Source organism: Vigna unguiculata, chromosome 2 (assembly GCF_037176805.1).
Source record: "Vigna unguiculata cultivar grain cowpea cultivar isolate G323 ecotype 2 chromosome 2, ASM3717680v1, whole genome shotgun sequence".
Lineage (NCBI taxonomy): Eukaryota > Viridiplantae > Streptophyta > Magnoliopsida > Fabales > Fabaceae > Vigna > Vigna unguiculata.
The window spans coordinates 2,899,336-2,971,424 of NC_140793.1; the positions used below are offsets into that span (position 1 = coordinate 2,899,336).

Genomic DNA, 72,089 nt, shown 5'->3' on the forward strand with positions numbered 1-72,089 from the left:
CGAGCACTGGGTGATGGAATCAACAAGAAAAAACAAATCCACTTTACGATGAAAACTAGTTTCACTTTCCAGCTTTCGGATAAGAAGTTCAACAACCTGAACATAAACTTCAAGATAAGTCCACTACAAGTAAAATAGCAATCAGATTGATGCCAAAATTGGCACTTCAATTTTCTTCACATGTCTATTTTGATATGTATTTGACATTGATTCTTTTGGATACTTCACCAATACATACAACGAAGTATCCAAGCCTAAAAACTAATTTATGAAAATCAAAAACTAAATGAGACATATGAACATGTATAATATAGAAAGATGAAAGCATTGTCTATTGTATTGATAAATCAATAATGAAAATTGTTCTCATTATGGATGGTGTCCAGAAAGAATGAGATTGATAGTGTTATTATATTTTTAATAATAGGAAATAACTTAGATGAGAATGATTGACATATTTTTGTGATATTATTGTTCTTAAGATTTGTAGAATTTCAATCATATATCTATTATTATGTTTTATGAATTTTCATACATACCAAGATATGTATCTTATATGTTATGTATCTTGTATATTTTTAGCATATTATATCATATAATCATTTAAGATACATAATGTATCCAATATGCATATTGTATATGCGCATAATAGGAAAAAAGTAGTTGTACAAGCCTTACATTGTTAAAAGAAATATATATTCACATCACAATTCTTAAAATGTACAAAAATCTGCATTGCCATATTCTACAAGTACAAATTGAACACAGAAACACACAAGAAACATAACAGTTTAATTTTAAACACACACACAATCACATCATCATCATCATAATAATAATAATGCAATGCTCAAAAAACACTTCATTTTTCAAAAACTGGGTTAGCTTTCTATATTAGCTGAGATTACCCATTCACCTATGTGACAATACTGACTTATGGTATACCAACGGGTAAAAAAGCACTCCAACAGAGCTAGCAATAACTAATGTTGAGACAGTATCTTTGAACACTAAAAGCAATCTTATACTCATACTTGATGTCGATGATAAGGAATAAAGTTTTTATCTGATTAATTGCTTTAGAAATAGAAAGGATATGAAAAAGCATACCTCATTGGCAATGCCATACTTAGCACAATCAATAGCTAAACGTGTTGCACGCCCAATACTTTCCTTAGTTCTAGACAAAGTCTCTATCATTCCTTCAAAGGCATCACGAGCAATAGCGGCATCAGTACCACCACTTAGAGATCCCCTTACATCCTTTTGCACTGGACTAACTCTTTTCTCCTCATTTTCTACAGCACCAAGTTCATTTAGAGAAATGGATTGATAGCCATTAGTTGATGGAGAAGCCAAAGTTGGGTTTTCAAGAACTCCCTGCCAATCAGCCTGTTCAATATTACTTGAGGCAGACAAAAATGGTTGAATTGTAGAGGGGCTTGGTGTTCCCCCTTGAGTATAGTAAATGGAAAGAGGATGACATTGAGCTTGAGCTACTTGTCTCCGTTTCGCCTGTGCAGCTGCAATAAGATTCTTCATACTCTTAGCAGTTTCTGGAGTCCTAGAAACAAAATATAGATTACTTTTTTCTTCCATGCCCACCTCAACGCTATAATAATATAAATAAAGTGGAAATAAAAAAAAAAAAGAATAAATATAGAAAAAATAGAAAATTAAAAAAAAAAGTGTACCTGTCAACAGGAAAAGCATCAAATTCCTTTAAATTTTCAGTTGTAACAGGAACTTCAACTGCCTGTGATAATGCCTTTGGAGTAGTTTTAGAAGTTTCAGCTGAAGATGCAGGCTTCTTTTTATGAGTAGTGATCTGACTCGGTGAAGAGCTGATGCTATTTAAATTCTTTGAAAACCCGTTATCAACTTTCTTATGTGTAGAATTACTGGAAACTTGAAGCATACGTTTGGAAGATTTATTTTGCTCAGCATTTGACTTTGTTGTATGAAGAGAACGAGGTGAATTTACAGGAGAGATGGACCTCAATTTATCCACCACCTTGGGAGGATGTTGCTTTGAACCTAATCTCCAAGGACTATGAGGTAATTGAACAGTAGCTTCATCAGTCTCTTTTTGAGGATGCCCAATAGACAAATTGTCATTATGTAATTCAGAAGTGGATTCTTTAAAATGGATATCATCAAGTGCACTAAGGTTTTTGGTAGCCAGCTGAGTAACATCAGTGTTTTCTAGCAGTGTATCACTGCTCTTCATAACCTCTGAAACAAAAGAAGTTGATTTAATATCTTTAGCAGCTCCTCCATGAACAGGAGTCTTGGGTTCATCATCATCATCATCATCAGAAACGCAAACAGCTCTTCGTCTCCTCTTTACTTGCTTAATTGCAACATTATTTGTGTCACCTTTCGAACCAAGAGAACTTATCTCTGTATGTCCACCAGATGAAACACTAGCAGAATCAGGCATAGCTTGCGGGACTTGGGTACGATGTTTTGTCTCAGGCAGTAATTCACCAACAGAATCATCAGAACCTACAATGCTGATCTGACCCCTTGATGGCAAACCTTTTTCTGATTTCAAACGTGATGTAGACCTTTTCAGCTCTATTTGTTTGAATTCTTTGTCAGGAGAGCTAGGCAAAACACTATTTCCATCTTCCGAGAGAGACTTTGAAGTCTTGTTGTCTTTGTTATCCATAAACTTCAACTTCTTGGTAGCATGTGAGGTTTCATTTGTTCCCAAATTACGTTTTCCATGAACTTGGGTTTTGTTATGCTTAAGAGGTTTTTTTCTCTCGGCCTCAGAACATTCAAAGCTCTCTTGTAACTCTTTTTTAACCTTAAGACTTGTTTTAACTTTCAGCAAGTTCTTATTTTTACTTCCACCGTTAATATCAGTGTCTGATTTTGGAGCATCTAGAGAATCTGACCTAACAGAAAATGAATCTTTCCCCTTTTTTTTATCTTTCGATTTCTCTCCAGACCTGGAAAAACCAGCATAACCTGCACAACTTTCATCTTTCAAAACTGCTCTACTAATTTCACCACTTCTTTTCCTATCATCTGCAATCTTGCTTCTTCTTGAGCCACTAACAATCTTTCTTGAGTTGTTCCCATTTGTAGAAACACTCTGTACATAATCAGCTTGCTTTAAGTCATTAACATTGCACACATTCTCAATATCAGAGTCTTCAACTTTACGACATGATTGTTTGTCCAGGCCAGATTTGCTACTGTGGTTATTCAGTTCTTCACCAATTAATGGTTTACTTTCAATCACAGGAGACAACACTGGAGACGAACCGTCAATTGGATGACCAGATAGAGAAGGTTTTGCATCTTGGCTACCACTTTCTTCACATTTCTGTGTACATTGCTCCAAATTTGAGCCAACATCTCCCACATATGTGTCAGTTTTTTCTACATTGAGTACCACAGCATCTGTGGCATCCTTTGGGTGAGCCAATACCCCAACAACAGGAGTTCCCGAACCTATATGTGAATCATCAGTGTCCTCTTTCAAACCACTAGCTTTCTGTTTCTCTAACTCCTCAAATGCTGCACAGATTTCCTTCACGGCTTTGGTGAAATACTTTGTCTTTCCTTGACACCGAGCAGACAACTTAGTTTTAGTCTCATTGGTGAATACCTGAATATCCGCAGGGGCAACAAAAGCTCTACAAAAGAAAAGGCACAATGTAAGAAGATAAAAGCAAGACTATCAGTCTAATTAAACAACAAACAGTAATGTAAAATAAGTAGCATAATAGATATCATAAAAACAAATTACTCAGGTATTTGGAAAAAAACAAATTACTTGACCTTGTATATACACAACTACTGTCCTATTTGTGTGCTTAAGACTTAAGCAAGGGAGGGTTGCCATGTTTTTCAAATGAGTCACATTTGCTGTTGACAGAAAATAACTCAAAAAGGAAATAGAAGATGGAAAAATAAGTGCTCTTAAATTAAAACAGTAATTTAATTTAAAATATAAAATAAAAGCTAGTGCTGCCCACACTTGCACATAGTAGCATATCAAAACAAGTCTAAAGCATCAAAATTAAAAGTTAAAGTTGAGTTGTGTTGAAGATCTCACACTGAGTAGAGATTTTCCCAAACTAGTGCATGTAAGTGAGGAGCAACCCTCATCTCATGAGCTAAATTTTGGGGTTCAATTAGGCTCAAACCCAAACTCTGAAAGTTATTGAGATTGAAGCTCTTCATTCTATTATATATATATGCTATATGCCTTGTTTCTTCTACCGTCTCACCCTGCCCAACTAACCTAATTAGCACACACCTAACTACTAATAGTATCCATCAATTTCTTTCCTCCTCTCTTACAAGATGCTACTGCTTGGAACAACTCTTTGGGGACATGTCTATTGAACAAATAATATATTTTGATACGGGTAGGAGTATGGGCTAAATTTTTTTTAATGATCACAAGCATCCTTTTGTAGATTGTGATTATCATCTACTGATATGGTCATGCATTAATGAGAAATGATAAATGTCTTTTCACAAGCATTGTGCATATATGGAAAATATATAGTTTTCTAATGAACTTGTGTTAACATATCTAGGCCATAGAAAATCTAGGGTGTTCTAGTTTTCTAGTGTGGCAGAATTGTGTATTTGGGCTTCATCCAGCAATAATCATAACCAAAAGGGATTAGAATAGACAGCCACTTGACAAACTGTGAGCCAAAAAGTGTCAGGATGTTAGTTCCAAACTCCAGTAGTCATTTGTATTACTTTTCCAGCTCTGAACAACATTACTGTCCACTAACATTTATTATTACTCCTGTGCTAATACATATGATAACCATTTTTCTCTTTTTCATCATTACGGAGAGCCTGAGTGCAACATTTGGAATTAGCTCTATGTGACCCAGAGACCACAAGTTCGGATCATGGAATCAGGTAAGGTTGCCTCTACTATAGACCAACATAGTGGACCTGCCCTATGTGAGTGGGAGGCTTCATGACATCAGTCTGGCCTTTCTATTAATATGCCAACGTTCATTCAATTACTTGACAACCTAGCCATTATCAGCGACTGAAGAGTTTATGAACATCCACTAAATAACTTCACAACCTATCTGTTCACACGTTGTTAATGTAATGTTTAAAATTGCTAAAATTGTGGACTACATTGCATGATGTGGCTGCAATGCCTCAGCTACGGTGGTAGCCACAACAGCTTTAGGGGCTATTGCGAACCACATTGGCCACAATGGGCCGCAACTACACTTTAAAACCATGTGGTAAACTATAATGCTTGAATTAAAATAAGAGACTCACATTTCTTTGGTCCCAAAAAATTGAACAAAATACTTCTTTGGATCAGGGGGTTTATCCCAATCTTCAGGCCTGCTTATCTGAAGATACAGAATAAACAAAATCAGTAACCTCGGCATTAACTAATAAGCGAAAATTCAACATCAACGGCAAGTTAGTTAACAATTTAACAATACAGAAAAATCACCAAAAACAGAGAGATGAAGCATAATCATAACACTCCTACAAATTATATAACGAGAAAACAAAAATCAGAGATCAATCGAAGTACCAAGAAAATGAAAAGCACGTGCACCCACTCAAAGAAAAGAAAATCCCTACCAAGAATGCAAAAACCCCTCAAACGAAAATTTTCTCGAAACTACACCCATCCGTGCGGAATCGAATAACAGAGATTTGAAAAATATACAAAAAATTCGAAAAAGAAAATCCGCAAAATAAAGTTCGATAATCGACAGCGCACCATGGCAGGCCAATACGGGAATCCCTTAACCTTAGCGAGCACAAGATCGCCCAACCTCAAGTGACCATTGGCCTTCGCCTTGTTCGCTCCGCGTCGGCGCGGCGGAGGCATTAGGGCGTTGATGCCACGGAGCGCAAACCGAACGATCAGAAAACCCTAGAAAAATCCGACGGAACCGCCGCGAGAATCTCCGCCGCAGAATCTCCGGCTATAGCAGCGGCGCACACGGAGAGGCCGCCGGCATTGACAATGGCGGCGAGATAAATAGGGAAAGAATCTGAGACTTGTTGAAGAGATGCAGAGAGAGAGAGAGAACGGCGAATTGGTTCCAAAGAGTGTCGTTGCTTTGGAAGGAAGGAGTATAGTATTTGGAAGCAAATGGGAAGGTTTTTATGATCCTTCTTCTCTTTTGTTTTTGTGCCACTTTCTCTTTCTCTCTCTATTTTTCAATCCGAACGTTGCTTTTCAATTTTGACCCTTTGTGTTGCACTTGCATAGCATTGCATGATATGTATGAATCTCAACCCAACCCATGAATGCAACTATTTATTATTTAATTTGCTATTCTTCGTCACAACAATTACAAAAATATAGAATTTCCATACAATATAAGAGTTTAGTTTTAATGTAGAATTGTTAATTTTTTTGGCCTAACCTACTACTATTGTCCACCCCTGTATTAGGGTTTCAACAAATATTTTAAAAATAACTATTTTTTTTAAGCAATGATTAATACCATAAAAGATGTATTCTCTTTTCAATATAAAAAAAAATTATTGTTTATTGATTTAGCTCAAAGTAGTTACACCATTAATTAATAGATGATAAAATTTCTCTTACCAATGCCAAATGTAATTACTAAAGATAATAAATAATTTAAGGAGAATTTACACAATAAATGATTAGTTATTTATTCATTTTTGCTAACAAAATGGAGGTGGTGATGAAGTACTTGTATCACCATTTGATTGAGACCAATTTCTTTTAGATAAAACAATATCATTTTTCAGGAGAGGCAATTTTCTTGAGCTAAATAGAATTATTGTGATAGCAAGAGTCTCTCTACAAGAGTTTAACCTAATTTTCTTGACAAAATTCAACTTCAACAACTTAAATCGAAACATTCTATTACATGAGTGCCAATAATTTGAAATCACTTTAATATTATATATATATATATATATATATATATATATATATATATATATATATATATATAAAAGTTGGTTTTTATTTCAAAGTTTATATTTCGATAAATATTCATAAATACGAACAAATGTCGGTAAATATATTTATAAAAATTGTAGATATTACATACTTATGCATGTATGAACTAAATTTTCATCAAAGACGGTGGATGATAGGATATATACTACTACGTGCTGTTTCATAGTCATTTCAAAAAATGTTTTGTTGAGAATTTACATTTGGTGGCATGTTTGAATATTTTACATACATATATTTTACTAAAAACTATTTTGCATGAGTTAAATAGTTTATTATGGATGATACAATTCGTTCTCTAAGTATTTAATATTTAATATAATTATACATTTAGAACATAAAAAAGAATATAAATGGCATAAGATAATTAACGCGTTGAATGTTACACATTTGGTAGTATATTATTTAAGTTTAATTTTGACTTATGGATAATATTATATAATAATTAGGCTAAATTGTTTATAACAATGAAATCCAAGTTTCAATACTACAATATCATATAGGAATTTAAAGGACAGACTAGTACAAGGGCCATAGCCCTAAAGAAAAACCCAAATAAAGTCCAGCCCAGGTAGACTATGCAGCGGAATCATCTCTTCCTTGTTGACCTCGAGTACCTCTTGCATTTGCTCCCATCAATAAATTAATGATCATCGCAAAAGTAGAAGAACAACATACAAAGCAATCAAACAAACAAAGGGTAAGCTAGAGTAGAAAACAATTTATCATGCAATCACATGCTATTTCACAATCCAAGTAGTATATGTCATCTAAACATGTTATGACTCCTCAAGCAATACACTAGACTCGACACGACTCCTCCAGATACATATAATCTGGTCGGATTCAACAGATGCTTGCACTTGTGGTAGATATCTCTGCTCACCCCCGAGCTGCTCACCCCCAAGCTAAGTATTACAAGTGTTACAATGTCTCAATCCCCACACACAAGGTTAGCCCTTAGTGAGTTTCAGGCCTCCTGCTACTCTAACCACAAGAGTTAGTCCACACTAAGTGAGACTAATTGACTCCTTAAAGTGTCAGGATGCAACATTACCTTGAATCCTTACAAAATTATATAGATGGGGCACCACCATGAACTCCCACTAACAGGGGTCATGGAATTACGTCCCGACCACTGAAGCACTGCCATGAGGTCTCACCTAGAGGCTCATGGAATTACGCACTGACACAGACCAAACATACTCAATCAATAAAGTAATATTTACCACACATATAAGTCTCATACCAACCTTTATAACCATTCCTCATTCATATTCCATGTTGAATCAATAACAACTCATCCTTCCCAAATCCACCAATATAGAATTGTACCTCATGCCAATACCATGTCAAAATTCATCACTTCTTACCCATGAATCATTCCATATCTCATATCAAATCCATACCCAACTCATCATATTCAATCCATGAATATAGAATTTTATTTCATATCAATACAATGTCATTTTCATAACCAACCATTTCATGTTTCGTTTCATACCAAGAATTATCCAAGTTCATCATTCACATCTCATACACCCTCTCACACATGCATATTCATTCATCTCATGCCATTATATAATAACTCAATCAAATACATGTCAAACATCCAAGAACAGAGATAACATCAAACTAGGACACACTTTCACCTAGCTATTCGCTCAGGCTGAAGGGTCTCGCTTAGGCGAGAGGGACTCTTGCTCAGGCGAGCTCCCTTCGCCTAGGCGAGAGCTCGAAAAGAGGAACAGGGAGCATTCGCACTAGCTCGCTTAGGCAAGCTCTCCTCGCCTAAGCGATGCATCAACTCGCTCAAAACAAGGATGACCCGTCTGAGCGACAGTTCGCGTAGAAGGCCTAGGCGAGCCTCTGCCTGTCTCGCTTAGGTGAGCCTGGCTCGCCTGGGCGAGATTATCAGTTCTCGTCCCTATTCTCACCTGCAACAATCACATTTCCACACTCAAACAACCACGTAAGGCATCCCACATATTCACAACAACGTATAATCTATACAAACACCAAGAAGACTTAAAATAGGCCAAAAATGATTTAAAACTCGAAACCCTAGCTTCCCTTACCTTGAAATAAGCTAGCGGAAAGTTCCGACACTTAAGCAAATGAGCACTACAGCTCCAGAAGCAGGTTTAAGAGCTGAAAATCTCAATAAAGAGGGAGAACGAGATTATTACGAGGAACCCTAACGACAAGCACAAAGATTAAACTAAAGACCAATAGAAACTATTTTTGTTACTAATTTATAAATCAATGTTAGGGACCAATTTGAAGACCAATAGAAACTATTTTCGTTACTAATTTATATGGAATCTCAATGTTAGGGACCAATTTGAAGACCAATAGAAACTATTTTCGTTACTAATTTATAAATCAATTATAATTTTTTGAAACCAGTTTAGTTACCAATAATTTTTAGTTTATAAATTAGTATATAAATTGGTCACTATAATGACTAATTATTTTTTATCACTAAATTTGATCATTATTTAAGATTTTTTTTTAGTTCAATATTTCCTTATTTATAAATTTATATACGAGCCTCTTTTATTAATGTTATATCAAAGGGCATATTAAATTTGTTTATGATTTTAATTAGTGCAAATAATAATTAATATTTGTTTTAATCAAGGTAGAGAATCTGTTTAAGAAAACCCAAAATATTTTAAGTCCAAACTTCAATAAGTAAAATTCAATTCCAACGCAATACAACGAAAGGTGTGTCATATATATTTTAGTTACTTATTCTTTTGGCAAGTGATATGTATAGACTGGCCGATGAAATAACTAAGGGCACCGATGAAATAACTAAGGGCTAGACGGGCTTATAGCTTGATTGGTTATGTCTATTGTGGACATTCAATATGATTGATCGGTAGACATCTCGTGTAACTAATCAGTCTAAAAGCAGTTGCATGCAAATCAATTAAATAATTATATTAAGACACAATTCCAACAACATGTAAACAAAAGATTTACAATCAAAGTATATCCTTTGAGCCTCCAATATTGTATTCCTATTCTACTATTACATGTTTAATTCTCCACTCAATGCTTAAAATAAGGAGATGAAGTATGTATTTATAAAATGTTCAGAGCAATACTCAACTTCAGCTTTGGCACTCAGTCACAGAGTTTTTCCTCTATGTAAGGTTTTCTCTTAACCGCCTTAAGTGCTTAATGTCATCTTGTGGCTCAACTGCAAAACTTAGATTCCATATCTTTCGAAACCACCTTTCTTAGCACTCAACAACACATTTTGGGGCTCGAGCAGTAACTACCTTTCCTCAAGCAGGTGCTTAAGGTTTCTTCCTCATGAGTATTTCCTTAATCGCCTTTGTAGCCCTCAACACCGTTTTTGGGGCTTAAGTTGCACATCCTTAAATTCTTTGGAAATATCTACAAAAAAAATCACAAAGACATCGATTTTCTTATTTTCTTACTTCTCTACTCTTCATTCTGTAATCTAAAGCAAAAAAGGTTGTTTTCTTATAAAATATGATCAATTAAAGCATGATAAGTGTCAAATTATATGTAAAATTAATGCGTTCTATACACTTATAAGACATATTATGCAACTATTACATAACAAAATGAGAGAGTGGAAAGAAAACAACAACATATTATGAATGTGGCACGAACATTCAGAATTTAGTGTAAGTATTGAAATGGTTGAAATGTTAAGAAGGGGGATTGAATGGGCTAGTTAAAAAATATGGTGACTTTTAAAAGCCTAAAGCAGTTTTCAATTGAATCAAATCAACCACCAAGTATGGATGCAAACACTCCTAGACTTGACACTTTCAATCGATTAAAAACAAAGATAGTTGAGTGATTTCATTAAACGGATACAATACTGATAGAAGCAACATATTAAATCACAAAAATAATCGTCTGAAAAATTGGGAAAAATACATAAATGCAAATTTGTGATTTAAGTCAGGACATTATGAAAGATCAATCAAGATAAGTTCAAATGAGTTAGACAAACATGAGAAAAGCTACAGATAATGCCATATCACACAAGAATGTCAAAATGATTATTCAAATCAAAATTCTTTAAACTTTAAAATGTAATACAAGAGATAAAGGTTAGAGAAAAGAGCAATGCACAAGATTTTTATACTCGTTCACTCAAACCTAAGCTACATCCAGTTAGTCAAGGCAACCCGAGCTTGACTTTGCACTATTTCAAAAGATTTCCAGAGTTCACCATATTACACTTTCAAAGTATGCAAAAATACCACACAATGACTCTTGAATCATACAATAATCAAATCAGCACAATGTAACATCACGGTCGGATATTACTAATTTTAAATAAATAAAATAGAATATAGAAATAAAACCTCATTTATTATACTATCTTTTCCCAAAACGCGAGAAAATTTAAAACATTTATTATCGTAATAATTCAAAACCACAATTTATAATTGCCTATTACATCCCATAATCTGTTAAAAGTAAATGTTTACAAAATCCAAAATCCATAAATAATAAAACCCCGTAAAAGTTTTTCCTCGCTAGCCCCTTTTTGATGTTATGCCTCAGAAGAACCACCGACAACATCATCTGCTCCCATGTAACACATTACACGATCATCACCAAACACAAGCAGATAGTGTGAGCTAACATATAAACATATACACACACACACACACACACATATATATATATATATATATATATATATAATATTCATACATGTAAGACCTAGAGAATTTAAATAATTAAATAAATAAATAAATAATTAATAAATACAGGTAGTAGAGCCTTTATGACATTTAAGGCTAACTTTTATGACGTGGAATAGTACTAGCTCAAATGGTTGAGAGTACTTGATTGTGTTGAGAGTACTTGGATTCGAGTCTTATGTATGTCAATTGTGTGATTATTTTGAGAGGACGTGGAACCAATTTGAATCAAAAAGGGACTTTAGAAGAGAATTGGTGCGGGAAAAACATCCAGGTTAAGGGAGCTCTATTACGTGCTTCATTATGAACTGTACCATTCTGGATTGATTTATATGCATGGGTGCCTTGAATCTTGTTAAAAATGCGTAAAAGGCTCGTGTTTCTGGAAATTTCCAAAAATTGCCTAGCGGCGTTGATGACCCGTAGGGCGACTTAAGCTTTAGAACCCAGTTTCTGGGTTTTCTCCATGAACCGCCTAACGGCTATGCGCTGCCCACCAGGCGACACGAACTGGCTTGGTCAATTGTTCTATTTCGTGGAGTTCTGCGATTTTGGTAATGCCTGGTTGGAGTTTTATATCAAATTATAAATGTAAGGCCCACTTAAATTCTAACCCCTTATGTTAAGGGCTGCCTTTAATCGGTTGGGCCTAAGGCTGACCCAAAGGGAAAACAGACCCTAAGTCTGCCCTAACACTTTCATCCCATTCACTTTGCAGAAATAGTTCTTCCATCCCCTTTAGAGCAATCGCAACCCTTTGCTAGGGTTTGATCTCCAACCTCCGTCAAGTCCGCTCAAGTTTATTCTTTCCCCGTGTAAGTTACTCTCTGACTCATACCACTTCCCCCTTAGTATATTTTCGTATTTTCACAGCTAAGGTTCTGTAGCGAGCTTATCTTGTGATCTGTTTCGTTGTTTTTCCAGCTTCTAAGCATATTCCTAAAGTTGTTGTGTCCGTGGTTGGTGTCAAGGTCCTATACTAGCTTATTCCAAGTAAAGGAAGTTAGGGCTTTTTGTTTTAAATGATTGGCTTAATTACTCGGATCATACCCATTTTGGTTCGAAAATTTTAAAATGGTACCCACTTTGAACTTTGTCTCAATTTAGTACCCAATTTTGATTATTGCATCAATGTAGTACCCTCCGTTAAGTCTACACAAACGACGTTAACTACCTTGCCACGTGTTAGCCTCTGGATTTTTTAATTTTTTAATTTTTTTTAATTTTTTTTGAATTTTTTTGAATTTTTTTTGAATTTTTATTTTTTTTTGAATTCTTTTTTTAAAAAAAAAATTTGCCACGTGTCAAATCCTTGATGTGACACATGGCAAGGTATCGCCACGTGTCAAGGTACCTGACAAATGTCATTGTCTTCATTTCAACTTAGTCCCTACATGTGTCTATTTGTTTCAATTTAGTACCCATATATATTTATTGGTTTCAATTTAGTACCCAATTTATTTGTTTTAATTTTGTTTGAATAATTTTTTACAAAATAGAGAAATATTGTGTCTCCCTTAAAACCAAATTTATTATTTATATAAATGTTATATTTATATTTTTTATTAAAAATGACTTACATATATGTTATTCATGACTTTTACTATTAACTTTAATATAAATTTCAATACTTAATTTTATAACTCATTTTTAGTAACAAATATCACTATAACATTTATATAAATAATAAATTTTGTCTTAAAAGAGATACAATATTTCTCCATTTAAAAAAAAATATTTGAATAAAATTTAAACAAATAAATTGGGTACTAAATTGAAACAAATAAACATATATGGGTACTAAATTGAAATAAATAGACACATGTGGGGACTAAGTTGAAATGAAGACAATGACACTTGCCAGGTACCTTGACACGTGACGATACCTTGCCACGTGTCACTGACAATGCCACGTGTCACATCAAGGGTTTGACACATGGCAAAAAAAAATTTTTTCTAAAAAAATTCAAAAAAATAAATTATAAAATAAAAAAAAATTATAAAAAAAAATTATAAAAATTAAAAAATCCAGAGGCTGACACGTGGCAAAGTAGTTAACGGCGTTTGTGAAGATTTAACGGAGGGTACTACATTGATGCAATAATCAAAATTGGGTACTAAATTGAGACAAAGTTCAAAGTGGGTACCATTTTGAAATTTGCGAACCAAAATGGGTATGATTCGAGTAATTAAACCTAAATGATTTGTTTGGCCTATTCTAGATTCTGCCTAGTGTTGTATGAGTTATATGTTACTATGAACATGCGAAGTGCTTGTGTTCGTGGTTTTGTGCGAAAATGGGACTGTTGCAGGTGAGGACAGGGGCGAGAACTAATAGTCTCGCCCAAGAGAGCTAGTCTCGCCTAAGCGAGGCTGGCAGAGGCTCGCCTAGGCCTTCTGCGCGAGCTGTCGCTCAGGTGGGCCTTCTTGGTTTTGAGCGAGGGAATGCCTTGCTCAGGCGAGGAGATCTCGCCTAAGCGAGATGGTGCGAATGGCCACTGTTCCAGCTTGTCGAGCTCTCGCCTAAGCGAAGGGAGCTCGCTTGAGCGAGAGTCACTCTCGCATGGGCGAGACCCTTCAGCTTGAGCGAAGAGCTAGGCGAGAGTGCATTCTGGTTTGGTGTTTTCCCTGTTCTTGGATGTTTGTTATTTAATTGGATTGTTATATAATGGTATGAGGGGAAGGAATATGCATGAGTGGGAGGGTGTATGTGTTGTGAATGAAGAACTTGGATAATTCTTGGCATGTAATGAACATGAAGTGGTTGGTTATGAAAGTGGCATGGTAATGAGATGAGTTAAAGTCATATATTCATGGATGGAGTATGAGGAGTTGGTATTGGTTTGACCTGGAATATAAAAGAGGTTGATTAAAAAGGTTGACATGAGATGTATATGCATGATAAATATATATATATATATATATATATATATATATATATATATATATATATATATATATATATTACTTGGTTGTTTGAATATGATTAGTATGTGGTCAATACGTAATTCCTTGAAATCTCTAGGTGAGATTTCAGGGTCGTGCTTCAGTGGTCAGGACGTAATTCCATGACCCCTATTAGTGGGAGTTCATGGTGGTGCCCCATTTATATAATTTGGTAAGGATTCAAGGTAAGGTTGCATCCTAACACTCTAAGGAGTCAGTTAGTCTCACTTAGAGCGGAGGTGAGAGTAGCAGGAGGCCTGAAACTCATTAAGGGCTAACTTTGTGTGGGGGGATTGAGACATTGTAACACTTGTAACACTTAGCTCGGGGGTGAGTAGGGTAATCCACCACAAGTGCAAGCATCCGCTGAATTCGACTAGATTATATGTAATCCGAATGAGTCGTGTCGAGTCTTAGTGTATTGTTAGGAAGGTCATAACATGCTTGGGTGATGTATGTGTAATTGACTATGAAAGTGTATATCTGATTGCATGATAAAGCTATTTTTTTTGGCTCTAGCTTACCCTTATGTTATTTGTTGTGTGTTCTGTTGTGTGGTTCTCTCTTTTGCGATGATCATCAACTTGTTGATGTGAGCAAATGCGAGGAACACCTGTGGTCAACAAGGAGGTGATGGTTCCGCTGCTTAGCCTTTGGATTGACTTCTATTTTGGACTTTTCTTTTAGCCTTTATGTTTTCTTTTTGGCATCGTGGTGTGCTTTGGTTACTATACGGAGTGGTATTTATACTCCAGGAATGTGCTTCTGTATTATCCTGTGTAATGCTTCCTTTAATTAACTTTATTAATTAAATGGGGTGTTATAATAAACATGTTTATGTTTTACATGTCAGAGATTGTATGAATTGGTGATAATTGTATGATTTGTTGTATGATTGGGAAATTAGGGTTCATGTGGGGATTGGGGAATTAGAGAATATGCCTGGCTATGAATGGTGTGTTGTTTTTCATGAAAAGTTATAATATATTTGAACAAGCCAGAAATATGTAAGTTTGATAGAACGTGAAAAATATGACGAAATGCATACATGAACTACTAATTAGGGTCTTAGAATTCATACTGGTGCAGGAAAAATCTAGGCAGCACCTAGAATTTCTATGCACCGCCTGACGACACTTGAACTACTGCTAGGCGACACATAAAGTGTAGGCAGACGCACCGATTTTGCTTTGTGTTGGGTTTTGGTTGTGGCTATTTGGAATTTGGCACATAATACTGAGTAATTGAGCATAAGGTGTGAGAAGGAAAGCTTGCATGTGAGATAATTAACTATATGTGTGAAAAGATAGTGATTGGGTTCCCACTACCCGCATTTATTAATTAATTATTTATTTAATTATTTAATTTTTCACGGGTCTTATAGCGTACATCAAACTTCCAACAACTGAAGCATATACGTTAGCCATGATTTCTCTTTCTTCATTTGTCTAAGGTTATTGGTTCTTAGATAAATGAAAATGACTAGCCAAAGGTGTGCTAACTAACTTGGCATCTTCCTTGTTAAATCTGTGAAAAACACGGTTGATGTACTCTTCTTGAGATAATCGCAAAATTCCTTTTTTCTTATCTTGCGTGATTTCCATTCCAAGGATCTTCTTCGCTGGACCCAAGTCTATCATATCAAATTATTTTGAATATTTGATAATTGGCATCATCGTGCTTTTTTTATATCTTTTATTGTTATTTTATTATTATCTTTTCATATTTCAAGTTTTATTTAATAAATTTGGAAACGATAAATATTTGGTTTATATTTTGTAGATAAGTGGAAATCTCAAAGATTTAGGAAGATTATTAACAAGACCAGTGTAGTACTGAATATTAAAAGAATATAAAACAAAAATCATCCACCAAGTTTGTCATTCATAACATCCAAATTTTGATCATTAATGCGAACTTATAATAAAAATTGCTAAGACATTGAAACCTTCCTTGTGCATGAAGCTTTCAAACTTCTTATACCATGGTCTTGGAGCTTGCTTCAAACCATATAAACTTTTATTTAATCTAACACAAATATTCATTTTCCTTTCTTCTGAGAAATCTTCTGGGCGATGTATATAAATCTTTTCATCTAAGCCTCCATGAAGACATGCAGTCTTTACGTCTAATTGCTCAAGGTAGAGCTATTCACAAGCCACAATACTTAAGACAATCTTGATAGTAATATGTTTCACAACTAGAACAAAGATTTATGTGTGGTTAATTCCTTCCTTTTGTTGAAATCCTTTGACAACTAATTGGGCTTTGTATCTCTTGGAGTCATCATGATGACTTGGACCCAACTATAGGCCTAATCAAAGGCCCAATCATCAGAAGCATGATATGGAAGATACAAGAGGGCATGGATCAAGGGTCCAATGGGCTTCATAGGCTTCAAATGTTATTTTCTTGGATCAAGAAGGATATTAAGATATGATGGGCTTGTCTTAGATCATTAGAATAGATTTATTTTTGGGCCAATTGTTTAGGCCATGCTTTTAAAAATAAATTGTAAAATTACTAGAAGTAGTTTTGGATCATAATTCTTCTAGCTTTTGCAATTGGGTCCATTCAAGCCCAATTACATAAGTATAGACCAAGTTTACATCTAGCCTTAGCCATGAGTTGCACATTTAGTATATGTGTTAAATGAGGAACGTGTGGCACATCACATGGCATGTAATCCACCTTGCATTTGCATTCCATTTAGTCTTACATTTCGTTTTCATTTTAGGAGATGATCTCTACTATAAATGAAAGTCTCCATGCATTTTAAAGGGCACTCTTGAATTTAGCAAAGTTATTATGTTGAGATTCTATGAGTTTTGCCTTTGAGAGTCATTAGTTAAAGTGCTCACCTAGAACTCTCCTCTAGCCTTCCTCCTTTAGGGCCTGTTCGCTTTTGCGAATTTTCTATTTCAGCTGAATTGAGAGGATGGATCATCAGGGAAAATAGATGTTCGTTTGGGATGATATAAGGGCGAGTAGTTGCAGTGATTTAGAGGATGAGTGATTTTTTTCATCTCATGTGTATTGGGCAAATTTGAAGGATTGCTCTACCAAATTACCCTTTTATCCATTGTCACCTTTTTCTTTTCACGTGTTGCACTAGCAAAAATTACCTTTTTTTTCATGTGTTGGATCGATCCCAAAATTGTAGATCCAATCCCTCATGTTTTTGGAACGGATCTTTTCTTTCCTGGATCCGATATGGGCAAGTGGGGAATGGATTGGATCCCTTCTTTGTGGATCTGATCCTTTGTGGTGGCTTCATTCATACAACTTCCTTTCTACAACTAAATTAATTTATTCTATTAATTTTTGTTATGTATTTCTTTAAAGTGTAGTATTAAATAAAAATTTAAAAAATTATTATAACTCATACAAATACTAATTTATACTACTTATTACTTAAAGGGCAAAATGGTAATCTCTTTTTTCTATATATTAGAATTTTTTGTTTTATCTATTACATCAATCAAATCACTCAAACTCTCACAAACTTTACTTCCAAATTTACTCACAATCACCTTTAAATCCCTTAAAAAAACAACGCATATTTCACTCTCAAATTCACTCAAACCCATCTTCTCTCCCTCCCACAAATCCATCTGGTCAAGTGAACAAATCCTTAGGTTGGCCAAACCTCCTGAAGATCTCCCTGCACACCATCCATTCTACAACCAACACATATCCTAAACACTATGCTTCCGCGTCCATGGTTGCCATGAAGACTCATTCTACCATTCATTGCGTCCAAGGAGCTTCATCAAGGTCATCACATCATGATCTTCATTTACTCGATACACCTCTTTGTTGTGAAGTGCATTTTTTTCAATAGTTAAGTCTACTAGTTTCCATGTTTGATTGGATATTAAAGACATCATCTCATCTTTCATAACAAACACCCACTTACTAGCATCTAAAATCTAACATGCTTCTTATAGTTTTCAGGCTCCCCTTCATCAGTAATATATAATTTAGGTATTTCCTATTAGGCTTATGAGGTCGAAAAGAACTTCTCAAAGCAAGAATTAACGTAGAAGGCTTTAGTGTGTTAAGGTGTTGCTCATTGTTATTTTCAATTGATTCCTCTGGCTGAGGAGTATCAATTATATGAATTTCGGGGACATCATCCACCTCTACATTCATTGGACTACTCTTTTCTAAGTTTACAATGTATGTATTATCTTTATCCTTTTACATTACTTTTTCATTGAAGATCACATTTATACTACAAACAACCTCTATGTTTTCATTATCCCATGATGGTAGACAAAGTCATCTTCACCTTAACAGATGAAAGTCCGCTTCTTTGATTTAGGATCATGTTCATTCCTTTTTTGATCATTAATGTGCACATATGATACATAACAAAAAATGCTAAGATGTGATTGTTTGACCTCTTTCCACTTCATACCTCTTATGGTATTTTTGGCTCTAATGGTATCGATGGACCTCAGTTGATCAAGAAAGTTGTTGTGTTGAATGCTTCCACCCAAAACTACTTTGGTAAGCTTGATTGCAAACACAAGCTTTTGATTCTTTTAGTCAATGTTTGATTCATATGCTCAACTACACCATTATGTTAAGGTGTACTCGGCACAATCCTCTCCATTTTGATCCCATGCTCATAACAAAATTTCTTAAATCTATTGTCTTCCTATTCACCACCATTGTCCATTCTAAGCTTTTTGATCTTCAATTTTGTCTCATTTTCTACAATGACTTTCCAAATCTTGAAAGCATCAAATACTTATGACTTGTGTTTTAGAAAGTAAACTCATACCTTTCTAGAGTGATCATCTATAAAAATCACAAAGTATTGTTTCCCACTAATGAATGAGATAGTCGTTGGCCCCCAAAACATCAGAGTGAACAAGCTCAAGTCTCTCTATCTTTGAGGTTCTTCTACTTGTCCGAAACCTAACTCTTTTCTGCTTTTCAAGGATACAGTATTCACACATGTTAATTTCTACTAATTAGAGACCTGATAGTTTATCTTTTAAGTGCATGATCTTTATCCCTTTCTTGCTCATATGGCCTAACCTTTGGTGCCATATATTAGAATTTTCATTTGTTGTAGTTGCAATCAAATGACATGCTTTAGTAGTCTTGTAAAGAGTACCACTTTTTTTTTTTACCACGAGCAAAAGTCATTACACCCGTTGAAATCTTCCATTGATCTCCATGGAATACTATCGTATAACCTTCATCAACCAACTAGCCTACTGAGATTAAGTTCTTTGTCAAGTCAAGAATATGTCTAACATTCTTCAATTCCCATATTGATCCATTTAACTTAATCTTTACTACACCTTGTCAACAATCTCACAATATTGTTCATTGCCAAGGTAAACTTTACAAAGGATTCCAAGGACATAATTCTCGAAGAATTCTTTCTGTGATGTGGCATGAAAGGATGCTCTAGAGGTAGAACCAAGATCTACCTTTGCCTTCACATCTTGATTTTTGTAATGCCTAGTCTTTCCAGAATTCTAACACTCAACTGTCTTTGAGTTATGGAAGTTATGAGGGTTTTTGAACCTATACCTCCTTTCCTTGGATTTACCACGTCTATATCCTTTAGTCAAATTTCTCCCTCTTGACTTTGTGTGCAAAACTAAAAAGGTTGACGATTCACTTTACTCTCTTCATCAGATGTCTTCACTGAGAATCAAGTCACGAACATTATCAAATTTCAACTTATTACATCTCGATGAACTTCTCACAACAGTGACAGTAGCATTCCAACTTTCTAGTAGGGAATACAAAAAATCAATGCTCGTACTTCTTCATTAAATTCTATTCCAATAGAATTCAATTGGAACTATATTGAGTTCATTGAGATGTTGTGTTGCTGATGCACCTTCTCTCATTTGGAAATTGAACAACCGTGTTATCAAATCAACTTTGTTTGAGGCTAAAGGCTTTTCATACATTCTAGAAAGAGTTGCCATTAGATTTGTTGTGGTTGTTTCTTTTACAATGTTGAATGCAACATTGCAAGATAACATCAAACAGATAACTCCGAGGGCTTATCTATCAAAAAGAGCACAATCTTCATCTTTCACGTCCTCTAGTTTGTTTCTTGAGAAAGGTTGATACAATTTTTTTCTGATACAAATAATCTTCAATTTGCATCTTCCAAAAGCCAAAGTTCGCACCATCGAACTTTTCAATTTTTACCTTTCCTTCATCTGTAGCCATTACTCCAACTCAAATTTGATTCCATATAGATCATTTATAATAAAAACAATAGTTACAATCTGAATTTGATACTAGTTGTTAGCAAATAACGCACATTACCTATAATTAGAATTATGGAAACAATATAAGTACAAAAAATAGATAACGAAGTTCAACCAATTATGCTTACGTCTTCAGGTTGCTACAAACCTTTTATTTGAAAGAGAAAATTACAAAAAAAAAGTGTTTACAAAACACTCAATTCACAACCCAAATAAAACCAAAAAAATAAAGTATTATTTTTCTTTTTCTCTCTCTTATCTCCCTTTTTCTCGTTATTGGTATTGAATAATAAACTTTTACGCAAAGGTATTTATACATAGCGTAATGTAGATAATCCTAATATTTTGTTTCTGATAATTATGCATTATAAAATATTACTGTATTTTGTCTATTTTGAAGAAACAATACTCTCTCTACAATATTTCCTTTGTCTAACTAAGTCTAACAAGAAGATGATTAAAGAGACCTAACAAGAGAAATATAAGAGGAGGAAATTAGAAATAAATTGAAAGCAAAATTTAAGATTATTGAAAATATTAAGAACTTGTAAATTTTAAGAGATTATAAAATATTTTAGAAGACTTAAGTATGCTTTTGAATTTCCTAGAAGTCTAAGAGATGTGCGGCCGAAGGTTAGAAAATCTAATATGAAATTTATAAAACTTCCTGATGGGATAAACTCTTCCAAGCTATATGACTAGGAAAGGCTCCCAAATGGGTGATCTATAATGTACCGATACTTCAATTTGGGTCACGTATCCGTGTCCAACACGTATCCGTATATGATACTTTAGGATACTTTATCGATACTAATCAGTGAAGTATCTCATTTACAAAGTCGTAGTACAATACAATAAAATCTTTGAATAATGATCAATTTTAGTAACAAAAATAATTAGTCACTATATAATGACCAATTTAAGTATCAATTTAAAAACTAAAAATTATTGGCAACTAAAATAGTTCCACAAAATTATAATTAGTCTCTAATTGATAATTAAAATAATTTTTATTATAAATTGATTTCTAAATTTGTCACTAACATTAGTTACCAAGATTTTGACTACCAAAATAATTGATTTTTAAATTAGTCACAAACATTAGCTACCAAGGTTTTGGCTACCAAAATAATTAGTCTATAAATTGGTCTCTAATTAGGAAATTGATCTCTAATATATTTTTGGTTACTAAAATTGGTCATTATTTAAGAGTTTTCTTATAGTGGTACTTTTATGATGACAATAATTTATATTTTTTATGTTGATAACTTTAGTACATATAGTTTTAATTTGGATTAACACAAGAACAATCATATATTTATTATGTTTTTAAGAATTATTGTACACATTTTTCAATATTCATATATCATGTATCTATCACGTATCGTGTCGTATTATTTTCCAAAATGAATGTATTGACGTATCGGATACGTGTCGTATCCGATACATGTATCGTATCTATGCATCATAGTGGGTGATCGTTTGTAGAAGCTTGATAGTGATGGAAATATGGTGTGCATATGATGGTTTTGATGTGATGAGATGATGGCTTCTCCTCCAAACTATATGACTCAACCAAGGGAGAGAGGCTATGGTGGTGTTTGAGTAATCTCAAGAGAAGTTAGGCTAAATCTTAAGGAATGGTGGCTAAAGGAAACCTAGAAGGGGTGTTTTAACCTTGGTGACCTAAGTTGAGTAGTATGGCAAAAAATTGGCAATATAACTTTAATCAAATCAAAGGTGAATTACATGAAGGGAGACACCTCTATTAATAAGCTTAGGTAACCCTAAAGGTGTCTCCAAATTGTAGAAGCAAAACCCTAATTTTCTAACTTGAAGACCAAGGAAAAATTCTCTTCATGAGAAGCATGACACATGGCCACTACTAAGGAGAAATCCTCTCCATTAGGAGCATGGCACATGGCTGTTACTAAGGAGAAATTCTCTCCATTAGGAGCATGTCCCATGTCAATAGCATATGTCTCACAAAAGAGAGCAACTTGGAGAATGTCCATCTAATGTTAATTACTTGTCATTTGTCTAATGGATTTCTTTTGTCAAATAGAAGTGGTAGACATGTCCTACAACATATAATAACCTTTTATGTGTTTTTATTTTAGTACGAGGCTTGTTCACTTCTATGTGCTTTATCGTTTGTGAGCATTTATGGTTTGTCAGATGCAAAATAGGACTACATAGTGTTGTATCATTTTTCCAACAAAACACTTGCATATGCTCTATTGTGCCTTAAGCCATCTTCGTTCAGAAGAAGCATAGTCATGCTTTTATGCTTATTTTTAACACTTAATCAAAATCACAGGGTGTTGGACACTTCTCTAACAATGATTAAGAAAGTTAACTTTGTGTAATCATAGGATTAGTGTTCACATTAGATTTAATCATTAGTTAAGTATAATGATCACCGTTATATTCATACTAATGTAATTATTAGTTTTCTGTTCGCACTAATTATTATTAGGGGTGGACAAAAAATCTAATTTTATTGATCCAATCCACTTTTGCTCCAATCCAATCCATTTATAATCCATTTTATTAAAAATCCAATCCATTTAAAATCCATTTAATGGATCTGGATTTCAATCTAATCTACATTTTATATATTTTATGGATTGGATATCCATTTTATAAATCAAGAATTTTAAATATGGATAATCCAAAAAATTCAATCCAAATTTTCAATTTAAAATTTTAGTTGGGTCAGACTAAAGGTTGAGATGGAGTATGCTAAATTCAGACATGGACAGGCCTTGCTCGACGATCTATACAGATCGGGCAGGCTCGACGACCATAAGAGGTTGGGTAGGCCTAAAGATATGAACGGGCTAGGCGGGCCCAACAAATCGAACGAGTCAATCGAGCCCAACGATCCAAAAAATTCAAGTGAGCCTGATGATCCGAACGGGGCAGGCGGGCCCAATGACCTGATGAGCCAGGTGGGCCCGAAGACCCGAACGGGCCAAGCGGGCCCGATGACCCAAATGGGTCAAGCGGGCTCGAAGAACCGAATGGATCAAGCAGACCCAAAGACCCGAACAGGTCAGGCGGGCCCGATGACCCGAACGAGTCAGGCGAACTCGAAGTATCGAACGGGTAAGGCGGGCCCGAAGACCCGAACGGTCAGGCAGACCCGAAGACCCGACAGGGTCATGCGGACCTGAAGACTCGAACGGACCAGGCAGGACCAATGACGAAAATAGGTCAAGCAGCCCAAAGACCCGAACGAGTCAGGCAAGCCCAAAGACCTGGACGGGCGCAACGATCCGAACGGGCCCGAAGACCCAGATGGGGCAGATGACCTGGACGGGCCCGGCGACCCGGACGAGTTTGACGACCTACACGGACCTTACGACCTGGATTGGCACGACGACACGAACGAGCAGGACGACCCGGATGGGCCCGATAATCCAGGCAGACCTGACGACTCGGACGACTCAAAGGGGCTCGACGACCTAGACGAGCCTGACGACCTACAAGGGCCTTATAACCCAAATGGCATGATTACACGAACGGGCGCGTCGACCCGGACGTGCTCTACGACCCAGACGGGCTCGACGTCCTGGACGAGCCCTACGACCCGGACGGGTCCGACGACCTGAACTGGCCTGACGACCCGTACTTGCCCGACGACCCAGATGGGCTTGACGACCCGGACGAGCCTGACGACTCAAACGTGCCCGACTACCCGATTAGGCCCGACTGTTTGGACGGGTTCGTCCGGGTCGTCTGGTCCGTCCGGGTCATCGGGTCCATTCGGGTCATCCAGCCTGTTCGTGTTGTCGAGCCTATTCGTGTTGTCCGGCCCGTCCGAGTTGTCCGGCCCGTCCGGGTTGTCTGGCCCGTCCAGGTCGTCGAGCCCGTTCGGGTTGTCGGGCCCGTTTGGGTCGTCCTGGTCATCGGGCTCGTTCGGGTCGTTGGGTCCGTCCAGGTCATCAGGCCCATCCGGGGCATCCAGGCCTTAATGATACAAGTTTTAAAAAATTCAATTTAAATTTCTTTTATAAAAAATGGATTCTGGATTTTGAACTCTATCCAAATATTTGGATTGGATTTAAATCTTGATCTAAATATTTGGATATGGATTTAAAAAAAATCCAAACTACTTTTGCTAAAAAAATGGATTTTGGTCAAAAATTTAATCCAATTATTTAGATCTAAAATGGATGTGGATTGGATCATTAAAAATCCAATCCATGCCCACCCCTAATTATTATTTAATCTTGTGTTTACATTACTTTTACCTATTTTTCATGACTATTGGACGAATTCTAAAGCCTGGAAATAAAGGTTTTTATCTCTAGTAAAAACTATATTTGAATATTGAAATCAAAGATATTTGTAAGAATAAACATCCTTCACTAGAATTTAGTATAAAAATAAGTCATAAACATCGGAACTTATTAATTGAACATAATTAGAATAACAATAATTAAAATATAAGAATTCAAAATCATATTTCTTTTTGTATTGAGTCCATAAGTAGTTAGTTGTGAGAACCCCTGGAGCCATGACAGTAAATATATGAAGTAAAAATTGATACAGTAGATCTAAAATTAACAAAAAAAGAGAGACAAAGTTTAACAAACGTACAAAGAATGATGCTCTTTCAAAAATGGTAATATAATGATTTCTACAACGTGAAATTTGAGGGCAGAAGAACAAAATCTAAGTGATCAACTCCTAGCATTATTTTACAAATGGTAACTTTTCTCTCTTCACACTAATACAAAGATTTGCGCCCCTTGTGAACATCCACATAATCTAATAACAAAAGAGGTGAAAAGAAAATGTGAACAGATGTTATAAAACCTACCCTGCTTTTTTGCTAACACAACCAATACAGGGTGAATGCTCACAAAATACAAGAAAAAAAAGGAGGGGCCAGGGTGAGAATGGGTGGATTTACAACATGATGTTGAATTGGAGAACACATTTTGAGCCTTAAAAGCTAAGCTGCATCCCACAGGTGAACTAATAATAGTCATGCAGAAATTGGAAGTTTGCATTCTCAAGAAGTTCTGCAGGAGGTTTTACTTTTGGAGGGCTCTTATCTTGAGAAGAAGGGATCTCTTCAACTATGATAGGATGGCTGCAGTTTGGAAACAGTGAAAGGTGAAGAGTGCAGTTTTAATTAAAAAAAAATTTCTTGTAACTGATCCTAGTGTATATGTGTGAGTTTACCTTGTGTTGTCCTCCAACAAGTAGGTTTTACTATCTTCATCTGCATCATCTGACATAAGAAGCTTCAATCTAGTGGTGACCTACACAGATACATAGCAGTGATTACAATAGCTACATAGCAATGGCTGAGAAGAAAAAATGTGGATAGATAGATAGATAGGTGCAGCTTACATCTGTTGATACACTTTGTTTTTTGTCATCATCATCATCAGAGTAAAGTGTACATATTCTATGAAGTTGTTGAGCACTCAGGACCTAAATTCATCACATATATTTAGATGTTAGAGTGACAGAAACATTTCACCTAGTTGTTATGTATATTACAGGTTTGCAGCATGTAAGTGTCTAAAGTTGTTTCAAATACAGTAAATTTGCCATATTTGCAGGAATCAAGAAATATTAAATCTATATTATATTTGGTGAGTACAATGTGTCTTATTCATATATGTTGCTGATCCCACTTACTGAGATAAGGCAAGAGGGTTGGTAGTGTTATAACTAATAAGGTGTACTATAATATTTGGTGGTGCACCTCTTAATCAGTAACACAAAGTGTTGAGAGAAAGACAAGCTTACTTTGGAAACACATAAAGAAAAAATCTTTTCCATTTTTTGCTCATATAGAAAAGCTTTAGTCAAAGTTAAAGTTGCAGATATGTATTCATATTGAGTGTTATCAATCACTCATATAAGACGAAAATACTTACAGGGCATAGGTCGTTTGTAAGATCATCATAAGATAGCTCTTCCTTCTTTTCTGCAACCTGGAAAAATGATTTCATCAAAAAGTTAAAACGGGGGAGAGGAATGAGTGTTTGAAGATTCAGGAAAATTCTCATGTATATGTTTGCAGTAATAATATAAAAACAAGTAAGGCAATGTCATATCACTATTTTCTCAATGGGAAAGAAAGTCTAGAGTAACATGTTAATCATTTGGGTTAAATTTATCCAACGTATGAAGTCTGTTTGAAAAGCAAAAGTGTTCACATCACAGAAGAGGTCACTAGGCATACCAAGAATTTAACTGCTTGTGTTGCATGTTTGAGTTCATCCAAAGATGAGCCAATGTACTGCAACAGAGATAGTTATTAGCTACATAAGAATTAGAGTTCTAGAACACACTCTCTGACACTTTTGGACACACTCTTAAATCACTGTTTGCAGAATGCAAGTGACTTAAGTGTGCATAGGAAAGTTACAAAAGGGTGGATACAGTGTACCTCTTCCGTTGCTTCATTACACCATCCTTCTAGTTCAGCCAAACCTGATTTTATATATTCTCCATGCTTGAATGTGCAGCACTCTCCTTGCAAAAGAAGGCTGGAGAACATAGCATTCCCAATTCACAAGTCAACCCATATGCCATGCCTATAATTAATCCATTACTGTAAAAGGATTGAATGAAACAAGACATGTTTACCTATTAAAGAGTTCCACATTGATGTATTGAAAAATTTGATTAAATAGCTTGTGAACTAGAACATTAGGCACCTGGGGCAAAACTTAAAATCAGTTTGCTCTATAACATTAAAAAGGACTTGTAAGACAAGGGCTGTACAGATACCAATTCACTGTACTGTCAAACCTTCACATACATAGTTTTCTTTCATAATCTTGAGATATTTATTAAGGCACTCCATAATGCTGACCCAAGAACCAGCTTGTTGGCTGGTGTCATTTGATTCTCTATCTGCCTGAATTCATATTATCATAGGTAAGTGGAATAAGCATTGTGAAAGTGTAGATAAACTTCTCTTTAAGTACTTCTGAGAGAGAAAAAAGAAAGTAGGCTTTTTCAAAAGTTAATTTGCAGAAGTTCCCTTAGCTTTTTCAACACATTATTTCCTTCTTTTCTTCCCCTATAAGTACTTAAGGTGAAATTTATCTAAATAGATCTATAGTCAACTAAATTAAGTGGAATAAGCATAGTGAAGTTGACACTTGTAGATGCTTGCTACCTCCACTTAATTCCACATATGATACTGATCCTACTGGTCTATAATTTGCTGCACACAGGCACCACATGAATATGAATACCAAGAAATATTCCATAACAAAGTACACAGCTTCCATACCTTAATGCAAGAAGAAAGCAGAGGTGTCAAATCTGTCTTGAAATTTTCTCGAACGATTCCATAAATCTTTTCCACGTAAGCTGCAAGCTGTTGCTTGAAAAGCAAAGCTGGATACTTGGCATCAACCTGATGCACTACATCAAAAGCACTGCTGGAAAGACTATTAGATGAGCGAAAACCCTGAGAAACAACATCAAATTACATGTCGTGAGTTTAATGGCATTATCTCTATAATCAATAGTTACAATATTTAAATCTATTTAAAATGAAACAACAATGTATAAGGATGCTACTATAGCACAAGCATAATCGTTTTTGCCTCTTATTTGAGACAAAAGTCAGACCAAGAACAAGGTGTATTATAGAAATATAATTGAAATTTTGTTGATTTTGGGTAGAAATTCTTGCATAGTTTCCTTTTCATTTTCTTTGGCCTTTATTAGTATTGACCTTTAGACACTTACATGCTACAGAGCAAAGTGTTCTCATATAGCATGTTACAGGCAATAAGGAGACAACCATATCCTATTGACAACCTTCATTATTGGTTATACATTTGAAAGCACTAGAAAGTCTAATTAATTTCATACCAGCTTATAATATATAGCACCTAAACATTCATATCTGCAGATAGAATATTAATCTTGCAGAATGACCCAATATGGGGCTTATGCTCAAGGCATGTTAACTTGGATAGCAAAAAAGAAACTTGATACCTGGGCCATTCTCCCAAAAAATGATGTCGGAGTGGGTGGTTTCCGCGCTGTAGGTACTCTTAAACATCGATGAAGATGGAAAAACAAAGAAGCTGTGTTGGATAGCCAATAAGCCATAGAATCATTTTTGTCTGGATCCTGCAAAATTGTTAAGTTGAATATCATGTGAGATCACATTGAAATAAACTACACATCACTTTTTTTCAATAAAGTTGCAGTGCTAAATGATGAAGTTTCACATCTTCTGCCTCAATTCTTGGATAATGTGCCTTATATAACTAATAAGCAACTTCACTTGGTGCTAATCAATTTTAAAATGAAATCTGACATGGTATCAAGCTTATTTTGAATTACTGGTAATTGCCTATTCTACCATTAAAAGTTCTCATTGTCATGGCTGAATTAATTTTCAAAGACTAAATCTGCTAAACTTTACCTCTGAAAAACAAATGCAAAAATAGTTTGAGTAAATAAAAAGTTACCTCTATTTCAGAACCAATAATCTGAATAAGACGATCAAATATGCTTGTTTTTTCTGCTTCAAAAGATTTCCAATGTAGCAGACAATTGTAAAGGGTAAATGCTGCAACAGGTTTCCCTTCACAGAACCCGAGATCTTTTGTCACGCATTTGAAAAGAACATCTATGCTCTCCTGTACACAAAGAAATAAAACAAAAAGATAATCTGAATAAATGCTACAAAAGTACATAGAAGTATAATTAAATACATTATTACGAAACAATTATTCTACAATAGCATACTTGATGTCTCTCCATAAGAGACCTCCTTACTTTACTATCCTCTGTACCGAATGTTTTTGCAGGAGCAGCAGTCTGTTGTGCCTATAGAAAATAAACTTTTCTTCAAAAGCTTCATAAAAGGAAAGGTGAAAAACTTCTCTTTTTTTGAAACAAAGAAAACACATAAATTACAAGAAAAGTAAAAGGGATTTCAAATATAAGGCCCTCATTACCTGTCCATTTTCCACAGGCTGCAGTAGCAAGAGCAGAAAAAGACATTAATATAATCTCCAGTAAGGGTAAACAAGAATGATAGTCAGTGACTGTTGCGACAAAGAATTATTAATTCACATTACTCATTAACTTGGTTTAATTGAAATTTTCCAAATTGTCCTCAAGGGGAACAGACAACTAAGATTGTAGTTAGGATCAGCATAGAACAAAAATGATTTAATTGAGGATAATTTGAAAATTTTCAATTAAAAGTAAATTGATGGGGAATGTATATAGACAACTAAGAGTACCAACAACATCACTTAATAAGAAATGATCTTGTATTTACCGGAACTGTAGCAGGGGAAAACTTTCCTGACATTCTTCTGGATGATGATGAACTCAACAAGGTTTGCTGCCGCAAAACTTGATTCTCAGTTTCCATATCGGATACTTTTTCTTCAAGCCTAGCACAAAAGTATGCACATAAGTAATGCATTGTAAATTATTCCTTACAGTGCATATCTGCAAAAACAAACACCAACATACGAACCTCTGCATATTTGTCTTTATCTCAATCATCTTTGATTCTGTCTCTATAATTTGACTCATGCGCTCCTCACTAATCCTGTTACATTCTTCATATTTCCTCTCTGTTTCATCAATTTTTATTTCCAATGAATTAACCTGACCCTGCAATGCCTCAGGAGTTATTTTTTCATGTTATGACAACCTTAAACGTAAATTCCAAAACATTTATTATGTAATTTATACCTTAAGCTGTTCGTTTTCTGTCTTAAGTTTACTAATCAACTCATTGTCGGTAGCAGCGTTAACAGAAGACTCCTGTAAAGTTTTCTTTTCCAATGAATTAGTCAGTTCCTATAAAGCTTAAAAAGGATGAGAATTTGGAATCTCTGGTGTGTTTAATTGTACTAGTCCTCTATTGTATCTTCAAAATACATTGATGAACACTTATATCGATGTTTTAAAATATATTAAAAAGATTTTTAAAGTACCAACATCAGTGTATTTTGAAGACACAATAAATGACAACACCAAAAAACCAGTAGAGAATCTGGAGTCAACCAAAGAACCATAACACAAATTTCAAACATTTATTATTTAATTTATACCTTAACAGTTTCCTTTTCTGAGTCAAGTTTGTTGATCAACTCAGTTTCAGTAACATTAACAGCAGACTCCTGTACAGTTTTCTTTTCCAATGAATTTAGTCAGTTCCTCTAAAGCATAAGAAGAACCATAACACAAATTTCAAACATTTATTATTTAATTTATACCTTAACATTTTCCTTTTCTGAGTCAAGTTTATTGATCAACTCATTTTCAGTAACATTAACAGGAAACTCCTGTACCATTTTCTTTTCCAATGAATTAATCCGTTCCTGTGAAAAGTAACAAACAACAATAACAATGATGATACAACGTAAATTTCAAACACCTTTTTGAACATAAATGAGAGTGTAAGGCATCACTATGTTGTTTGCCATCCTGACTATATTGGCACCACAATTTATACCTTAAGATGTCCATTTTCTGAAGTAAGTTTATTGATCAACTCATTGTCAGTAAGGTTAACCGGAAACCCCTGTTCAGTGTTCTTTTCCAATGAATTAATCCGTTCCTGTAAAGCAGAAAAAGTAATGATAATGATAAAAATAATAATGGAAATACATAAATTTCAAACACTTAGTATACAATTTATACCTTAAGTTGTTCATTTTCTGAAGTAAGTTTATTGATCACCTCATTGTCAGTAAGGTTAACCGGAAACCCCTGTTCAGTGTTCTTTTCCAATGAATTAATCCGTTCCTGTAAAACAGAAAAAAATGATGATAATGATAATAAAAATAATGGAAATACATAAATTTCAAACACTTAATATTTAATTTATACCTTAAGATGTTCATTTTCTGAAGTAAGTTTATTGATCAACTCATTGTCAGTAACATCAGCAGGTATCCCCTGTAAAGTTTTCTTTTCCAAAGAATTAACCAGTTCCTGTTAAGAATGCAGAATAATGATAACTTTGGATACTATGACACACTTAGTAGCATAAATTTATCAAACACCTTTTATACAATGCTCACCTTGAGTTGTCCATTTTCTGCTGTAAGCTTACTGATCAATTCATGGTCAACATCATTAACAGATTTCTCCTGCATACTTGGGGTCTGCTCAGCTAATTTCTTGGCAGCTTCTTGTTCCTGAATGAGCGCTGCCTCCATCTCTTTCAAAGCATCTTGTAGTTTTTCAGTTTCTTGTGTCTTGGCTTCCTGAATTTCTTGGAACTGAAGCTCCATCTCTTTCAAAGCATTTTGTAGTTTTTCAGCTTCCTGTGTCTTGGATTCCTGAATTTCTTGAAACTGAAGCTCCATCTCTTTCAAATCATTTTGTAGTTTTTCAGTTTCCTGTGTCTTGGATTCCTTAATTTCTTGGAACTGAACCTCCATCTCTTTCAAAGCATTTTGTAGTTTTTCAGTTTCCTGTGCCTTGCCTTCCTTAATTTCTTGGAACTGAAGTTCCATCTCTTTCAAAGCCTCTTGTAGTTTTTCAGTTTCCTTTGTATTGGCTTCCTTAATTTCTTGGAATCGAAGCTCCTTCTCTTGCAAAGCTTGCTGTAGTTTTTCATTTTCCCGTGTCTTGGCTTCCTCAATATCACAATGAACCGAAACATTTAGAATGTTGGTGAAATAATACCACTAAAGCTATGCTTTATTGGTAAAAAATAACCAAATTAGCAATTGTAGGCATGAAGAAATTTTATCATGCTTCTACATTTTCATTAACTGTAAATAAATTACCCTCATCGCCTTTTCTTCTTCTAGAGATGAAATTAGTTCTTTGACTTGCTTTTCCAGATTACTTTTTGCCTCTTCAAGTGCTTTTTGTTCCCTGGCAGCCTGCAGTAAGTTAAAATTTAGATCTTTTTCATATACAAAACCGTTGTAGCAATCTTATACACATGTAAAATAGATAGCACTACATTTTCACATTTAAAGGGATAAAATAACACTGATGAAGAATCAAGTAAAGTAATCAAGAGGGAAGAGGGAGCACCATTTTAAGCTTTCGAAGTTCTCTCCGTGCTATTGTTCTCCTCCACGAACACTGTGCAAAAATTGCTGCTTTCTTTAGCTTCAGGTGATAAGTACGAGCTGAATGACATCTTTGCCGAGCCTATGATAAGAAAAAAAATAAAAAATTAATCATATTTTATGTATAACGCACCAAATATCGTATAGTAGGAATATATAATCACTGTTGAGACAAACAATTGCTCTAACACTTTCCAGTGCTTAAAGTAAAAGACATATTTGTGTTGAACATCTACTTAACAGAGAAACTGGACATCTTAATAATCATGATTGAAAGAAAACAAAGGTAAGAAGAAAACGCTTACCTGAATAATAATTGCAGCTTTTGTCCGTCTCCTGAATCTAAGATCATTTCTAGCAGCCATCCCTCGCATACCAGTTTGAATACAAATAGACGAGGCATATTTAGTTGTGTAAGCCTTTCTGGAAACATACATGCGGAAATCTTTCTGAAGTTTTATAGAAGCGGCTTCCCTCCTCATGCATTCATACCGACGTCGTGCAAGTTGTCCTGCATTAAATTCAGAGCAAAGAAATGTGCAATTAACACTTAATTGTCTTTCATTGATTACATAGTAAAACACTGCAAAAATGCCTAAAGGATTCACATAAATGACACCTTTCGCAACCCTTTGAAGTTCTACGGCCGACAACTGTAATAAGACGTATTGTTTCCGACAGATATACGTGCGGGCTCTTCTCTGAATAACACTTGCAGACAATCCAAGGACCTCAGCACGACATGCATCTAGTTCTGCCATTTGACCTGCTCTCAGAAACACTTTTGTCTTTCCAACCTGCAATGGGAATTGTTCAGTCAGCAAGAGTAACTTTGTCTCCAAAAACATTTAATTCCTATCCATGTTAGTGTAACATGTGTTGAGGTTGCATTAACTACTATCCATGTAACCAGCAAGCAATGTAAATGTTACAACTGAGATCAACAGAAAAATTAGCACCTGATAGTCTTTAAGGTTCGCTCTATCTAGAAGCCTCTTGCAAGCCGTCATCTCATCAGGGCTGTGAATACATGCACCACAATCAGATTCATATAAGATGATTGGACAAGGAAAAACAGAAAATGGAAAGGGATGAAAATACCATGCTTTCAGAACCGAAGGTTCCAGGATGGTAAACCGCTGAACAAATTCATCAAAGGTTTTTCTGGTGGGATATCCAGCACAACTGATCCGAATTGCCTCCATTACTCCCTGTGAATGGCATCCAAATGTCTCAAGTCACTTGGCAAGAATAATCATGTCACACAAGAGAACACAGCCAAAATGGCATTCAACTTACTCCACATCGAAGCTGCTGCAACACATTATTGTTCTCGAATATTCCAGGCTTCAGAAGATTATTTGGCTTTACACAACGAATATAGTGAGGCTCGGTAGCGTTTAGTGTTTCGAGCAAAGATTGAAGTTGTAGCTTCGTAAGACATGCATCAAGAATAATACAGATAAATACAAGGCAGATAATTTGCATTATAGGCTTGGCAAAACAAAACAGACCTTAAACTGAGTGGCTATAGAAGAAAACTTTGTCGATTTTGTAGTTTCCTCGGGTAAAGGAGGGAACAACCCTGAAACAAAGGAGCACTTCGAAGCACTGAGTAGAGCAGCATGCTCTGGAACAACGTAGTCTTTATTTTTATCAAGGAAAAAATCAGTTTGATAGGTGACCTGAAATTGAAAATCATCATATATTAAGCTTTTTTCCTCTGTTGTTAATGGTAATAACTATGCAGACCAAAATCTATTTCACTTACATCACCGGCATAGTGGTTAATGGTAAAGTCTGTGCGAGACAACTTTGGCTTGCTGAAGCGTTTGTTGTCTTTAAAGGTTTGGTATAGCTTTTCAGCAAATGTTTCATGCGTTGATCTTGGAAACATACTACAAAGAATAAGCAGGACAACCTCACAATCTCAAAGGATATGCATATGCAGATATCATTACTTAATGAAAAATGAATAAGATTAGCCATTCCATATCTAAAAGAATAACCATAAGACAGATTTTTGAACCATTCAGCCATTAAATACATACCAGGCCTCATCCAGGAGAGCAATAACACCACCAGGTTTCTGAAGTTATAGGAGTACATCAATTAGAAATGTAAAATCCAAATAATTGTGCAATTAGATGTACAAGCAATCAATGCACTCTGATTGTAAAAAGCTTGTAAGATAAAAGAAATTTACTTCAGCATTTTATAAGAAAAAAAAAAAGTCTATGTAATTGTAACATTAATACAATAACGACTGTTAATTATTCTCAACAAATGTACGTTACTGATAAGTTTTTATTTGGATGGGAAGTTTCAGAAAACAAACCTCATGAAAATGTTGTACAATACATGTATTATCATCACTAATATTGCCTTATGTAAATGGTGAAGCCATTGAAATGTTAACGAAAATGCATGTTATAAAATCTTGAGATGCCAAATTGATAGAACTCTCCTACAACTGAAAAATGGATGAAAGTGTGAATTACACCTTCTCTATGAGATCAAGAACATCTTGGTTATCAACGAACTCAATATAACTCCAATTAATCTCTTCCTTTGTATATTCCTCTTGCTCCATTTTGAAAACGTGCTGCATAATAAAATGTTAATCGAGCCTACAGAAATTGTTCACCAGAAAATGAGTTCCAACAAGATGGAGAAAATAAAAGAAACTAACCTGGTTGAAATGCTGCTGTAATTTCTCATTTGTCAAATTGATACAAAATTGCTCAAAGCTGGGCGTGACCATTAGATAGGAGAGTTCCAAAAGTTAGTAAAAAGGCATATAAAAAGGTCGATCCAAAAAATTAAATGATAATCACTAATTACAGAGTATAATATCAGAAACCCAATAATTCCGCAGTGGTGAGAGGCACACTGACAATAATCCTTAACATAACTCTCAACATATAACTAAAGCTTTAGGTGAATAGCCCATTTTTATACACTGTTTTTGTCATCTTTACATCAACTTTAGTTAAAGACATGCTACATTAAATCTTGTCCCATTATCTCTTCAGTGTACTTTTGAACCATTTATCCTGTGTCCATCTAGCAAAACAAAATCTATGGCAGCCAAAGAAGAACAGATCCATAGTCGTGAATATTGTCCCCTAATGTATAAAAAAGAAATTAATGGGCTTTATCAACTTGTGTGTCATAATTCACTGACACAGAGCACATAAGTTCCTATAGTTAATAATCCCACTTCATGTGAAACAGATGGGAAAAGAAGGCAAATGGCTAAGCACCTGTTGGTTTTGAAACTCTCAAATCCATATATATCTAGAACTCCAATCAATTTATTTGAATCTGGATCTTGCCCAATAGTGTTGTTGATCTTGCACACAATCCTGCATCAACAGATGTTTGCACAAATCGAATTACAGAAACTCAGACATATTGAATGAGCTTTTATAAGGACATGTAAACTTATTGAACACCATAGATATACCAGTCAAAAAGCCTTGAATAAACTATTTTAGCCAATGCATCTCTGCTGAGGGCTGCAGAATTTGGATCAAGTGATTTTGTTATGGTGTCACCACGAGTCACCATAACACGTTTGCAGAAAGAGTCTTCAAGGGACTTCACATCACACCTTCCACAATCAAACAAATAACCGTAGATGCAATAGCCTTGAAGATTAATATTCGTAAGAAAAGACAAATAATTGGCTACTTCACTTACATCAAAAGCTCTGCTGCTGTTTTTAGGTGATAAATGGATTTTTCATCCTTGGGCTGTGAGGAATCCAACTCATCTTCCGCTCCCTTAATAAACTCAATGTTTCCTAAATGAAGTACTGCAGCTACTATTCGAAATATAGCATCCTGAGAAGAGGGATGGGGAAGTTTTCTAATGAAAACAATAAAAAGAAAAAAGAAGAAACATACACACACTCTCCAATGGGAATGTTACTGAGGAGTACCTGCTCATCTGCGCTGATCCCAACAACCTCCATAGCTCTCTTAGTTGCAAGGTACTCCTTAGAATCATCCAACCCATCCAGCTCAATGCAATTTGATTGATTAAGGTAATGGAATTTTCTTGGATCTCCCACTTTGTATTTACCAGATTCCTAGACATGGGAAAACTCAAATAAAAACAATGAATCTTGTAAGCAAACTTAAAAAACTTCAAAACCCAACTTTTGAAGCTCATGCATGTAGAGAATGCTCATAAACTTTTGTTATGAAACCATGAATCCTGTAAGCTACTTGGATCAAGGTAGTGACGAGGGAATTGGATAGTTTGAGTTTGTAAAACTTAAACCTCTTTGTCATTGTTGTACCACAAACAAGGAAGAATCATGTACCTCTTTTGGTGCAGCACACAACATATAAAAGCAATGATAGTTTCTCTCAGGATCAGAAACTTGACAAACACGGGATCGTTCCAGCAAATATGTTCTGATAGCAGCTCCTGAAATTCTCCCCTTTTGATCAAACTGAATCTCCACAAACTTACCAAAACGACTGAAATTATACTATGTAAGCTTAGGACATCAATTTAGGCAAAAAAGGGTGCAGAGGAAATTGCAAAGACGAGGAAAAAAGATCTTACTGGACAACAAACTCAGTACCTAGAATTATTATTCCTAACTGTCTTTGCATTGCCAAATGCTTCTAAAACTGGATTGGACTGCACAAGTGTAAATAACAAGCAAATAAGTAATAACATCCAAAGTTAAATTTCTCAAGAATGTTTGGTTGATACAAGAAAACTATAAAGCAGAAACATAATCAAAACGCAGGTCAAGATTTAGTTTCTTACCTCGAGAACTTGTTGCTCCACAGACCTTCCTTCAGTTGCTGCTCTCCCTCCCAAAAAAGCAAGATAATGCATAAGCATCTTTGTACTCTCTGTCTTGCCAGCTCCACTTTCTCCACTAACCAAAATAGATTGGCTTTTTTCTTCGTTTATCATCTTTCTGTAGACAGTCATCTTAGTTAGTGAAAGCAGATATGACTTATTCTTTATTTTATATCATTGGCAATTGCCATGAACCTTTAATACTAGCGAAAGTTATACGATGGATGCAAAAGCTAAAAACAAAAACTCTCAAATGGTTTGCGCTCGATGATACAACAAACTTATTTGTTTCTTAATTATGTAGACCAGTTATCATGTTCAAAGCATAGAAACAGGTTAAAGCCACCAACCAAGGCACAGAAAACTGAGAGCAGCAACAAGGTACCTATATGCAGAACTTGCAATTGCAAAAGGATGCGGGCTCTGCTCACCAAAAGCCGCAGCTTTATACTTTGCCATGGTACTAGTTTCAGTCAAATGAGGTAACCTTTGAAAAGGGTTCACAGCTATCAATATATTTCCCGTGTATGTCTACAAACAGCACCACAAAAAGTTAAAGCTTCATTGCAGTGAGTGTCGCAGCAAAAGAAAGCACATCCGCAATATACATTTGACATCTTACATAAATCTCATTTATGGAATATCGAATATGCAAATTCTGAAGAACTCCTGGTTCATGCAGATATGCCAGTCTTGTCATATCGTCCACACCAGCAGGTGGGAATTCTGGATCTTTGGGATACATGTTAGTGGATTTGCTCACAACCTGCCATGGAGATGCTCATGGTGTTGAGTACTTTCAATAGTTTAATAATCTCATTGTGTAACTCTGAACTATAATGGAGAATATTGCAAACAAACTTCCTGAAAAGATTTGAGCTAAACTACACAGTTCATTGCTAAAGAAGTATCCATGATGTGAATATCAGATGCACAGAGAAGGTACAAACTCTATCACATACCGTGATATTCCTTTTCACCCATATAAGTAATGCATCACACACCCTCAATTGCCTCAAAAATGTAGAAAGCATTGGAGAAATGAACTAGATATACCGGAAAGAGAAAATGTTGTTTTCACCATTTGTGTGTGTGCATGTGTGCTACAGACACATATATACGGATTTACCAAAGATTCAGAAGACTCACCTTCGTGCCCGATTCAAAGAGAATCGTGATCTCGCCTTTTTTAGTTTCCTGGATTTCTCCATCTATCCAAGCTAACTCAGGGTCCTCTACCCAAACATGGGACCCCACTACAAGATTGAGTTGACCAGCCTGTGCATTCAAAAGGATAATCAGTGCCTTATCATTTGTGGACATGCAAACCAAATGGTGAGACTTTGCTCCCACATTACAAGTAAAGGTCAATCATATAAATGAAGCCAACGATGCCATTTTTACATCACAACATAGTAAAGGCTACCTAGTTAAGCACCCTTTAAACTTCAAAAACATAGTAACACAATGTGAAATGGAAAGTGTAAAAGAAATTATTACCATTGCCAACAAAATGTTATGCACCCAAATGAATCCGGGGATCAGCTACTCAAACCTTGGATTGCATCACCAGAGTCTACCAAGCAATGTGGAGAAATGACTTGAGAATATTGTATCTCTATGGGTGCAAGGAGTAAATTATCTTGCTGAGCTATCTGCCTATCTATCCAACTCTAACTGAAAGAAACTTGCTACTGTTATATATATAAGTTATCCTTTTCTTGATGTGAAGATTGAAAGATTAAAAATGGGAGTCACCCCGGGAAAGTGGCGTTGCAGAAGAGGCTTCACAATCACGTGGCTTTTCACAAGAAGATGATCCAACCTATGCTAACCCCTCCTCTGCAACTATCTCCCTCTATTCTCTTCTCCTGCTTCTGTCTCACTCTTTTCCTTCTACGTCTCAAGCTAATTGTCTGGTGCGTGTCTTCCCCAACAACGCAAACAAGTTATAGCATGACACATGAAACGTGATCAAAAACAACAACTATGTGTGTAGGTATATCTCCAATAACTATGTATATATCCTAATCTTATGTAACTGGCACACCATGAAATCCAACTTCACATGCTGTCCTTATTCCTCTCACAAAATGCCATATACACTTCCAACTAAAATAGAAAATCTCTGAATCCCTCGTTGTTTCTTCACACCTTGGATTCATTGTTCGCACATGAATCTCGCACATGCACGTATGCACTATGCCATCATGCGATCCCCTTTCTTGAATCCAGATACACCATGTCTTGAAAATTCTTGATGCATGTGATAAGAGTTTTGACGTGATCAATCTCAGAAAGTGTCCTCAATCTTTCTCCTCCCTTGACCCTTCTTCCACACCATGCATCATCATCCACGAATGATGATCCTATGATAAATCCAAAGAAATTAAGAGATAACACAAAATCTACACGCCTTTTCTTGAATCAAAGCCTCTAGCATCCACCCTCATCGTCGTTGAAGAACTCATCGGTGTAACATCACCAGTGTGGTAGTTTTTCAACCATTGAATTGAATCTGAATATCTGATAGAAAATTTGTTTTTGGCAGAATTCAATGGCTTAGAAAATGTCACTTACTTGTTGCATTGGTGCAACGGTGGCATGCTAACTTTTTTCCTTAACAGATATGAATCATACCAATGTTTGTTTACCCTTATTCGAGGAAAACCGGAGATCTAACTAGCTTCTCTACGTGGTTAAATCTACTCCATTTTCTATTTTTAATCTAATTTTTTCTATTATAGTATTAATATTAATATTACATTCGAATCTTGTTCAAAACTATGCTAGTTATGGTTACCATTATAATTGTTTTTGTGTTCTCAACTATGTGTACATTTATTTCTACTGTACTGTCTCATTTGAACTGCAATGTTTTTTTTGATAAATTAAGTGTATAATAATTTTAGCTTAATATGTTTACACATGTTTATTTATAAACATTATCTTAGTTTTTTTATGTTTTTATTATTTACAAAACATGATAAATTATTGTGTTTTAGCCTTTTTATTAAAGAAAGTTTTATATTGCGCCTGATATTTGGTCGTGTTTCATTAAAACTTCGTAGATATGCCAATTTACAATTTCCAATTTAAGCAGAAAAATATATAATCTGTCTGTTTCAGAATAACAAAAAGAACATATATATATATATATATATATATATATATATATATATTTTTTTTTTTTTTTCTTTTATTGATTAGGTAAGTACCGGAGTGACAATTGTATATGCGTGTATATGGTTGGAGATATATGGGGAAACATTTTCGATAATAAATAAGAAGATGATTTATTCCAAGATTTTGAAATTATTTCTTTGACTGACGAGATTAAGTGCTTTCATCTTTCCAAAGCCAAATTGTATTTAGTATCTACCCATCTTGAAGAAAAAGTCTCAAGCCTATGTTATAATTAGGAGTGAGAGTAAGAAACATGTAAGAGTAGTATATCTTTAACGATATATATATATATATATATATATATATATATATATATATATATATATATATTTTGTAACAATAATAAGTATTATTATTATAATAGTTATTATTATTACTATTATTATTTTTATTATTATGGTTAGTTGTACATTTTACTTTTTACTTATTATGTAAGGATTATTTTTCAATTATTTGCTCTTTTTATTTGTTTTGTTGTTCATTTATTTTTATATTTGAACAATTATTTCAATTCAAAAAAAATACTTACTAAAATTAGTAAAATAATAAAACTAAAAAGTAATTTTTTTATTATAAATAATTTTTAAAATTTAAAATATAACAATTAAGAGGATAAAATTTAAAAAAACAAACAAAGACACCTAATATGTTTACACCTAATATGTTTATCTCTTATATATGTAGTTGTATTATTATTATTATTATTATTATTATTATTATTATTATTATTATTATTATTATTATTATTTTGTATCACTAAGCGATATTGTTATAGTGTTGTTGTTATTATTATTATTTATTATTGTTATTATTATAGTTAGACATACATTTTACTTTTATTTATTACGGGATCATATCTCAATTATTTGCACTTTTTATTTGTTTTGTTGTTCATTTTATATCTATATCTGTGTAATTATTTGAATTAAAAAAATTGTTATTAAAATTAGTAAAATGATAAAATTGAAAAATAATTTTTTATTATGAATAATTATTTAAATTTAATAAATAATAATTAAGAGGATAAAATTGTAAAAACAAAAAGAGGACACAAAAAATGTGTATCTCTTTATATATGTAGTTATTGTATTATTTTTTTTTGGTTAAATTACTCTTTTGATCCTTGTAATTGTCAAATAGTTTCAATATGGTCTTTAAGTTTTTTTCTGTCTAAGGGTCCTTATTTTTTTAAAATATTCAATTTGGTCTTTGCAGTCAATTTTGACCAAGCAGGGTTAAAGTTAACCTCACGTGTCAATTTCTGAATTTTTTGAATTTTTTACACATGTCACTTCACACTTGACATATGTCAAAATGATTCAATTTAGTCACTGTATTTGCTTTTAGTTTCAATTTACTATGATGCAATATTGTCCCTCCTTAAATTGAGACTCAATTTACTTTTTATATAAATCTTATGATGATATTCTTACTAAAATTGACATTTTTATTAAAAATTTGTAGAAATATTTTTAAACAAACTTTTTGTTTTTAGTTTTATTATTAAAGAAAGTTAAACCTCAAACCTAATTTCAATAATTAACCATTTTGTAATCATATATAAAGACATCAAGTGTACCATATTATACAAACTTAGTGAAGATTAAAAATCAAATAACTCGTCACATGTAAGACCTGAGAAATTTGAATAAAGAATAATAAATAAATTACGAACAATTATGGGTTGGAAGTACCCTAAGAGAATTTATTGACAAGTTTTAGGCAAGGAATAAAGCCAGTTCAAGTGATTGAGAGTACTTGGTTATCTTGACAAGACTTAGGTTCGAGTTTGGTGTGTGCCATTAGTGTGATTTTAATTATTTTATTTTACCAAAATATTGTGAATGCGAAAGCATGGTTTAAGCATGTGTGAATTTATAGGAATAATGTTATGGTTTGTTTGTGTGCCATTTGGTGTGATTTTAATTGTGTTTTATTTTACCAAAATATTCTGAATGTGAAAGCATGATTTAAGCTTGTATGAATGTGTGAATTGATAGGAATAATGTTATGGTTTGTTTGTGTGCCATTTGGTGTGATTTTAATTGTGTTTTATTTTACCAAAATATTTTGAATGTGAAAGCATGATTTAAGCTTGTATGAATGTGTGAATTTATAGGAATAATGTGATGGTTTGTTGGTGTGCATGTATTTGATGGGTTGGAAGGTTGTGGGTTTGGATCTTGGTTAGAGTAAGTAGGTCCTTTATGTTTTCATATTTTTGCTAAGTTATGGAAAAAATCTAGAAACTATAGAAATCCCTTAAGAAACCGGAGAGGTAGCAATTGGGGTGTAGTAATCAAAAGTAATGGTCATTAAACCTTGAATTTAAGTTAATTTAAAAGAGTTATAGTGTGTGGCAAGTGAGTCCTGAGAATTGCAATCCAGAGAGGGAATTAGAGTGGAGGCAAGGAGGGGAGCTTTGGAAATAAGGAAGAATTCATTTGGAATTGTTTGGAGCTAGGACACCAGGCAAGGAGAGTTAACTACTTTTTTGTGGTTTTCTTGTTTGTTTAGCCATGATATATATATATATATATATATATATATATATATATATATATATATATATATATATAAAGATTTCAAATCAATTTTCTTTTCTCTCGTGAGTGCAACTTTAATTTAATGTTTCAGTGTGGATTAGTTTCAAGTTATATGAAATACCATTATCGTGATTTGGGGGCTTGGTGCTTTATCTACTAACGTTAATTTGTTGTTGTGGTTGACTAAAGATAATACAAATATTTTTGTCTCTGAGATTTTATAAGCATTCTGGATTTTATAGGTATTATTTTAGAAAATTGCGTGTATGGATGCATCTTCATACTGGAAATTCTTACTTTATTAGCATAACTTAAAAATGTGAGTATTTTAGTGTGATTAAAGCTGGGTGGGCTGACACTTTATGGTTGTTAGGTTTTTTTGTATACATAAATGTTGGTTTGTAGAATATATATATAATATATATACATTGTCAAATTTTGGACGGTTGGAGAATCCTTACCAGTTTTATCATTTTAAATATAATTTTGGATTGTATCATTATATTATAATACATATAAATCAAAAGATTTTGGCTTGAAGTTAAGATATTGTGGTATGATGAATCTTTACTGATACATGTGGTTTGTAAATAAAAACGTTTTATACAGATTTAATTTAGAAAATTTGCATAAAGTTTTATATATATATATATATATATATATATATATATATATATATATATATATATATATATATATATTAAAGGTTAGCGTACAATTTAAGTTTAAAATATTTTGCTTTGGTGATTATGTAGTGGTTTTGTGTCAGAGAGGATTGTAGCATACGTACGAATTAAGTTTCATGTATAAAAGCTAATGATATAATTTTACTTTTGTGATTATGTAGTTGTGTTTGTGTCAGAGGGAATTGTAGAATACAATTTTATAGGTGAATTTGTTTTAGCTTTGATGTTAGAAATTAATAAGGGGGTTAGGTGTTGAGTTATTACGTTTGGAGCTGGGATTGAAGTTACGGTGATTGGTACATGCTGCATGAATTTATTTAGGTGTAGCGAAAAAGTTTTATTCAATAGTGTGTGGATGTAAATGCCGAGGAGACGCAAATGAGTAAAGTAGATTTATTTTTCGCATTACGATTTTGATGGGTTCTTTAGAATTATCAAAAATTTGATATTGTTGTTGTTTAAATCTAGATTGTTGTTATTGTTTCCAATTCATATGGTTGTTGCTGGTTAAAAAAAACTAAATTATTGGTACCATTTTGGAGGTATGTTGAATTGTGAAAATAAGCACTTGTTATTCTAGGTGTGTAGATATGATTGCTTAATGTGTTAAGATCAATTATGCAGTGCCTAAACCAGTAGAATTCATTTTACTGGTGTAGCGCCTGGCGGTAGATATGCTTTCGCCAGGCAATAAGTCACAAACAGAGGGGCCATTAACATGTGGTGCCTAGCGGCATGGGTTTATCGCCATGCGGTCTGGAGTACATTTTCGCTGGTGGCGCTTAGGCAGCACTAGGTCATAGTGTAGGGGCAAGAGTCCATTGCAGACAGATTTGCATGGATGGGTTTGATGGCTTGGTCGGGGATATGCTGGATTAGTTACGAGTGGGAAGGTTTGTAACGAAGATTTGAGATGCATGATTGATGCGGGCAAGGAGGTCCGTATTTGTTGTACTCTTGTGTGGGGATACGAGCGAGGAGGTTCGTATATTTCGTGCTCACACTTGAGGCTGCTATGAGCGGGGAGGTTCATAGTAGGTGTTAACACATGTTGGACTATGAGCGGGCAGGTTCGTAGAGTTGGACTACGGGCGGGGAGGTCCGTAGAGTTGGACTACGGGCGGAGAGGTCCGTAGAGTTGGACCACGAGGGAGAAGGTTCGTGGAAGCATGATAATCCCTAGGGACCAAGGTTGTGAATGGATCTTTCTCACATAGGTTAAGATTGGGGTAAAACGTTATAAAGAAGTCAATAAACTAAAATTGGCTAAGATAGATTGGGTGAGGGTTAATTTTTATTATTTAATTGATTGTACTATTTTTCTTTCATAACTCACCCTTTTTGTTTGTGTTTGGCGATGATCGTGTGACTTGTCACGCGGGAGCAAATGTAAATCCAGGTGAGGATGTTGACGCCTAGAGACGGAGTGGGGTAGAATATGCGAGATTACTTTATGTTTTATTTCTAAACATTTTGTAATAAGTTTTTATAATATTTTTCTTTATTATGGATTTGTAATAAGGAGGATTCAGTGTATTGGAACTTCATCGGTATAAATTTTAAATTTTTCCGCGCTTGGGAACTTTATATTTTATTTTAATTCCAAAGAAATTATATGATATTTGCTTTATCTAGTAATATCCACCTAGGGTGTTACATCACACATAAGTTTAGGAACAAAATTTCAAGTTCAAAACAAAACCAAAGTTTTAAGTTTTGTACATAATTTAAAGTTAGTTTAAAAACATTTCTAGAAATATTTAATAAAAAGGTTAATTTTAGTAAGAATATCATCACAAGATTTATACAAAAAGTAAATTGAGTCTCAATTTAAGGAGGGACAATATTGCTTCATTTTTATAAAAATTGGTACTAAATTGAAACTAAAAACAAATATAGGGATCAATTTGAATCATTTTGACATGTGGTACAACTGTGAAGTGACACGTGTAAAAAATTCAAAAAATTCAAAAAATTCAAAAAAATTCAAAAAAATTTAAACAATTCAAAACAAAACAAAAAAATTACATGTGGCATTGATTTTAATACCATTTGGGCAAACTAACGGTAAAGACCAAATTGAACAATTTTTAAAAAACAATGACCAAATTGAGACAGAAAAAAACTTGAGGACCAAATTAACACTACTTGACAAATACAAGGACCAAAAGAGTAATTTAACCTTATTTGTTTCATTAGTAGTACGGGATATTATTATAATGGTATTATTATTATTATTATTATTATTATTATTATTATTATTATTATTATTATTATTATTATAGTTAGACATATATCTTAATTTTATTTACTATGGGATCATATTTTAATTACTTGTCCTTTTTATTTGTTTTGGTGTTGATATATATCTTCATATATAATTATAGAGTATTCTTTTAAAACTATTATAATTTATAATTTATATGAATATTATTACTAGTATTTTTAATGGTTAAATCAATATAATAACAATTATATTATTATTCTAAAAATATTTGAAATAAAAAAAAACGTGCATACATACACATGTAATAAGCTATTATAATTATCTCGTAAAATCAATTAACTACAATATATTGTGATATCAATTTTAAAACTAAAATTATTATCGCATCACTTAGATTTACTACTTCATTACTTTAATAATAACATTTATAAAAATATAACCTAATTTTCATGACATGTCATTATATAATATTTTCACTACTTAATTATTTTAATATACACAATAAAAAATATAACCCATGCGTACGCATAGGTCAATCTACTAGTATTAGGCTAAATTATTACACACTTTAATTATAAAAAGGTTAAATTATGTGTTTGTTTCTTGTTGGAAAATATAAAATTGGTCTTTTTCTTTATGCGTCTCAATTTGGTTCTTTGATGAACGTTTGACAAGTAAACCAATCGTTAATGTAGTAATAAAATATGGTCCTCTTGATTGACTTGTTGAATACTAGATTCCTAATTTACGTAATTTTGAGCAAATGCGAATCAATAGAGTTTCAAGCATAAAGTTTATAACAAAAACTTTAATTAATAGAAGAACTGTTAGAGGATTGAATTCGTACTTTTTCCTATAGAATTTTACTCCTTTTCAATCGATGCAAGCAATGTAATCATCCACTTGAGTTTACTGAGAGTTGCTTTACCCCTAATCCCTTAGTAGGTAAAATCTATTTATTGAATTCGAATCCCCAATTCCTTAGGTCAGTTTACAAAAATTTAATAAAATCATGAAAAATCAATAATAATCTCTATTGTAAACTAATTAGATATGCCCAATTTCCCAATTGTGACATAACCTAACATGTCTTGTTTATAATCGCAAACAATCCCCAATTTTCCAATTGTGAAATTGCTCATAAATTAAACGATAAAACAATAAACAGAGCACTGAGATGAAGAACATTAACAAAACATTAGATGTAAATAGTAGAACCTATAATCCAAAGTCTTACATCAATCCTCCAACAAAAAAGGAAATTAGTTATGCATAATGAAAAGAAAAACTAAACACGATAGACAAAGCGACTGACGAAATAGAGAGGAAGAAGAAGTAGTTTTTTCTGTGAACGCCCTCCTTTTATCTTTTCCACGTTCTCTCCTTTGCTGGGGTGATTTTCTCTCTCCTCTAACCGTTTTCCCCTATCTCTTCTCTTTATATTTTCTTTTCCTTTTAAATCTTTGTTAGTCCACATAATCTTTAGATTTCTCGTTGGAAAATCCACAGGTTGTGGAAAAATCCACAGGCCATCTGTGGAACACGCTATTTTACGCATGATCTTTTGAAGCAAACTCCATAGGTCGTGGAAAGACCCACCAGGCACCTGTGGAACACACTGTTTTGTATCCTCCAATTTGAAGCAAAATCCATAAGTCGTGGAAAAAGCCACCAGGCACATGTGGAACACGCTATTTTGAAACTTGCATTCTTGAAGCTAAATTCACAAGTCGTGGAAGACTCCACTAGGCACTTGTGGAACATGCTGTTTTGTGTCTTACTTACTCCTTCTAGACCTGTTTACACACACAATGCACAAATCCAAATGTATGATCCAAAACCAGATAATGCATGATGAAATTGGCCAAATAATGTACAAATGAATAAAAATAGCCTAACTAATGCATGAATACATCTATATATTATCTGCTCATCATTCTTATTTTGAAAAAAATGGATGCAATTAGGTTTTTTCTATTAGTACTATATTAACAAAGTTAACTAGCTGTCATGTATCAGTTAGTGATTTTTTAATTTATTTATTTTTAAATTTTTCTTTAGATTTTTTAAATTCTTTTAATTTTTTAAATTAAAAATTTGTCACATGTCACGTTGACGTCGTGCCACATGGGAGTAACAATTTGATGTGACAATAATAATGTCATGTGTCATTGTCACGCTAGGATCATTGCCTCAATCTCAATTTGGTCCTTGTATTTTTATTTTGTCTTAATTTAGTCTCAATTTATTTTAAAAATTTAGCAATTTCATCCCTCTCCAAATTAAAACAAAATTTAATTTTTATATAAATAGTATACAAATATTATTATTAAAATTCATATTTTTATTAAATAATTTAACATGAAATTCATATTTTACATTGAATTTTATTTAAATTTGTTAATAAAAAGTAATGTTAATAGAAAAAAATTAAAATTAACGTTATTAGTACATTTCTAACGAAATGGGCCTGATTGCATTAAATTTTCCAAAATAGGGAATAAATTGAAACACATAAAAAATGGACCAAAGTAATATTTTCCAACAAAAATTTGAACCAAAGACATAATTTAACCTTTTCAAAACTAGAAATATCAGAATGGGTTAGAACCTGTGAGCCAACCCATCTTACAATGGCTGAGTCTGAGAAATTAAAAATTTTCTGATTATGGAGAAAACGGGTTGGGCTCATTTAACTCACGAGTTATGCGAATTTGAGTTAGGTTGGGCTCACTTAACTGCAATCCACTTATTGTTTTAAAAAACCTATTTTTGTTTATCTTTAAATTAGAAAAAGAAACCCTAATTTCATTGTATTTGTTTGCATTTCTTGATTTCTTTGAGATCTTACAAATTTCAATATCTGAAAAAGTACGAAATTGTTTCCATCATACAAATTTGAATATTTGAAAATGATTAAAAAATATTTTTTTATTTTTATATGGGTTACTAAGTCAACTTACTTAACCCACTAACCTACAGTGGATTAAATCGGATTGCAAAATTTCTAACTCACCAAAAAGTGAGTTGGGTTTGGTTCACTTATTTTTAAATCAACCCGTAGTGAGTCAACCCATGTAAGTCAGATTAGTTCACTTTGACACCTTTAATCAAAACTAGTGAAAATGCATGTATATTTTTTTATAATAAAATATAATTAAATTTTATAACTTTATCTGTACTATAATTAAAATTTACAGTTTATAATAAAATATAATTAAATTTTACAATTATAATGAAATATAATATCTATACTTATACATAAATAGGATACCTTTTTTTGGGTGCACAACTTTTATTTCCATTTTACTCTTTATAATAGGGTTAAATATGTTTTTATTCTCTCAACTTTTAGTAAAAATTAGAATTAGTACATCTTGGAAACTTTGACCCAATTTAGTCTCTCATATGTAAAAATGCATGGATTTAATCTCTTTAATCAAATTTTGTTAAGATTATTTAACGTTTAAAACGCGTTTCATTGAATTTTTTCAACTAATATTGAAGCGGAAATGTGTCAACTATGTATAAAACTCAAATGCTAATATGAAATACGTTTGAAACGTGAAATGAACATAACAAAAATGGGTTAAAAGTACTAAATTCACGTATCTTTAAAAATGAGAAACTAAATTCGACCAAATTTTGAACAAGGAATAATTTCAATTTTCACTAAAAATTAAAGGGTCAAAAACATATTTAACTCTTTATAATATAATTATTAACTAATTTTTTTAAAAAAGATAATTGTTAATTGATATTTTTAGACATAAATTCTATTTTGAAATATTTTGTATAAAACTGTCATAGGTTATTTTTCCTTCACTCTTTTATGTTTCTTTATTATATTTGTAGTTTCTATACTACTAACATAGAGTAACATAGAGGTACTTCTTACTACTCTCATTGGTTTTTTTCTAATATATTAATTAATCAATTTACATATATTATTAACTTATAATACAATACAAACACTACTACCATTTTTTATATTTTATGGGATTTTTCTTACAAATTTGTTATAAAATTTTGTAAGAAAAGATTTTATCTTGTTATTTTTCCTAAGAGTTTTAATTGGTAGTTAATTTCTTCATAGATAATCATTTTCTATAAAATTATAAAATTCACAATTATTTCCTACAAATATTTATGTAAATCATTTCCTATAAAATTATAAAATTCACAATTATTTTCTACAAATATTTATGTAAAAAATATTTCGTGCAAAATATTTTAATAAAAAACATTAGTAACAATTTCTAGTAAATTATTATTCATTACAAAATTTATAATTATTTCTTATAAAAAAGTTTTCAAAAGAAAATTGACAAGAATCGTGAATTTCTTTAATAATGAAATATTTAAAAAATACGAATGCAATGTAATTATACTAATAAAATATTAAGAATGACAATATAAACCTACACGATCCATTTAATTTTGTCTCACCTCGTCCAGCTTGCAGGTCGTTGGCTGGCCCACATTCTAGGAAGAAAAGTGAACTTGTAAAATTATCTTAAAAAAAGTGAAGTATTGCTGCAAAGCATTATGTGCCAAAAAAAAAAAAAAAAAAAACTACCAAATTTAACTCAAACAGGTACACAACAAGACAACCCACATGAAATTGAAGATGGTGAAGCATGAAGGCACACATATACATAGTATCAATCATTCTAAAAATAGAAAATATTTTTCACAAACCAAAATATATTGCTCATAAATCAAAAACTTATATATGCGAATCAGTGAAGATAAAGAGAGACTTTGAAGATGGCAGTGAAGTCATCACCGCTAGGAGGGGTACTGTTTGTCATCGCTGGTGAAGGCACCTGTTTACACCATATTTCGTTTAGGAAAGTAAAATGTTTTTCTACAAATTTTTAGTTCAATTTCATAAGTAAATAAGTAAAATAAAAATGTAGAAAAGTGAACCATATAAAATTTGGGAGAATTAAAAAATAATTTATGTTTGTGTATTTTCTTTTTTTGGTCTTTTTTATTCTTGTTTTAATGGGTTGGCAGTAACCCAATTTCTTTTTTCCACCCTCCTTTTTAATTTTTGCACCTTTCTTACTTTTGGGTTCAATAGCCCATTGTTTTTTCGTTTTCCACGCACTGTTTTCCTTTATCCACCCCAAAACAATTTTTTCACTCACGACATCCGGTGGTCAACGAGACGTGCATCATAAGAAGCGGGAACAATTATCCTTGATTCATAAACCGCTTGGTAAATTCCTTTTGGATTTTAGAAAAGATATAATAAAGATGGAAAATTATCTTTTTGTTATAAAATCAAGCTAATAACAAAAAGAAGAATAGAAGGAAGAATAGAGAATGAGAGAATAAGGAACAACTTTTCTGTATTACTAATGGGAAGAGTCATATTTACACATGTAACCCATAAAGGAAACAAATCAATTAGTTAATACAAATATTTACATAAAGAGTAATGAATCATATAAATATCAATCATATGAGTAACTCTATTAAATTAATGGACAACCATTAATTCATAACACTCCCCATTAGGTGTCCATTAATAAGAGAATGTGTTTTGTTAAAATCTTACTAGGAAAACCTTTTGGGATAAACATCTTCACAACTTTCCTCATAATTCTGTATGATTAGACGATGTTGCTGCTATAAATTGTTTCGTATACCATCATGAAATCATTGTGCTACCACATGTGAACAAATATCTTGTTTGTGATCAACCATTGTGACATTGTGAGGATATGTAAAATAACAAGCATATACATAACACATTAGGTCAGATTTTGAATTATTTGGATAAAATAAGTTCATATTCATAGTACCCTTAAGGTAACAAAGTACATGTTTTACTCTAATCTAATGTCTTCTTGTAGATGAAGAAATATATCTTGCTCACAAATTTACAGCAAATATTGTATCAGGTCAAGTATAACTAGCAAAATACATTAATGCTCCTATAGCACTAAGATATGGTACTTAAGGACCAAGAAGTTCTTCATCCTTTCCTTGAGGTCTAAAAAGGGGTTTTATCAATATCTAACGATCTTACCACCATTGAAGTGCATAATGAATATGATTTTTCCATATAGAAACTTTTAAGCACTTTCATTATATAAGCTTCTTGATGTATAAAAACACTTTTGTATAAATACTCAATTTGTAATTCAAAACAAAACTTTGTCCTTCTAAGATCCTTCATCTCAAATTCTTTCTTTAAAGAATCAATTGCATTTGTGATCTCGTTAGGAATTTCAACGATGTTTATGTCATCTATATAAACAACAATTACGCCAAATTCATTTTTTGATCTTTTCATATTAATACAAGAAAAAATAAGGTCATTTGTATACCCTTCCTTTAAAAAGTACTCAATAAGATGGTGATACCACACACACCCTGATTATTTTAATCAATAAAAGGGCTTGTTCAATTTTATTGAATAACCCTCTTTAGAATTTGCCTTGTTGGGCAAATAAAATCCTTCAGGGATATTCATATAAATATCATTCTCAAGAGAATCGTAGGCTATAACATCATCCATTAGATGTAAATGCAGACCTTGTGCAACTAGGATAATCAAATATTGCAATGTTTTTGCATCCTATACTAATGAATACGTCTTTTCACAAATCAATATCAGGTTTTATGAAAAACCATAAGCAACTAATTATGCTTTGTATCTAACAATTTCATCATTCTTAATTTGTTTTGCACAAAAATGCATATGTACCCAACGGGTTTCACACCCTTAGATGTGCAAACTATAACTCCAAAAACTTTTTGTTTAGCAAGCAAATCTAATTATGCTTCTTTGTAAATTTTCATTTTGGCCGATCATTTCTTTGTCAACAATCTTCAATAATCATTGGTTATTGACCACCATTGTCATTCATAGCATTCATCGCTATATTATATATAAAAGTTTCATCGATGTTGACTTCATTTTGGTTCCATATTATATGATTCATGACATAAGTTATTGAGATCTCATCATTTTCAACAATTTCAGGTACTTGACGTTCTTCTGGAACCAAATCATTAATTATGTCAAACGAATCTTTTGACATTTTCACCTTTTCGATTAGGTCATCTAGCATTTTAGCTTATTTTCTCATTCAAGAGTTTTTATCTTTGGAACCAATAGGCTTAACACGCTTCAAGCGTGTCTTTGGAACCAACCGACCTACCACGTTTCAGGCGTGCTATGAATTAATATCAAATATACTCAGAGCATTAGTAGTTGGTATATATGATTTGATTACTCTTTCTATTAGTAAGAACATCTGGTAATTGATTGACTAATTTTGTAAATGAATTATCCTTTGAACTTCCAGTTTAGATTCTTTTGCACGAGGATCAAGATAAGATAATGATAATTCATTCCAACCAAAATCTTTTTCCAATTGTTTTCTTTCTCACCCTAATGTTGGAAAAACTTATTCACCAAATTGACAGTCGAAAAGTCAAATTGTAAATAAGTCTCTTGTTGGTAGTTCAAGATATTTTATTATTGAGGGAGAATCATATCCAACATATATTCTCAATCGTCTCTGAGGACCCATCATAGCCCCTTTTGGTAGAGAACATATGCACCACACTAAAAAATTCTTAAATGAGAAATATTAGGTTACTGACCAAAAACAACTACATAATAGAGAATTTTTGATATTATGTTGGCTTGATGTGAATCAATAATGCAACAAGCAAAATTTCATATCCCCAAGTAGCCATTGGAAGATTAGCTCTCATAAGTAATGACCTTGGAACCAATTTAAGACGTTTTAGTAATGATTCCGCAAGTCTACTTTGAGTATGAACGTGTGCCACTGGATGTTTAACTTTAATTCCAATTGATATACAATACTCATGAAAAGCATAAGATGTAATTTCACTAGTATTATCAAAATAGATTTTCTTAATTAGATAATCTGGGAAGTGAGTTCTTAACTGTGTTAATAACTTTGCAAATGCTTGATGGCTAGTTGATAATAAACAAATATGTTGCCATCTAGTTGATGCATCAATTAAAACCATGAAATATTTAAATGATCAACATGGTGGATGTATTGGACCACAAATATCACCATGTATTCGTTCTGAAAATGAGATTGACATTTAATTTTTTTTTGACGATGGTCTTATTATCAACTTTTCTTTGTGAACGTATAGTACATGAGAAGTCATTGGTCTGAATAAGTTTTTTGACTATTAAGTGGGTGTCCACATGCATTTTTCAACCTTTTTTTTTTTGCATCATAATAGATCAAAGATGACGCAATTGATCATGTCAACAAGGAATTCATTTTGATTCGTAAACTTTTAGTTTACCATGACATGCATTTTAATTGTATTAATATATGCGTAGTATAAATCATCCAACTGATCATGCCAAATAAGGCATTCAATTTGATTCGTAAACTTCTTGTTTACCATGATATGCATTTTAATTGTACTAATATATGTGTAGTACAAACCATAAGAGAAGGTTGATAATTTTTCTAATACACATTTTTTTTTTCAACTCAATCATAGAGATATAAAGATATTTCATTGTTTGTCTCAATATGATATCCATTTAGACAAATATCCTTCAAACTTAAAAAGTTTCTATTCAACTACTTGATAGAAGTATAATAACTCTTCTAAAGCCTTCAAATATATTTGTAATACTATAAATAATATTAACATTGATGTCTCGTATTACCAAACAGGAGAAAATTTTATTACTCTTAAGAATTATGAGTTATTGCACTATCAATAAGACACATATCCTCATCATTGATGCTAGCGCCAACATTCATTCTTCATATAAACATAAATATCAATATTAGATATTACTATGTAAGATGAGAAGAAGAATAAAACATTTAGAGAATTTTATTGATAAAAAAAACTTATATATAAGCAACATAAAACATGGAACAAATATAAAGCATTGTCTTAAAATTAAAAACTAATATGAGAAAATCTATTTTTTAACACTTTCCACCAATGAGGTGATCAATACTTCCATTAGGTTTAACAAAGAAAATAACAATATCAAGATGAGTAGCATCCGTATGGCCATAATCAAAATCATTATTTTCATAAGCAAAATGTGTTTCTATGTTCTTTTCATTATTTTTAATATGCTTTGGTGTATGACAAGTACAACTCAAACGACCTTTACCACCGTAATGATAACATATACTTTCATTTTATTTGCCATTATTTTCACCTTTTTGTTTTTCCTTCCTCGCACTATTATTCCACTCTTGATGATAAAATGTCTTTTTGAAATTTTCTTTATGATCATGTCCACAATCATGATCCTTAGCATGACCACAACCACAACCAAGGCCACGACTATGACCATAAAAATATAAATAAGAAATATTGTTGCATTCACTTTTGGGAATGAAGCAAAACCAATTGGGTGGACCTCATGATTTTTCATCAAAAGCTTCATTGTTTTGTTCAGCCATACAGATGCATGAAATAAATTCAGAATATTTGTGAAATCTCTCTTTTCACAGTATTGTTGTTGTAGGAGCAAATTATTTGCTCAGATGTTTTATTTATTTCTTTGATGATATCACCAAGACCCATTATATCTAATTGTATTTCAATATTTAAAATTCAATATAAGTCATTTTTCCTTGTAATATCAAGGCACAACCATTAATTTATAACACTTTTGACAAAAAGAAAATTAACAACTTAGCAAAGTTTTCATTAAAAAATTAAAATTGATTAATTTTTTGTTTTTTAGGTTTAATCATGCCTTTGGTCCCATTTTCGTAGCAAAATCTCAATTTGGTCCCTCTATTTTTTTTCGTCTCAATTTGGTCCCTTCTGTTAGTGGTATAGCAACACTGTTAAAGGGGGTGCCACATGTCAGTTCCTGGATTTTTTGACTTTTTTTTATTTAAAAAAAATTACCACGTGTCAAGTTGTCATCGTGCCATGTGGCAGTGACAGAGTGATGTGGCAGTGACAATGACATGTGTCACTTATATGTTAGGTGTCATTTCCACTTTCTCAATTCGGTCCCTTTATTTTAATTTTTGTCTCAATTTAGTCCAATTTTTTGTAATTATTGAATAATTTTATCCCTCTACAAATTGAAATCAAATTTAATTTCTATATAAATGTACACAAATATTTCTATCAAAAGTGATATTTCAAGTAAATATTTTTAACAAAATTAAGTTTATTTAATTAATATTTTACATTGAACTTTATTTAAAATTGTTTGAAAGTTGTTAATAGAAAAAAAATCATAAATTATATTGATATTTTCTTACATCGTACTTTAATATTGTTTTTTATTTGAATTTATATTTCAAATAATTGTATATTTTTAAAATTTTAAAGTTCAATAATTTGCACACAAATGTTTGAATTGGTGTAAAAATAACAATTATAAAAATTTAAAAATAATTTTAACTAGTTCATGTAACAATAAAAAACATATAAATTTAAAATTTGAAAACAATTTTAAACAAAGTTGAATGTGAAACACAAATTTAAATAAACTTAGTTATGTTAACAATATATAATAAAAATGTCGATTTGAATAAAAATATCAAATTTAATAAAAATATTTGTATAACATTTATATAAAAATTAATTTTTGTTTCAATTTGGAGAGGGACGAAATTGCACTATTTTTACAAAAATAGGGACTAGATTGAGACAAAAATTAGAATACAAGGACCAAATTGAGAATGAGGAATTACATTTGGCATAATATTGACATGTGGCATTATCACTGCCACATCACTTTGTCATTGCCACGTGACACGATGACAGCTTGACACGTGGCAAATTTTTATTTTTAAAAATAAAAAATTCAGGAACTGACACGTGGCACCCCATTCTACATTGTTACTATACCACTGCCGGAAAAGACTAAATTGAGATCAAATTTCCCAAAACAGGGACCAAATTGAGATGAAAAAAAATAGAGACCAAATTGAGATGAAAAAAAAAATAAAGAGACCAAATTGAGATTTTATTATGAAAATGAAGACCAAAAACATGATTAAACCTATTTTTTAATCAAAAAAAAGTAATAAAGTAATATTTCTTTTAATCTAAATTGATAGTTTTTGAAATAAAAATTTGGTTAAAGTATCATTTTCCAATAACCATATAACTTGGTAAAAACTTCGAGTCGGTAAAAAAAAGGCTTAAATACCTTTTTGTTCCTCATTTTCGTAGTGTTTGTTGCGGATGATCCTCATTTTGACAGAATGTTTAAAATGGTCCTCATTTTTACCGAATGTTTAAAATGGTCATCATTTTCGCAATTCGTGTTTTATTTGGTCATTTTCTGTAACGTCATTTAAATCATTAACGGAGCATTGTACATGTGGCACGATTTGTATTAGAATGTGTTACGTGTACTGTACAAGTGTGGTAATTAGATATTTGGGGATAAATAAGTGAGCTAGGGTTTTGGTAAGGAATGTTTGGACAGTTGGTGAGTTTTTTTGACAATCTTGTTCCTCCATTCCCAAAAGGTGTTGCTGCAATATTCTTCTTCCTGCAATCCCATTATATAGGTATGTTACGGTCCCAATCTTCTTCCTTTACCTCTGGTTGTAATCGTTGGAGACAACCGTGTTGTATCACTTCGTGCACTATTGGTAGTTCAACGAGAAATGGATTAACCCCGATTTGTAGCTGCGGAGAGATGACATCTTTGAGGATGACAAGAACTCCAAAGAATATTGGTAGAAAATTTTGGGTACAATCTACTTTTATTTTTGTGTTAATAATAAATTAGTTTTAATTTTTGGTTTATTGATTTACAGAGTGGTGGTTCCAATAATGTGGGCTGTAACTTTTTCAAATGGTGGTGTTGATGAAAAGGATGTCATCATCATGACACAAATGAGGCAGATTAATGATTTAGAGAAGTCATTGAAGGTTACTGAGAAGAGGCTACAATTAGTAATAGGGTTCACTTGTGTTGTTATTGGATTATTCGTACTGTTATTGTGTGTAATCTTTTAAAGTCTAATATGTTTTGTACTATTGTTAAATGAAGAAGTGAATTAGTTTGATTATGTTGATATTAGTCCCAACATGTTCAGAATGACATCTTAATCTGAGCATTGAAGTAAATGATATTGATATAAGCTTGGGAAAAATCAAATTGATCTAAGTCTGGAAGAAGTTAAATTCATAACATTAATTCATCCTCATCAAAATGCACTACATCAATGCTTGGCAAAAGTGAACTTGAACGAAGTTTAAGGAAAGTCAAAATGCAGTACATCAATAATGAATTCTACATCAGAAATTCCAAAAAATAACTAAGACATTTGTAGCTGTTATCATGGCCTCCTCCTAATCTGTAATTTCATCCTAAACTGCTGAGATGGTTCTTCTGGTGTTGGTAGTGGTGCTGCTTGACTTTCCACTTCATCCCTTGGTGGTTGAGTTGTTTGAGTTTCAGTAGTTGATGCATTTTCAGTAATTTCAGCAGTTGGTGCATTCTCAACAGTTTGGGCATCTGGTGCAGTCTCAGCAGGTGTTGCAGTCTGCTCATCCACAGACTTATCTGGGCAATTGTTCATGTTATGTCCAATCTGGCGGCATATGCTACATTTTTTTCTATGACCTCCTTTGCTGATTTGTGTGTTATCCTTTCTCAACTCCCACTCTTCCAACCTTCTTTTTTTCTTGGGTCTTCCTGGTAAGATCCTCTTATGTGGTGAATGGACGTCAGGGTAGGGAGTTCTTTCCCATAAGACTTCACCATTGACTGGAAAGATAATGGATTGATATATTTCTTCGTAAATGGATCTCCTGAAGCATATTGGTATGAAGTCCTCAGCATTGACATTGATGAAATTCATTGCTGCAATAGGATGGCAGCAAGGGATAGCAATCAGAAGCCATTTCCTATAGCTGCAATGTTGAGCATCCACATTCACTATGTACTTATCTCCAACCATGGATATGTGCCTCACTTCAAATAGCATTTCTCCTGACTAGCTGCAAATATCATTGCACATATCAGTACACGAATAAGTTAATTGTGTTAAAAAAAGACAAAAACCTAACCTTGGGATCCAATATTTGGTTAACTCATTTTCCTTATGTAGTTTGTCAAGGACCTTGGGGCAGATGTTTCCTTCAAAAGTTGTAACCTTTTTTCTCTTGGTGGCTCACCTTTCCATTAAATAAACTCTGATTTCCTCGAGCATGGTGATTATGGGTTTGCATCCACTTTAACACTATTAAAAGCTTCACTCATATTGTTGACAATTGTGTCGCATATGGCTCAACCACTAAATCTAGACTTGGAGTAGAACCTGCATGAATGCCACCTTCCACTTCAATTTCACCTTCCACTTCAACATCACTATTCAGACCACTGGCATCCCCAATCTCTACTTCAGCAGCCTCTTCATGGGCCTCTACTTCACCACTGTGGTGGACAACAACATCGAACCTATCATCACTCATTGCCCTAAAGTAAATTAAATTAAACAAATAAAAAAGATGTATTATTAAGCCTACTTTAACGCAATGGGGGACCACTGCTACAATCAATTACAAATAAAATAATGGGGACCATTACACCAACACCAACAACCGACAAACAAACCAACTAAAATAATACCCCACTGAACCCCACCTACAGACACAAACTACACAAAATCATGGAAGTAATTTAGAAACCATACAGAACATCACAACAATCGAAAGACAAACAAACCCCAAAATAGAATTATGAAAACCCTAACCCACGAGCAAACACAACCCATAAAACCCTAAACCAACTTACCTCGTTGATGATGATTAACTGGAAAATTGAAATGAAAAGCGCAACTGCAATCCAATGATGAAATGACAAGTATTAGCTGCTTCCTCGCAAATCCGAGCTCAAGAAAGACGAAGATGAAGAAATTTCCCTAATTGCAAAATTTCCACTAAATTGAAAAATTAACGTTAATTAGTCATATGTACATTACACGTAACACACCCTAATACAAACCGTGCCACATGTACAATGATTCGTTAATGATTTAAACGACATTACAGAAAAGGACCAAATAAAACACGAATTGCAAAAATGAGGACTATTTTAAACATTCGGTAAAGATAAGTATCATTTTAAACATTCGGTAAAAATGATGACAATTTTAAACATTCGGTAAAAATGATGACAATTTTAAACATTCGGTAAAAATGAGGACCATCCACAACAAACACTACGAAAATGAGGACCATAAGGGTATTTAAGCCTAAAAAAAGAAAAAAAGAGGTACAATTGGGACATTACGATATTTAACAGAGAATTTTTGGGCCGAACATTTTTTAACTAATCTATTAACCATCACGAAGATTCATCTTCACCTTACCATATGCTGTTGAATTCAGAATCGCAATAGAGTTATTCTAAATCAGGAGTAATTGAAAAATGAAGAACCAAAAGAGTTATTCTAAATCAGGAGTAATTAAAAACGAAGAACTAAGAGGATATCAGAGACAACAAAGGCAAGATTGGAGCATAAACAAGGTACACAGTTTCTATTCTGAAAAAATTTACTATGATTGTGTATGGTACGAACTTATGAAAAAAATGTAATTCTTCATCTGATTAACGTGAAATAATAATGAACCAACTAAACACTTAAACATAATGGTTGAGAAGAATTGAAGAAGGAAATTGAAATGGAGAAGAATTAGGGAAGATCACTGGTGAACAGGGTACAGGAGGTGGCATTTTGGTTTTCGAACCCGACCATTTGCAGCGATGATGTTTTTGTCTCCGGTGAGACTGTGGTGTTTCTGATTGATGGTTTTTCCCTCTGATTGTGTGTTTGAGAGGAGAATACGTGAGACCCTAGTACGAAACTGGAAAAAGGAGGCGAAGTAGTTTCCAAGCGCCGCCATAAGTGGTGGTCCAGCGCCGTTCGTGTCAACGTCGATGGCAGCCTTGTGGTCTTGTGTACGTCAGCCTGCGGTGTGATGGTGAAGAAGAGTGGCGTTGACAGCAAAGGTACCGACAGTAAGAATGGTGGTACTGGTGTTGGCTAAGCGGAGGAGATGCGAGCATGGGGCCATGTCGTGGTGCTTCGCCTAATTGAAGGACGTGAGGCAGAGAATAGCGTCGCCAGTGGTGTTAGTACGACGAGCAACAATGGTGGTTAATGCCGCCATTGGTGATGGCACCACGATGGTGGTCGGAGTTGTCGCTGACCCGTCGCCAGCGGTTTGATAATGAACGTGAGCAACGTTTGTCAGAGACGAACCCAAAATCTAAATTTTTATCCTTGTAATCCATTTAAAATCCATTTTATTAAAATTTTAATTTATTTAAAATTTATTTTAAAAGATTTGGATTTTAATCTGATCTATATTTATATATTGGTTAAAATACTTCATTAGTCCACATTTGTGTTTAAAAATCTCAATTAGGTCCTAAGACTTTTTTAGTTTTAATTAAGTCCATATTTTTTAAAATGCGTAATAATTAGGGCAATTCCGTTAGTATGGTGATAACAATGTTAAAGATGTGTCATGTGTCAGCACCTCATTTTTTTGAATTTTCTTTTGAATTTTTTTTTGAATTTTTTATTTTTTATTTTTTGAAAATTATTTATGCCACATGTCATATCAGTATTGTGCCACGTGTCAAGTCAGTCAAGGTGTCACGTGTCAAATCATTGTCTGAATCTCAATTTGGTCCATATATTTATTATTTTGGTTACATTTCAGTCCATTTATTTTAAAATTTTAAATATATTTATTTTAACTTTTTACAAAATTATTTTAATATTTTATATTTAAATTTATAAAATTGTTATTTTTAAACCAACTCTAACATTTGTATATAAATTATTTAAAATTATTTTGTAACAAGTTAAAAAAAAAATTTTAAATTTTTTAAAACAAAATATAAGTAAAGTTTAATGTAAAATAAAAATTTAAATAAACTTAATGTTATTAGAATGTTTAATAAAAATATCGTTATAAATTTTTTATAAAAGTTAAATTTGGTCTTAATTTGGAGAGGGTGAAATTGAAAATTAAAAAAAAATAAAGTGAAATATAATCAAAATAACAAATATATGGACCAAATTGAGATTCAGACAATGATTTGACACGTGTTACCTTACTGACTTGCACAATATTGACGTGACACATGACATGAATAATTTTTTTAAAAAAATTAATAAAATAATTTAAAAAAAAAAAATAAAAAAATTCAAAAAAATGAGGAACTGACACGTGGCACATCTTTAACATTGTTACCATCATACTAATGGAATGACCTAATTGTTACGAATTTTAAAAAATATGGACCTAATTGAGACTAGAAAAAATCTTATGACCTAATTGAGATTTTCGAACAAAAACATGAACCAATGAATTATTTTAACTTTATATATTTTATAGATTGGATATCCATTCTATAAATAGAGATTTCAAATATGGATAATCCAACAAATCCAATCCAAATTTTTAATTTAAATTTTTAATTGGGTTAGGCTAAAGATTGAGATGGACTAGGCTAAATTCAGACTCGGACGGGCCTTGCTTGACGACTTATACGGACCGGATAGGCTCGAAGACCTTGAAGGGTCGGGTAGGTCTGACGACCAGAACGAGTTAGGCGAGTCTAAAGACATGAATGGGCTAGGCGAGCCCAACAAACCAAACAAGTCGGTCGAGCCCAATGACCTAAAAAAGTCAGGTGATCCAAATGACTCGAACGGGCCAGGTGAGCCCAAAGACCCGAATGGGCCAGGCGGACCTGATGACTGAAATAGGCCAAGCAGACCTGATGACTCGAATGGGCCAGGTGGGCCTTAAGACCCGAACGGGCCAGGCAGGCCCGATTACCCGAACGTGCCAAGCGGGTCTGAAGACTCAGATGGATTGGGATGGGTAGGCCAGACAACTCGGACGGGTCGTGCCCGACGACCTGTACAGAGTGGGCAGGCCCGATGACCTTGATGGGTCGAGTGGGCCCAATGACCTGAACAAGTTGAGTCATCTTGACTACCCGGACAAGCTGAGTCGACCCGACGATCGGCCGGACTGTACTAGACGACCCGTACAGATCGGGCAGGCCCGATGCCCGAACCGACCAAGCAGGCCCAAAAACCCAGATTGGATATGCTGGGCTGGGGTTGATGATTTGGACGGGTCGTGCCCGATGACCTGTAAGGACTGAACAAGCCCGAGACCCTAATGGGCCAAGCGAGTTGGATGACCTGGACAGGCTGAGTTGTGTTGGCCTTAAAGACATAAGTTTTATAAAATTCAATTTAAATTTCTTTTATGAAAAATAGATTCTAGATTTTGAACTTGATCCAAATATTTGGACTGAATTTAAATCTTGATCCAAATATTTGGATCTGGACTTAAAAAAAATCCAAACTAGTTTGGCTGAAAAAAATGAATTTGGGTCAAAAATTCAATCCAATTATTTGGATCTGAAATGGATGTGGATTGGATTATTAAAATTCCAATCCATGCCCACTCCTAATTTTTGTGATTAGTGGCAGCGTGAGGTAGAAGATGAAGTTTGGGGAAATATTTGTTTTTTAAGTGTTAGGATACTCATTTCATTTAATATCTATCGGTTAAATTATATTTTTTTCTTAATTTCGTAGCAAAATATTAATTTGATCCCTCTATTTTTCATCTGGGTTTCTATTTTGTAAAATTTGATGCAATCAAATCATTTTCGTTAGTAATGTAGTAACAACGTTAAAGAGAGTGTCACGTGTCAACTCCTGAATTATTGAATTTATTTATTTTTGTTTTTTTATTTTAAAACATTAAAAATTTGTCAGGTGTCAAGTTGACATTGTGCCACATGGTAGTGACAATGTGATGTGACAATGACAGTGCCATGTGTCACTATTATATTAAGTGTCATTTCTTCATTCTCAATTTGGTCCCTGTATTTTAAAAATAATTTTAACTAGTTTATAACAAATAAATTTGAAATTTGAAAACAATTTTAAGTAAAGTTGAATGTGAAACAAAAATTTAAAATAAACTTAGTTTTGTTAAAAATATTTAATAAAAATATCAAATTTAATAAAAACATTTTTATAACATTTATATAAAAAATAATTTTTGTTTCAATTTGAAAAGGGACGAAATTGCAAAATTTTTACAAAAATTGGAACTAAATTTAGAAAAAATTAAAATATAAGGACCAAATTGAGAAATAAGAAATGACCCTGGCATAATAGTGACACATGACACTGTCATTGCCACACCACACTATCACCACCATGTGTCACAACGTCAGCTTAACACGTGCAAATTTTTAACTTTTAAAAAAAAATCGAAAAATGCAAGAACTGACATGTGACACCTTTTTAACGATGTTACTACACCAGTAACAGAAAGGACTTGATTGCATCAAAATTTTCAAAACAAAGACCAAATTAAGATTAAAAAAAAATATAGGGACCAAATAGATATTTTACTATGAAAATGGGGACCAAAGACATAATTTAACCATAACTATTTCACTAAGCACACACCTCACTCCTCTATCTTTGTTTTCGGATGCGTTTTACTTTCTGCACCACGCAATTCTCTTCATACATCTCAGTTCTAAGTGTTTAAGTTTTTCTTTCTACACCCACATTCTTACTTATACACTTCTATGTTTTTATTTTTAAATTTTACCATTTTCTCAAAATTAAATTTTACTTTCTCCAAATTTTCATTATGTAATATTTTCAATTTTATTTTTACCCATCAAACTTTTTGTATGTCTCACTTTTTCTAAAATAATAAAAATTTTAAAGTGAAATAAAAATCAAAATAGTTTTCAAAAATGATAACAATAAGGATAAATAAAATTTAAAAAATAATTTTCTTTGTTTTTACTTTTTGGTGTCTATTTGCTCGTGTCGCATGACATCCTTTTTCAAAATAAAAAATATATAAAAAGGTTCTTGGTGCCTACCTAATCGCTCGTGTCGCATGACATTTATTTTCAAAGTATTAAAAAATATTTCTAAATAAAAATATATAAAGACTTTTGGTGTCTATTAGACCGCGTCGCATGACACCTTTTTTCTAAATATTAACTATATAAAGAATTTTGGTATCTACTCGACTACTCGCGTCACATAAAACCCATGTTATAAAGAACTACGTAACCCATATTTCACATTTTTAATAAGAATACATAAGATCAAGGTTAACCTTTGTTGGGTCCTTTTCACTCAAAAAATATATTTGTTCAATTTATTTTTGGGAAAAATAAATATTATAAAATAAACACATCTCTTTTGTAACTTTAATTAAAGGTACCGCCTCTAGGCAGACGTTGTAACATCCCTAGGGAATATTACTTAAAAATAAATATTAAAATAAATAATTGCATTAATAACCATCTCGATAAAAATCCCAACGCGGGATAACTTCAATTTATTAAGATAGCGCGCCAAAACTCATAACTGAATTCATAATAGGTTAAAAGTTACCAAAATTCGTATTGAAAACATAAATTACAATTTAGCAAAACCCTAGCACTACTCCCATGCTAGCCCTCACTCCGCCATCTGAGCATCCTCAGCACCACCTGTATCAACATCTGCTCCCGTGTAACGAATTACACGATCATCGCCACACACAAACAGAAAGGGTGAGCTGAGAAAATAAAATAACAACATATAGAACACCAAATACATCATATACCCATCTTATTCATCATATATATAATTCTTGGCCAAGACCCTAACCCCGAGACTTATCAGTCTCCAAATCATACAATTTGTTAGCCTTGGACTCGGGAATCTGATGCTCACACGAACCTGCCCGCTCGTGGTCCTGCCTCTACGAACCTCCCCGCTCGTAGTCCTGCTCTACGAACCTCCCCGCTCGTAGTCCTACTCTACGGACCTGCCCGCCCGTAGTCCAACACATATGATCCACCAGCCCCCGTACCTCCCCGCACGTGGCATCTCTCAACGTGAGCACGGAACATACGAACCTACCTCGCTCGTATCCCCACGTGAGAGTAACTTGATATGAACCTCCCCGCTCATATCATCACATGTCACACCATCCATGAACCTACCCGCTCATGGCACAGCATCTCCCGATCCAAGCAAAGCATCATTGTCAGTTTAAAAACAACACACACAGCTCATAACCTGCCACGCAAGCGCCTGGCGCGTCAACCAGTGCCGCCTGGCGAAACAGGTTCAGGCCGCCTGGCGATTTACGTCCCACCGCCAGGAGCTATGGCCTCCAACAGAAGCTCGCTGTCTCGCGTCCGCCTGGCAGATCTCGTCTCACCGCCAGGCGCCAGCCTCTGCAGGCTCCCTTTCTGAGTCTTCGACCGCCTGGCGCACCCAGTCCAACCGCCAGGCGCTGTGACAGTACCATACCAGTCATGTTTTTGTCCCTCTTTCCATTTATCCCACACTACCCTAATCTCTCCCAGGTAGCAATACAATCTTGGTTAACCCCACTCTCATTCTAGACTTCCTAGCCAACCTCTTGACTGATTACAGTACCTATAACTCCCATTCCAAACTCCCTATCATACCTACAATGCACCAATCTCTTCCAACATTATAATGTAAGCTCTCTTGTCTCCTGATAGAAGCCACTTAGTGTATTTCCCATACCACATTCTCTACTCAAATTGCTTTATCACAGTACCACACTCCCTGCTCAGTTAATTCATAATTCATTCTACACAAATCATAGGTATTACCTCAAATCTTGATTCATCTATCTCTTATCCCAGTTGCGACCCCAATAAGTGTGTTTATTCAAATCTGAGACTGGTCACTAAAATTCTTATTCTTACTATTTCAACTACACTCCTTCCAATCTTACATATCATGCTCATGCCTTCACATTAATCCCATTTCCTTAATCCTATACTACAGGCTGCTTATCTCTTACAATTTTATCAATATTTGTTTAAAACATGACTCGTCCCAGTTCTACTCACTTCCACCCTCTTCTCTCTTTTAAGCACGCAAAAGACGTACCCGCACCCATTGTCGCCTGGCGGCAAGCAGCGCGCCGCCAGGCGGTACATCAGTGTTCTGCAGAATCACAAAATCCTCCATTCATATCACGCACTCAGTCCGTTTTTCCAATTTCTATCCCGACCAATTTCAGTCACCAAGAGACAACCATACCTGCATTACATACTAACTTTCTACTCTCAATTTGTTTCATAAAAGCGGCCCTATATTCACCCTCATGTGCAACCCCAAATCATTTCACACATGATCATCCCTCAACCCTTACCATCCCGCAATTTGATAATCCAATTTGATCCAGAAAGATATCCAATAGAACCCACTCACACCAATCACAGAAAAACACATACACACTTACACTAATAGCAACAAACATCAACAAGGACCGCGAACGGAGTCGCGCCGCCTGGCAGGAATTCATCGCCGCCAGGCTATTCAAACCAAAACAAGAACAAAACTCATCACTGATGTGCCGCCTGGCGGTAGGGATTGAACCGCCAGGCGGTTTCTGGGAAAAGAACCTAGAAACTTCGATGAAACAGTGCGCAACTGACAGATTACATGCAATTTCGATCATGAGGCACAGTGTAATTGATATAACTGAGAGAAAACACACAGAGCAACTCCCCTTACCTGGAATTTTCTTCAAGTTACGAATCAATGTGAGCACGCTCCAATCCAAATCTTCTTGCCCTTGCTCACACTCCCACGTTAGTTCTTCTCCTTACTTTCCCTCTGTTTTCAATCCTAAACCCACCAAACCTTCTGTCCAACGTTCCCCACGTACCACCGCACCTCTCTTTTCACTAATTCCCTCCCTCTCTTGGCTTATGGGTAACCTATTCACTCATTCACTTTCCAAAACGAAAATTACTTAAAAAGGGGTTTAATAACCATTGGGTGGATCATCCAATCTGATTTTCCAGTCCCTTAAACGACTAGGTTAAGCTGCCCCTTTCAAATTCCATGCAAAAACCAAATTTGGCAAAAAAAGAAATTATTTAGTCTTCACCAAGGTTTGAACCCACTCTCATGCACATACCAAACCAAGGCCAAACCACTTAACCAACACATGTTTCATGATGACTCCCACAATTTTAAGGATTTATCATCATCCATACGAGTTCAATATATAAGCACACAAAAACACATAATTTAAATAACATCCAAGTGGCACATATAGGACTCGAACCCAAGTCCTCACACACAATAAAGTACTCTCAACCACTTGAGCTAGTACTCTTCCATGTCATAGCTCTTCGCATTTATTGCTTTAAATGTTCTCGCTACCCGTCCTAATTAAATAATTAATTAAATAACTATTTAATTTTCCCGGGTCTTACATTACACCCACCTTTTAAGATTTTCGTCCTCGAAAATAAAACTTACCAGGGAATAAGTACGGATAGGACTGCTTCATGCGATCCTCCATCTCCCAGGTCATTTCCTGGGTAGTCTCATCCCACAACACCTTCACAGTTTTAATCTCCTTCCCCCGCAGCTGTTTCACCTGTGAATCCAGAATTCGCACTGGCCTAGTGCTCACCGTTAAATCCTCCCGGATCTGAATATCATCTGACTCCAGTACGTGCGACGGATCTGCAACATATTTCCTCAGCTGGGAGACATGGAACACGTTATGCAGATTCGTCAAGTGTGGTGGCAGGGCTATCTCATAAGCTGCAACGCCAATTCTCCTCAGAATTTGATAAGGCCCAACAAACCTCGGGGTTAACTTCCTCGATTTGATGGCCCTCCCAATACCAGCCGTTGGTGTCACCCTGAGGAATACATGATCCCCAGCCTCGAACTATAGAGGTCGTCTCCTCTTGTCTGCATAGGACTCTTGTCTGCTCTGTGTAGCCCTCATTCTCTCCTGGATTGCCCTAACCTTCTCAGAGGTTTGCTGTAAAAACTCAGGACCCAACACCAATGATTCCCCATCCTGGTTCCAACACAGTGGCGTCCTACACCGCCGCCCATACAACGCCTCATATGGAGCCATACCGATGCTGGTGTGATAACTGTTGTTGTATGTGAACTCCACTAAGGGAAGCATCTCACTCCAACTACCCATGTGATCCAATACACAAGCCCTCAACAGATCCTCCAAGGACTGAATGGTACGCTCTGACTGCCCATCAGTCTGAGGATGATATGTAGAACTCATCCTCAACTGAGTCCCCAACGCTGCCTGTAATGACTGCCAAAAACGAGAAGTGAATCTCGGATCTCTATCTGACACTATACTGGCCGGCACACCATGCAACCTGACCACTTCCCTCACGTACAACTCAGCCAATCTGTCCATGGACCACTTTTGATTAATAGCAAGGAAGTGAGCACACTTTGTCAACCTGTCCACTATTACCCAGATTGAGTCGTGCCCCTTCACAGACTTTGGCAAGTGTGTGACGAAATCCATAGCTACACTGTCCCATTTCCATTGAGGAATATCCAATGACTCCAGTGTACCCCCTAGTCGCTGATGTTCAATCTTGGCCTTCTGACATACCAAACACGATGCCACAAAGTCTGCAATGTCAGTCTTCATCCCGTTCCACCAGAAAGACTGTTTCAAGTCGTGATACATCTTAGTCATACCTGGATGTATGCTAAGACGGCTTTTATGGCCCTCCTCTAGAATCTGTTTCCTCAATCTCCAATCTCCAGGCACACAGACTCGATCTCTGAACCTCAGGATACCATCTGTCCCAATCCGGTAGTCTTTCCCCTTCTCAGTCCCTATCCAACTCACAAATTGTTGTAATTCAGTATCATGCTTCTGTCGATCTCGGATAACTCCCAATACATCACTGGTCAATGTAAGCACCCCACATTTGATGCAATCATCACTCAGTTGCATACCCAGATTCATATCTCTGAGCTTCTCGATTAACTCCAACTCCTTCACCATCATAGCTGATATGTGCATCCGTTTCCGACTCAAGGCATCCGCAACCACATTAGCTTTACCAGGGTGGTAAAGCAACTCAAAATCGTAATCCTTGAGATATTCCATCCAGCGCCGCTGTCTCATATTTAGCTCCTTCTGATCGAACAGATATTTCAGGCTTTTATGATCACTAAATACCTGAAATTGGGAGCCATACAAATAGTGTCTCCATGTTTTAAGAGCAAACACTACAGCAGCCAACTCCAGATCGTGGGTAGGGTAGTTTTTCTCGTGCACCTTTAACTGTCTAGAGGCATAAGCTACCGGCCTCTTCTCCTGCATTAGTACACAACCCAAACCCTGGTAGGATGCATCGCAGTATACCTCAAACATCTTACTGGTATCTGGAATAATTAAAATCGGAGCGGTAGTCAACCTCCTTTTCATCTCTTCAAAGCATTCGTCGCATTTATCAGTCCATGAGAAGGGTTGATCCTTCCTAGTGAGTTGAGTTAATGGACTCACCATCTTAGAAAACCCTTCCACAAACCTCCTGTAATATCCAGCCAATCCCAAGAAGCTTCTGACTTCTGTTACAGTTTGAGGTCTCACCCATTTCACCATCGTCTCAATCTTACTCGGGTCCACTGATATACCACGTGAAGAAATTACGTGCCCCAGAAACTGCACCTTGTCCAACCAAAATTCACATTTGGACAGTTTACCGTACAGCTGATGTTCCCTCAATACCTCCAGCACAATTCTCAGATGATCAGCATGCTCCTCTCTAGTCCGTGAGTAGATGAGAATATCATCTATAAACACTACCACAAATCTGTCCAGATATGGTCTGAAGATGCGGTTCATATAATCCATGAAGACAGCTTGGGCGTTTGTCACTCCAAAGGGCATCACGACATATTCGTAATGTCCATATCTCGATCTAAAGGCTGTCTTCTGGACATCCTCCGGCTTGACTAAGATTTGATGATAGCCAAACCTCAAGTCAATCTTGGAGAATACTCTTGCCCCTCTGAGCTGATCAAGCAAATCATCGATTCTAGGCAGTGGGTACTTGTTCTTTATCGTCAACTTGTTCAACTGACGATAATCGACGCACAGCCGAGAACTACCGTCTTTCTTCTTCACTAATAACACCGGGGCTCCCCACGGTGAAGCGCTGGGTCGGATGAATTTCTTCTCTAGCAGGTCTTCTATCTGATTCTTCAACTCTGCTAATTCCGCCGGTGCCATTCTGTATGGCGCTGCCGACACTGGACCCGCTCCAGGGATTAGATCGATTGAGAAATCTATATCCCGGCTGGGTGGTAACTCAGGTATCTCGTCTGGAAATACGTCAGCATATTCATCCACTATTGGTATCTTACTGATCTACTCTTCTGTGCTCATCTTTTTCTCTTGAGTCACTATCACGAAACAAGTCGACCCCTTTTTCATCTCTTTCACTGCCTCACCAGACGTCACCAGCTCTATCCCTTCTGTTTCTGGGAACACAATTCTGCGCCGTCCACAATCAAGCACGACATGGTTGATAGACAGCCAGTCCATTCCCAATATGACCTCCAATCCCTCCAAGGGCAAACAGACTAGATTCACCTTGAAGCGTCTGCCCTCCACCTCCATCAAGCATCCAACACAGGCTACGTTTGTTGAAACCTGTCCAGATGCGGGTGTCGAGACTATCAACTCGCATCCAAGGTCACGAGTGGACAACCCCAATTTCTTCACACAATCATGGGATATGAAGGAGTGCGAAGCTCCTGAATCAAACA

At 34.3% G+C, this 72,089-nt stretch overlaps 2 protein-coding genes and 1 long non-coding RNA gene across 21 annotated transcripts in view; all 3 read right to left on the reverse strand.

The window, feature by feature from the left end:
- Positions 1-6,235, reverse strand: part of LOC114173946 (ENHANCER OF AG-4 protein 2-like) — a 24,382-nt gene extending 18,147 nt beyond the window's left edge. For all 15 annotated transcript variants that reach the window (XM_085669740.1, XM_085669739.1, XM_028058646.2 and 12 more), the window contains exons 1-5: positions 5,747-6,235; positions 5,287-5,363; positions 1,695-3,653; positions 1,111-1,564; positions 1-96 (exon numbers count right to left, since the gene is read on the reverse strand). The exon at positions 1-96 is cut by the window's left edge and continues 13 nt beyond it. In XM_085669740.1, the coding sequence (XP_085525866.1) occupies positions 1-96; positions 1,111-1,564; positions 1,695-3,653; positions 5,287-5,363; positions 5,747-5,857 (2,697 nt within the window). In that variant the 5' untranslated portion in view covers positions 5,858-6,235. The remainder of the gene's footprint in view (positions 97-1,110; positions 1,565-1,694; positions 3,654-5,286; positions 5,364-5,746) is intronic.
- A 19,235-nt stretch (positions 6,236-25,470) lies between these two features.
- Positions 25,471-40,359, reverse strand: LOC114173624 (myosin-8-like). 5 transcript variants are annotated; one of them, XM_085669785.1, is made up of 45 exons: positions 39,272-40,359; positions 38,921-39,049; positions 38,394-38,537; positions 38,157-38,302; positions 37,733-37,889; positions 37,542-37,600; positions 37,275-37,434; positions 36,888-37,037; positions 36,647-36,789; positions 36,411-36,557; positions 36,208-36,309; positions 35,634-35,691; positions 35,445-35,546; positions 34,993-35,030; positions 34,713-34,839; positions 34,456-34,626; positions 34,241-34,372; positions 34,043-34,152; positions 33,901-33,961; positions 33,561-33,738; positions 33,247-33,452; positions 32,904-33,023; positions 32,648-32,746; positions 31,934-32,494; positions 31,740-31,844; positions 31,551-31,655; positions 31,363-31,467; positions 31,124-31,228; positions 30,959-31,039; positions 30,597-30,668; positions 30,376-30,515; positions 30,172-30,289; positions 29,843-29,860; positions 29,631-29,711; positions 29,351-29,521; positions 28,869-29,006; positions 28,153-28,332; positions 27,673-27,771; positions 27,498-27,568; positions 27,298-27,397; positions 27,091-27,147; positions 26,783-26,839; positions 26,247-26,330; positions 26,076-26,155; positions 25,471-25,983 (listed from the first exon to the last, which is right to left on the reverse strand). In XM_085669785.1, the coding sequence occupies exons 1-45, from the start codon at positions 39,272-39,274 to the stop codon at positions 25,866-25,868; spliced, it is 5,388 nt and encodes a 1,795-aa protein (XP_085525911.1). In that variant the 5' UTR covers positions 39,275-40,359; the 3' UTR covers positions 25,471-25,865. The 5 variants fall into 5 exon arrangements, with proteins under 5 accessions (XP_085525911.1, XP_085525908.1, XP_085525910.1 ...); XM_085669782.1 differs by having other exon boundaries at positions 31,934-32,485; positions 33,901-34,152; XM_085669784.1 differs by having other exon boundaries at positions 31,740-31,820; positions 33,901-34,152.
- Positions 40,360-58,604: 18,245 nt separating this feature from the next.
- LOC146888202 (uncharacterized) lies at positions 58,605-60,535 on the reverse strand. The gene is made up of 3 exons (XR_014985303.1): positions 60,197-60,535; positions 59,470-59,836; positions 58,605-59,400 (listed from the first exon to the last, which is right to left on the reverse strand). It is a non-coding gene; the product is annotated as an uncharacterized LOC146888202 (long non-coding RNA).
- Positions 60,536-72,089: the final 11,554 nt, after the last annotated feature.

What these genes read in the sequence shown, in the direction of transcription:
- LOC114173624 (XM_085669781.1), bottom strand. An exon ending in GTTAGGAATAATAATTCTAG is followed by an intron (nt 37,435 to 37,541) that starts GTACTGAGTTTG and finishes GTATAATTTCAG; the next exon opens with TCGTTTTGGTAAGTTTGTGG. An exon ending in CAGAAAATGGACAACTCAAG is followed by an intron (nt 31,845 to 31,933) that starts GTGAGCATTGTA and finishes CATTCTTAACAG; the next exon opens with GAACTGGTTAATTCTTTGGA.